This window comes from Peromyscus maniculatus, chromosome 23 (genome assembly GCF_049852395.1).
Source record: "Peromyscus maniculatus bairdii isolate BWxNUB_F1_BW_parent chromosome 23, HU_Pman_BW_mat_3.1, whole genome shotgun sequence".
Taxonomy (NCBI): domain Eukaryota; kingdom Metazoa; phylum Chordata; class Mammalia; order Rodentia; family Cricetidae; genus Peromyscus; species Peromyscus maniculatus.
In genome coordinates, this window is record NC_134874.1 from 50,835,662 (window position 1) to 50,907,750 (window position 72,089).

General features: G+C 38.2%; 1 protein-coding gene across 1 annotated transcript; it reads left to right on the top strand.

The window, feature by feature from the left end:
- Positions 1 to 22,629: 22,629 nt before the first annotated feature.
- Positions 22,630 to 60,297, top strand: LOC143270435 (vomeronasal type-2 receptor 116-like). The gene is made up of 6 exons (XM_076560362.1): positions 22,630 to 22,850; positions 38,571 to 38,862; positions 40,135 to 40,947; positions 43,220 to 43,447; positions 51,645 to 51,768; positions 59,384 to 60,297. Exons 1-6 carry the CDS (start codon positions 22,630 to 22,632, stop codon positions 60,295 to 60,297), a joined length of 2,592 nt encoding a protein of 863 aa, XP_076416477.1.
- Positions 60,298 to 72,089: the final 11,792 nt, after the last annotated feature.

The following is a 72,089-nucleotide window of genomic DNA, read 5'->3' on the forward strand; positions in this document are numbered from 1 at the left end:
CAATATACAAGACCCATGCCCTACTCCAAACATACTCACCCCTCTGTAGCCCCATTGGCTTCCTGAGACATGGAATCTACCAGCTCTCATTGGATCAAGAGGTGAGTGACTCTTTTCCTATCCAGAGAGTCCTACCTATAGGACCTAGGCCCTGGGACACAACCAGCCACTGGAAACCTCCTCCTACCTCTGCTCCAGTTGCTGGCCAGCAGGAAAGACTCCTGTGGGTAGGCTCCCCAACCAACCCCCCCCCCCCACTGGAACCTGCAATCTACAAGACCCATGCCCTACTCCAAAACTACCCACAACCCCTGTGACCCCAGTGGCTTCCTGAGACAAAGAATCTGCCATCTCTCACTGGACTAAAGCTCTCATTCGACTAAGAGAGGCTTACTGAGACACAAAATCTGCCAGCTCTGATTGAACCAAGAGCCCTGATAAAACTAAGAGCAGATCCTTGAGATACAGAATCAACCAGCTTGGACTGGACCAAGAACAGTTCCTCGAGACACAAATTCTACCAGCTCCAATTAGACCAAGAGCTAAGATTGGACCCAGAGTGGCCCCTTGAGACACAGACATAGCAAGCACAGATTGGACCAAGAGCAGTTCACTTAGACACAGGCACCTCTTACACCTATTGGAGGAAGAGATGGGTAGACACCAATGCAAACATACATATAAAAACATAAAGAGCAATATGACATCACTAGAACCTAAGAAGCAGGAGAAAGTGACCTTAAAAATAACTTTATAAAGATGGCAGAGGCCTTTAAGGAGGAAATGAAAAATTCCCTTAAAGAAATTGAGGAAAAGACTAACAAAAAATTGGAAGAAATCAATAAATCCCTTAAAGAAAGCCAAGAAAACCATGAAAAAGCAATTAAACATGTGAAGGAAACAGTTCAAGACCTGAAAATTTAAATAGAAACAATGAAGAAGACACAAACAGAGGGAATGCTGGAAATAGAAAGTCTGAGTAAATGAACAAGAACTACAGATGTCAGCATCTGTTGGTTAACAGAATACAAGAGATGGAAGAGAGAATCTCTGGAATAGAGGATACAATAGAGGAAATGGATTCGTAAGTCAAAGAACACAGTAAAGCCAAAAGAGTCATAATACAAAATATCCATGAAATCTGGGACACCATGAAAAGGCCAAACTTATGAATAATAGGGATAGAAGAAGGAGAAGAATACCAACTCAAAGGCACATAAAATATATTCAAAAAAGTCATGAAAGAAAACTTCCCCAACTTAAAGAAGGAAATACCTATGAAGATACAAGAAGTTTATAAAAAAAAACCCAAATAGACTAGACTCCCCTAAACAAGTCCCCTCGCCACATAATTATTAAACCACCAAACATACAGAATAAAGAAAGAATATTAAGAGCAGCAAAGGAAAAAGGTCAAGTGACTTATAAACGCAGACCCATGAGCATAACACCTGACATCTCAATGGACACTGAAAGACAGAAGGACCTGGACAGATGTAATGCAGACACTAAGAGACCATGGATGCCAACATAGATGAATATACTCAGCAAAGCATCTTCAACAAATGGTGCTGGCATAACTGGATATCAATGTGTAGAAGGCTGCAAATAGATCCATATCTGTCACCATGCACAAAACTTAAGTCCAAGTGGATCAAAGACCTCAACATAAATCCAGCTACTCTAAACCTACTAGAAGAGAAAGTAGGAAGTAGTCTTGAATGCATTGGCATAGGAGATCACTTCCTAAATATAACACCAGTAGCGCAGACACTGAGACAATCAATAAATGGGACCTCTTGAAACTGAGAAGCTTTTGTAGAGCAAAGGATACGGTCAACAAGGCAAAGCGACAGCCTACAGAATGGGAAAAGATCTTCACCAACCCCACAGGTGACAGAGGACTGATATCCAGAATATATAAGGAACTCAAGAAATTAGACATCAAAACGACCAACAGTCCAATTGAGAAATGGGCTTTAGAACTAAACAGAGAATTCTCAACAGAGGAAACCCAAATGGCTGAAAGACATCTAAGGAATTGTTCAACATCCCTAATCATCAGGGAAATGCAAATCAAAACAACTCTGAGATACCACCTTACGCCTGTCAGAGTGGCTAAGATCAAAAACACTGAAGACACTTTATGCTGGAGAGGTTGTGGAACTAGGGGAACTCTCCTCCACTGCTGGTGGGAATGCAAGCTTGTACAACCACTTTGGAAATCAATATGGCACTTTCTTAGAAAATTGGGAATCAATCTCCCCCAAGATCCAGCTATACCACTTTTGGGCATATACCCAAGAAATGCTCAATCATACCACAAGAGCACTTGCTCAGCTATGTTCATATCAGCATTGTTTGTAATAGCCAAAACCTGGAAACAACCTAGATGCCCTTCAACTGAAGAATGGATAAATAAATTGTGGCACATATACACAATGGAATACTACTCAGCAGAGAAAAACAATGACATCATACGGTTTGCAGACAAATGGATTGATCTAGAAAAAATCATCCTGAGTGAGGTGACCCAGACTCAGAAAGACAAATATGGTATGTACTCACTCATAGGAAGATGCTAGATGTGGAACAAGGATGACTGGACTGCTACTCACATCACCAGTGAGGCTACCTGGAAAACGGGACCCCAAAAAAGACACGGAGAAACGGATGAGATCTACATGAACAGCCTGGTCATGAGTGGGAACAATGAAGGGCAACGGTCGAGGGAAAGAGAGTGGGAGATCCTAGCTGGATCAAGAAAAGAGAGGGAGAACAAGGAATAGGAGACCATGGTAAATGAAGACCACATGAGAAGGGGAGGAAGCAGAGAGCTAGGGAGGCCCATGGAGATCCACAAAGATACCCCCACAAAAGACTGCTGGCAATGGTTGAGAGACGGCAGGAACTGACCCACTCTGGTGATGGGATGGCCAGACACCCTGTTAGTTGTGCCATAAACCCCATCCAAGGAAGGTCTGAGGAATCTGGATGCAGACATCCACGGCTGGGCCCCTGGTGGAGCACTGGGAGTCTAATTAGTGAGAAAGAAGAGGGTTTATATGAGCGAGAATTGTTGAAGCCAAGGTTGGATAAAGCACAGGGACAAATAGCCAAATGAATGGAAGCACAGGATCTATGAACCAAAGGCTGAGGGGCCCCCAACTGGATCAGGCCCCCTGAACGGGTGAGACAGTCATTTGGCTTGATCTGTTTGGGAGGCAGCTGTGTGTTGGTGCCGGGTTCTGGGCTCATTGCTTGAGTTGGCTGTTTGAATCTTGGGACCTATGCAGGGACGCTTGGCTCAGTCTGGGAGGGGGGGACTGGACCTGGCTGGACTGAGTCTACCAGGTCGATCCCAGTCCTCGGGGGAGACCTTGATCTGGAGGAGGTGGGAATGGGGGGTGGGGTGGGGGGAGGGGGAGGGGGGCGAGAGTGGGAGAACAGGGGAATCTGTGGCTATTATGTGGAACTGAATGATGTTGTAAAATAAATTTACTAAAAAATTAAAAAAAAACCTTTCAATCATAATAGACAGAGTGAACAAGACATTCCAAGACAAAACCAGATTTAAATAATACCTATCCACATATCCAGCCCTACAGAAAGCACTAGAAGGAAAACTCTAACCTAAGGAAGTCAGATGCACACAGGAAAACACAGACAACAGATAACCTCACAGTAGTAGATCCAAAAGAAGGGAAATACACACACTATAACCAAAAGATAACAGGAATTAACAATCACTGGTTATTAATATCCCTTAATATCAATGGACTCAATTCACCTATAAAAGACACAGGGTAACAGAATGGATACAACATCAGAAACTATCCTTCTGCTGCATGCAAAAAACACACCTCAGTTTCAAAGATAGACACTATCTCAGAATAAAAGACTGAGAAAAGACTTTCCAATCAAATGGACTTAAGAAGCAAGCTGGTGTAGCTATTCTAATATCTAACAAATTAGACTTCAAACTAAAATCAGTCCAAAGAGATTGGGAAGAACACTACATATTCATTACAGGAGAGATCCACCAAGATGAAGTCTCAATTCTGAACACTTTTGCCCCAAATACAAGGGCACCCACATATGTCAAAGAAATATTATTAAAGCTTAAATCACACATCAAACTCCACACACTAGTAGTGGGAGACTTCAACACCCCACTCTCACCAATGGACAGGTCTGCCAGACAGAAACATAACAGAGATATAAGGGAACTAAAAAATATTATGACTGAAATAGACTTAATAGATATCTACAGAACATTCCACCCTAACACAAAATAATATGCTTTCTTCTCAGCACCCCATGGAACCTTCTCTAAAACTGATCACATACACAGTCAAAAAGCAAATCTCAGTGAACACAAAAAATTGAAATAATCTCCTGTATTTCATCAAACCACCATGGCTTACAGTTAGATTTCAACAACAACAAAATTTACAGAAAGCCTCCAATCTCATGGAAAGTGGATAATGCTCAAATGAATCACCAATGGGTCAAAGAAGAAATAAAAGAAGAAATTAAAGACTTCCTAGAATTCAATGAAAATGAATGTACTAGATACCCAAACTTATGAGACACTATGAAAGCAGTGCTAAGAGGAAAATTCATAGCACTAGATGCCCACATAAAGAAGTTGGAGAAATCTCACACTAGTGACTTAACAACACACCTGAAAGCTCTAGAACAAAAAGGAGTAAAGTCACCCAGGAGGAATAAATGCCAGGAAATAATCAAATTGAGAGCTGAAATCAATAAAACAGAAAAAGAGAAAATAATACAAAGAATCAATGAAACCAAGAGTTGGTTCTTTGAGAAAATCAACAAGATAGACAAGCCCTTATCTAAGCTAACCAAAAGGCAGAGAAATAGAGCATACAAATTAATAAAACAAAAAATGAAAAGGCAGACATAACAACAGACAAAGAGGAAATCCAGAGAATTATCAGGTCATACTTCAAAAACATTTACTCCACAAAATTGGAAAATCTAAAAGAAATGGACAATTTTATGGATAGGTACCACAAACCAAAGTTAAACCAAGACCAGATCAACAATTTAAATAGACCAATAACCACTAAGGAAATAAAACATTTTTAGTTTTTATAGCCATTAAAAAAAGCAAAGGACCAGATAGTTTGAACACAGAATTGTACCAGATTTTCAAAGCTAATACCAATACTCTTCAAATTGTTCCACACAATAGGACAGAAGAAACACTACCAAATTCCTTTTATGAGGCTACAGTTATTCTTGGTTCCCAAACCACACAAAGATGCAACAGAGAAAGAGAATTACAGACCAATCTCCCTCATGAACATTGATGCAAAGATACTCAATAAAATATTGACAAACTGAATCTAAGAACCCATCAAAGAAATTATCCACCATGACCCATTAGGCTTCAACCCAGGGCTTGTCTATCTTGTTGAGTTTCTCAAAGAACAAATTCTTAGTTTCATTGATTCTTTGTAGTGTTCTCCTTGTTTCTATTTTATTGATTTCAGTTCTTGATTATTTCCTGGCATAATCCAAGAGATGCAAGGATGGTTCAACACACAAAAATCTATTAATGTAATACACCATATAAGCAAACTGAAAGAAGAAAACTACATGATCATCTCATTAGATGCTGAAAAAGCCTTTGACAAAATCCAACATCCCTTCATGATAAAGGTCTTGGAGAGATCAGGAATACAAGGAACATACCTAAACTTAATAAAGGCAATTTACAGCAAACCAACAGCCAATATCAAATTAAATGGAGAGGAACTCAAAGTGATTCCACTAAAATCAGGAACAAGAAAAGACTGTCAACTCTCTCCATACCTATTCAATATAGTACTTGAAGATCTAGCCACATCAATAAGACAACAAAAGGAGATCAAAGTGATACAAATTATAAAAAGGAAGAAGTCAAACTTTCATTATTTGCTGATGGTATGAAAGTACACATAAGTGAACCCAAAAATTCTACCAAGGAACTATTACAGCTGATAAACCTTCATTAATGTGGCAGGATACAAGAGTAACTCAAAAAAGTCAGTAACCCTCCTATATACAAATAATAAATGGGCTGAGAAAGAAATCAGAGAAACATCACCCTTTCTAATAGCCACAAATAATATAAAATACCTTGAGGTAACTCTAATGAAGCAAATGAAGGACCTGTACAACAAAAACTTTAAGTCTCTGAAGAAGGAAATTGAAGAATATCAGAAAATGGAACAATCTCCCATACTCAGGGATACATAGGATTAGCATAGTAAAAATGGCAATCTTATCAAAAGCAATCTACAGATTCAATGCAAAATCTCAACATAATTCTTCACAGACAATGAAAGAACAATACTCAACTTCATATGGAAAAACAAAAAAACCCAGGATAGCTAAAAGAATCCTGTACAATAAAGCCACCTCTGGAGGCATCACCATCCCCGACTTCAAGCTCTACTCTAGAGCTATAGTAATAAAAACAGATTGCTACTGGCATAAAAACCGACATTTGGACCAATGAAATTGAATTGAAGACCCTGACATTAATCCACATGCCTATGAACACCTGATTTTTGTACAATGGAAAAAAGAAAGCATCTTCAATAAATGGTGCTGGCATAACTGGATGTCAATATGTACAAGATTGCAAATAGATCCATATCTATTGCCATGCACTAAACTCAAGTCCAAGTGGATCAAAGACCTCAATATAAAACAAGTTACACTGAACCTGATAGAAGAGAAAGTGGGAAGCAGTCTTGAACACATTGGCACAGGAGACGACTTCCTAAATATAACACCAGTAGCACAGACACTGAGGGCAACACTTAATAAATGGGACCTCCTGCAACTGAGAAGCTTCTGTAAAGCACAGAAAACAGTAAATAAGACAAAACAGCAATCTATATAATGGGAAAAGATTTTCACTAATCCCACATCTGGCAGAGGGATGATCTCCAAAATATATAAAGAACTCAAGAAGCTAGACATCAAAATAATGAACATTCCAATTAAAAATGGGCTACAGAGCTAAACAGAATTCTCAACAGAAGAATCTCAAATGCCTGAAAGATATTTAAGGAATTGCTTGACATCTTTAATCATCAGGGAAATGGAAATCAAAATGACTCTGAAATACCATCTTACATCTATCTGAATGGCTAAGATAAAAAAACACTGATGACAGCTTATGCTGGAGAGGGTGTGGAGCAAGGGGAACTCTCCTCCACTGCTGGTGGGGGTACAAACTTGTACAGCCACGTTGGAAATCTTTATCATGGTTTCTCAGAACATTGGGACTCTATCTACCTCAAGACTCAGCTATACCACTCTTGGGCATATACCCAAGGAATGCTCAATCATACCACAAGGACACATGCTCAGCTATGTTCATAGCAGCATTATTCATAATAGCCAGAAACTGGAAACAACCTAGATGCCCCTCAACTGAAGAATGGATTAAGAAAATGTGGTACATATACACAATGGAGTACTAGTCAGCAGTGAAAAACAATGACATCATGAAGTTTGAAGGCAAATGAATGGAACTAGAAAAAATCATCCTGAGTGAGGTAACCCAGACTCAGAAGGACAAATATAGTGTATACTCACACATAAGTGGATATTAGATGTAAAGCAAAGGATAACCAGACTATAACCCAGAGCTCCAGAGAAGCTAGCTAACAAGGAGGACCCAAAGAGCCACACATGGATTGCCCTGGGAAGGGGAAATAGAAGAGATCTCCATGAGTAAACTAGGGATGGGGGCTTGGGAAATGGAGGATAGGGGATGGAGGATGAGAACATGAGGGATGGGATACCATGATAGAGGGAGACATCATGGGGATAGGTAGAAACCTGGTGCTAGGGAAGTTCCCAGGAATCCACAAGGATGACCTCAGCTAAGACTACTAGCAATAGTGGAGAGGGTGCCTGAACTGGCTTACTCCAGTAATCATATTGGTGAATACTCTGTCATCATAGAGCCTTCATCAAATAACTGATGGAAGCAGATGCAGAGATCCACGGCCAAGTACCAGGCTGAGCTCTGGGAGTCCAGTCAAAGAGAGGGAAGAGGGATTATGTGAGCCAGGGTGGGTCAAGATCACGATAGGGAAATTATCTATAGAGTCATCTGAATCAGGCTTGTGAGAACTCACAAACTTTAGACTGATAGCTGTGGAGCCTGCAGGGGACTGGACTAGGTCCTCTGCATATGGCAGACTGTTGGGTAGCTTGGTTTGTTTGAGGGAGATATGGCAGTGGGATCAGGATCCATCCCTGGTGCATGAGCTGGCTTTTTGGAGCCTGTTACCTATGTTAGGATGCCTTGCTCAGCCTTGATGTAGTGGGGAGGCACTTGGTCCTACCTCATCTGAATGTACCAGGCTTTGCTGACTCCTCATGGGATGCATTTCCCTTTTGGAGGATGGCATGATGGGATCATGGGGGAAGTGGGAGGAGGGATGAGAGGGGGATCTGTGCTTGATATGTAAAATGAATAAAAAGCTTATTAAATAAAAAAACAAACAGGATATTTACTCACTCATAAGTGGATAGTAGATATAAAGCAAAGGATAACAAGGCTACAATGCACAGCCTTAGAGAAACTAGGTAATGAGGAGGACACTAAGGAGGATTCATGGATTGCCTTGGGAAGGGGAAATAGATGAGATTTCTTGGATAAACTGGGGGTAGGGGAGAGTGGAGGGGATGAGTAAGAGTAACATGGGAGTTTCAGATGGTCGAGTTGGGTGAGGGACAGAGAGGGAGAGCAAAATGAAAGAGATATCTTGATCGAGAAGATTATAAGGTTATAAAATTTTAAGATTAGGAAGAAACCTGTTGCCAGGGAAAATCTCAGGAATCCACAAGGATGACTCCAGCTAAGACTCCTAGCAATAGAGGAGAGTGCCTGAACTGGACTTCTTCTCTAATCATATTGGTGACTACCCTAATTGTCATCATAGAAACTTCATTCAGAAACTGATGGGAGCAGATGTATGTGTGGCTCTTTGGGTCCATATGGAAGCACTGGACCAAGCTCTGAGAGTCCTGATGAAGAGAGGGAAGAGGGATTATATAAGCAAGGTGGGGGTCAAGATCATGATGGAGAAACCCACACAGACTGTAGCTAGAGATTTCCTGCCTTGCCCACAGTCAGGACAAATCTTTGTCACCTGCCAGTCCCACAGCCACTCAGACCCAACCAAGTAAACACAGAGACTCATATTGCTTACAAACTGTATGGCCGTGGCAGGCTTCTTGCTAACTTTTCTTTTTCTTTCTTTCTTTCTTTCTTTCTTTCTTTCTTTCTTTCTTTCTTTCTTTCTTTCTTTCTTTCTTTCTTTTTTTTAATTTTTGTTTTTTTTAAGTTGGAGTTTTTTTTTTTAAGATTTATTTATTTATTTATTTATTTATTTATTTATTTATTTATTTATTTATTTATTATGTATACAGCATATGTGACTGCAGGCCAGAAGAGGGCACCAGATCTCATTACAGATGGTTGTGAGCCACCATGTGGTTGCTGGGAATTGAACTCAGGACCTCTGGAAGAGCAGTCAGTGCTCTTAACCGCTGAGCCATCTCTCCAGCCCCCGCTAACTTTTCTTATAGCTTAAATTAATCCATTTCCATAAATCTATACCTTGCCACGTGGCTCGTTGGCTTACCGGTACTTTACATCTTCCTTGTCCTGGCGGCGGCTCCAGGCAGGCTCCTTCTGCCTTCCTGTTATTTTATTTCTCCTCTCTGTTAGTCCTGCTTATACTTCCTGCCTAGCCACAGCCAATCAGGTTTTATTTATTGACCAATCAGAGCAACTTGACATACAGACCATCCCTCAGCACAGCCAAGTGCAGACCATTTCAGACACCTGCACTCAGGCTTGTGGTCCTAATCATCCTCTATGCAGACCTGCTGGGTAAAGCCATGAGGAACCCGAGAACAGGCTCCCACAGCAACAGACAGCTGACTGGAGCTCATGGGAGCTCATAGACTCTAGACTGAAAGATAGGGAGTCTGCATGGGACTGAACCTAAGTCCTCTGCATGTGGGTGATAGTTCTGAAGCTTGGTCTGTTTGTGGCTCCTAGCAATGGAACAAAGATCTGTCCCTGGTGCTTGAGCTGGCTGTTTGGATGGTGGGATGTTTTGCTCAGCCTTGAAGCATGGGAGAGCTTGGTCCTCCACAACCTGGTATGTCATGCTTTGTTGACTCCCATGGGAGGCCTTACCATTTTTGAGGAGTGGATTAGGGATTGTAGAAAGGAGGTGGGTGGAAAGAATGGGATGAGAGGAGGGAGGCCAATGTGTGGTAAATAAAAAAAATTAAAAGAGGAAATTATGATAAATTTATACAATGAAATATCAGCTGTTTAAAACAATGAAATCATAAATTTTGCAGATCAATGGATATTTGCAGGTAAACTAGGAAAAAAAATCATTCTGAGTGTAAAAAAGAATCTATGAATAATCGAAATCGAGGAAGAAGACAAGAGCCAGGTCAAAGGCCCAGAAAATATTTTCAACAGCATAATAGAAGAAACTGTGATAATCCTAAAGAAGGAGGGCCTTTCAAAGTACAAAAGGCATACAGAACACCAAATAGACTGGAGCAGAAAAGAAAATACACTCAACACATAATAATCAGACAATAAATGTACAGAACAATGAAGGAATATTAAAAGCTATAAGGCAAACGACCAGTAATATATAAAGTTAGGCCCATTAGAATAACACCTGACCTCTCAAGGGAGGCTCTAAAGCCCACTGGGGCCTAGACAGATGTAATACAAACATTACAAGACACAGACTCCTATACCCAGGAGAACTTTTAATCAGAAAAGGAGAAAGATATTCCATGATCAAACCAAATTCAAGCCGTATCTGTCCAGCTCTACAGAGGGCAATAGAAGGAAAACTTCAAATTGAAGAGGTTAACCACACCTAGAGGAGAAAAAAGGGAATAAATATCACCATAGAGGCAAATCAAAAGTGGTAGAAAAACCCACAGCACAACAATGAAATAACAGGAATCAATAACCATAGTTCATTGACAACTCTCAGCTACAATGGTCTCACTTCCCTAATAAAAGGACACAGATTAACAGATTAGAAAACAAGATCTATCCTTCTGCTTTATCTGTTAAACACACTTACCATCAAGGATTGATATCACTACTGTATAAAAGTATGTAATGAGACATTGCAAGAAAATGGAACATGAAAATATATAGAGGGTGTGGTGGATTGAGAGAAAATGGTCCCCAAAGGGAGTGGCACTATTAGGAGCCATGGCTTTGTTGGAGTAGGTGTGGCCTTATAGGAGGAAGTGTGTCATTGTACAGACAGGCTTTGAGGTCTCATATCCTCAAGATACTACCCAGTGTCTCAGACCACTTCCTGTTGCCTGTGAGTCAATATGCAGGGACTATCAGCTCTTACTCTAGCACCATGTCTGTCTCCATGCTCCCTTGCCTCCCACCATTATGATAATGAATTAACCTCAGAATTGTGAGGCACCACAATTAAATGTTTTCCTTTACAATATTTGCTGTGGTCATGGTGTCTCCTCACAGAAATATAACTAAGACAGAAGTCGGTACCAGGGACTGAGGTAATGCTGTGATAGACCTGACCATGATTTTGTTTGATAAAATATGGACTTTGGAAGTGGATTAGAAAAGCAGTTGAACACTTTAAGTCCTGCTTAATGGGCCATACTAATAAGAGCATGGAATGCAATGGTGCTTAGTATGACTTGATGAACCTCTGGGGCCTTGCCCAAGAGGTCATAGAATAGAAGAATATTAATATATGTCCAAGAGATTATTCTTTTGATAGTTTGGCAAAGAATGTGCTTGATTTTTGCCCTTGTCAGAAGAGTCTGCCTGAGGCTAAAGTGAAGAGATATGAAATAATTTGGATTAATTCCACTGGCAGAAAAAAAATCTAAAAACAGCCTAGTATAGACTCTGTCTTGTGGTTATTAGTGGAAACTCTAAGAAAGATTCATAATAAAAAGTCGCAATCTGAGCAAAGAGATAAAGAGATTTAGAAAAGGTATAAATGAAGTGGTGACCTCAGGGCAAGATCCCACCCAGCTAAGTTTCCAACTTGTGAAAAGGAATTAAAGAAAAGCTTAGATCCAGGTGTGATGGTACATGCCTTTAATCCTAGCACCTGGAAGGCAGAGGCTAGCAAAACTCTCAGTTTGAGGCCAGCCTGGTCAAAGAGTAAGTTTCAGAACACCCAAATTAGGTGTGAAGGTACTCATTGAAAACAGAAAGTTGGTGTAGATGTATTTAAATGATGGGGTGCATGTTCCAGTCACGAAAAGCAGCAGAACTTGGCAGCTCCACCCATATGGTTCTGAAGTTAAGGACAGAAGAAAGGAGCAATGGAAATTGCCCATGTGAAAAGGAAAGTCACTGAGTCCAGACATGTGTCAGTGTTGTCCCTGACTGGAGGCCTAGAGAGGCCATTGTGTGAAGCTTTGAAGTTGTAGCCTAGATTGCGTTGGAGACTCTATGATGTTGGGGATGCCAGAGCCTTGCAATACCTGCCTAGGGGAGTTGATAACAGGGAGTGCAAATGGCCCAAGAGAAAGAAGTGTGTTGCAGTCAACCAAGTTGAACACGGTTGGTGATTTGAAGAGCTTTCTGACATCAGACATAGAGATGCAGAGTTTGGAGTTTGCTCAGCTGGTTTTTGATCTTGCTTTGGTCCAATATTTCCTCATTGCGCTCAGTTCTCTACATTTTGGAATGGTAATGTATAGCCTGTGCCATCATTACATGATGGAAGTATATTATCTGATTTTGTATTTTGATTTTTACAGGTGATTAGAGTTAAGATATTAAATGAATCTCAGACTTTTAAATGAGATGGGTAGTGTTACTATGAGGACTTTTGAAGTTGGACTGAAAGTATTTTTGCATTAATTTGTTACAATTTTTGAGGCCAGTGAGTAGAATGTGATGGTTTAAAAGAAAATGGCTCCCAAAGGGAAGGGTGTTGGAGCCCATTTTCAGGTTTCCTAGGGACTTTACCATGCAGGTCTGTATAGAGAGGATGATTGGACCAAGAGCCTGACTGCAGGTATTTGAGATGGTCTGCACTTGGCTGTGAGGGGGAGAGGTCTTGTGCTCCACCCCTTGGCATTCCCTTAAATACCATAGGGCAGAGACAGTCCAGGTCCAATGGACTGGGATCCAGGCCCTATGAGGCTATCCTGCATTTCTCTCTGTTTCTCTCCTTTCTACCTTTCTAACTAATATTTCCTGCTGCTCCTACTCAAGAGTTCTCTGGGAAATGTGGGGGTGAAGGATGGACCCCCACAGATGTCACCACTGAACAAGAATTAAGACAAACAGAAATATCCAAAGTGCTTGATGAAAGAAAGAGTTAGGCCCTGCCAGGTAAAGAGGGTCTGACCTGGTTTTTGTAGTGAAAAAAGTTAAATAGGGCAGGGGGTTTTATCCTCAGGAGAAAAAGAAAAAAATGGACTGAAAGGATATTTGAGTATAAGGCTGCGGCACAGAATCTTCTCTATCAAGATTTCTCTTTCTGTCTCTCTCTTAACTTTTATGTATGAAAAATTAGGAAGGTAGAGTGTGGCAATACAGTGCAGGAAGAAACTTAGAGTAAGGCAGTGTAGAAAAAATTTAGAAAAGTATCATAAGGAAAACTTAGAATATATTAAGCTAAAAGGCAGAGAATCCAAGTCTTTAATTTTCTAATTTTAGGGCCATGAACACAAACTGGGAAGAAAAAAGCTCGTCCTTAAGCTTATTGGGCAGAAAAAAGATTTCTGTGGGTAGCTGTTGTTCTCTTGTGGCAGGAGAAAGTAATTTTCCCTGAGGTAAAAAACGTAGTTGAAATAAACCAAAGATTAGAAGTCTTGGGAAAATTTGGTCTCTCTCAAACTAAAAACTTTCTAGGAGAAACTTGGTGGTGTTTCTCTCAAGCTAAAAGCTTTCTTAAAAAAATTTAATCTCAGCCGGGCGTTGGTGGCACACGCCTTTAATCCCAGCACTCGGGAGGCAGAACCAGGCAGATCTCTGTGAGTTCGAGGCCAGCCTGGGCTACCAAGTGAGCTCCAGGAAAGGCACAAAGCTACACAGAGAAACCCTGTCTTGGAGAAAAAAAAAAACAAAAAGAAAAGAAAAAAAAAAAACCCTTAATCTCTGTCTAAAAATGAAAAGCTTTCAGAACTCTCTCAGTTTCTCTTTCTGTAAGGACAAAAAGTAAGAATCACCTGGAGATATTAGTGCAGGAATTCACCTGTGGTTCACTCTAAGAAAAAAACAACAAACCTCTTAGAACAGGGCAAATCCTCTCTGCTAAGTTCTGACTCTTCTAACCAGTAAAGGGTGATCAAAAATCCCTCCGCAATTAGAACCTAACCAAAGATGCTCCAGAAAGTGCAGGGCAGCTTGAGGAAGTTCCTGGCTTGGAGAAAGCAATAAAGTTGAGCCCTGTCTGCAGCAGCAGTAGAGGCAGCATCAGAAACTCCATCTGGGGGGGAAGATCTGAGCCAGGACAGAATGAAGAACTATCCAGGAGTAAAACTCTTTTCTATCAGAGAAAGGACCTTTCTGAGAAAAGCTTTGCTTCAAGCACTTTTGGTTTCCCTCACTGACTCCCAGTGAGGTGAGGGAGTGAAGCCCTGAGGGGTTGTTGCCCCTGTGAATAAGCCACTGTCTGAGAGTGCACAGACAGATGAACACAAACCACTGGGGAACTAATCCAGGAGAAAGGTCTGATTAGGGAAGTATACCTGTCCTAATGTGAGCTTAGGGATTACAAAAACCTCCCTTGGTGAAAAGCAGAATCTTGATTTATGAACACAAACCACACAGACCCTGAAAACAGAAACAGAGTAAAGCTCCTACCTCCAGAGGTAGCTAACAGAGGAACAGAGCCATAGCCTGAGGCATCTGAAGCTCTGCTTCTGGGAGGAAGGGACCAGCAGGACTAGATAAAGATCTTTCAGGGAAAGTCTCTCTGAAGGAGCTGCATAAAAGCTCTGCTTTAAGTGCTTTTGTTCCTTTTCACTGGCTGAGGCAAATTAAGGAGCCCATAGAGAATTTTGGTATTAGGGATGCTCCCCTCTGTGCACACTAGTGGGGCATGTGTGAATCTGATCTGGGGCCAGTATCAGATGAAAGAAAATCATCTAGCTAGGGCAGCTCAGGGAGAACAGAAATCTCTCCATCTCCCATGGTGAAAAAGCAAAAAAAAAAAAAAAAAAAAGACTCAAATCTCTGAGCCTAAAAGTATGAACACAAGCCTGGTAAAAGGGGACCAGAAGTTGACTCCTGGACCAGAATGTATTTATGGGTAATGGAGTCTGAAAGGTCGCTCACAAGTGCAAACTGATATAAGAGAAATGCATTCTGGGAAAGGTAGTTTTTCCCCTAAAGATGGTGATGCTGCCTGGAAACACTTCTTTTTTTTTTCCAACTCAAAATGAAATTTCTTTCCTAAGCATTGCTAGAAAGCTTAGGTTTTCTTTCCAAAAAGTTGAGAGCAAACAAACAGCTTGCCTCACAAGAGACAATTTAAAAGAAAAAAAAAAATCTGCCGGGCAGTGGTGGCACACGCCTTTTATCCCAGCACTTGGGAGGCAGAGCCAGGCGGATCTCTGTGAGTTCGAGGCCAGCCTGGGCTACCAAGTGAGTTCCAGGAAAGGTGCAAAGCTACACAGAGAAACCCTGTCTCAAAAAACCAAAAAAAAAAAAAAAAAAAAAAAAAAAAAAAAAAAAAAAAAAAAAAAAAAGAAAGAAAGAAAGAAAGAAAGAAAGAGAAAGAAAAATCTTATGAGATTGAGTTGTGTTTAAGATTCCAGAGAAACATTGATAGCATTAAAAAATGCTCATTGTAAACTTAAAATAAAGCTTTTAAAAAATTAAGGAGGAAAATTGTCTTAAGAGTTTGTTGAATGTCAGCTCCTATGAAAAGCTAAAAGGAATATGAGCTCTGAGCTGCTCTGCCTTTGACCAGTAGCAGATCTGACATACAGGGCCCTTTGAGAAAATGCCTTATATTGCCTAATAGCTGCACAAGAAATTTTTGCTAAGAGCTTTACAACAGTTCAATATGGTAATTTCACACTCACCCAGAAGCCAAGCTTTTGGTAAAGCAAGCCAAAAGTTCTGCTGTAACAGGAATATTTGTCTGAATTATGGCACAGGGAAGCTGCTATATGAATTTGTGTAAAGGGACAGCCTCTAGTTTGAAACTGTTTGCTACTGAGCACATTTTCTGCTGGTTCAGGGACAGCTGAGAGAGCCTGGTGAGAAAGATGACTAGGAAAAAATAACTTTACACAAGGATTACAGCCTTAACAATGACACTACAAAGTCACTTAGATATATGTTATGCCCCTTAGAAGGTTTTTCTTCTCATTCTGTTTTTGGGGGTTTGAAAAATTACTCTCTGTCTTGTTGGAAGATAATGTAAATGTTAAGAAATTTTTTAGGTGTTTGTTAAGTTAGATATATGCTAGTGGTAGCCCTATAGAGAGTTTGCTTAATAGTTCTTATGAATATAAGTTTGTAAAATAGATCTATAGAATTCCTTTAAGACACGTAGTAAGAATATAAACTTGTATGGTAGTCCCATAGAATTTCTTTAAGAATATAAGCTTGTATGAATATAAGAAGTATATTTGCTAAGGTAGTCTTGTAGAGTTCCCTTTAGAGTATAAGCTTGTAAGAATATAAATAAGTATATGTTGAGTTTGTGAAAAAGTGTAAATGTTAAATGTGAGTCTATGCTTAATGTATATGATGAAGGAACCTGGGACACAGAAAACAGTGTCTATAGCAAACTGCAAGCTAGCAGTCTGAGCTGTTTCAGAAACTTGAGAAGCTGCTAAGAATGGCAGATGCCAGAGCCAGCACAATGGCCATGGCCAGGCATCACCAGCTGAGACCTATGTAACATCAACATAGCACATAAAACCTGAGCTAACAGCAAAAATGTTGCAGTTTCTGTTTTTTTTTTTACATTAACCAATAATGGATTTTATTTATTTTTTTAATTTTATTTTATTTTACAATACTATTCAGTTCTACATAACAGCCACATATTCCCTTGTTCTCTCCCTTCCTGCCCCCTCCCCTTCCCCCCAGCCCACCTCCCATTCCCCTCCCTTCCAGATCAAGGTCTCTCCTGAGGACTGAGATCAACCTGATAGACTCAGTCTAGGCAGGTCCAGTCCCCTCCTCCCAGATTGAGCCAAGCATCCCTGTATAAGTCCCAGGTTTCAAACAGCTAACTCATGCAACGAGCCCAGGACCTGGTACCACTGCCTAGATGCCTCCCAAACAGATCAAGCTAATTGACTGTCTCACCTATTCAGAGGGCCTGATCCATTTGGGGGCCCCTCACTCTTTGGTTCATAGTTCATGTGTTTCCATTCGTTTGGCTATTTGTCCCTGTGCTTTATCCAACCTTGGTTTCAACAATTCTCGCTCATATAAACCCTCCTCTTTCTCGATAATTAGACTCCCAGTGCTCCACCTGGGGCCCAGCCATGGATGTCTGCATTCAGATTCCTCAGTACTTGGATGGGATTTCTGGCACAACTATTAGGGTGTTTGGCAATCCCATCACCAGAGTAGGTCAGTCCTAGCTGTCTCTCGACCATTGCCAGCAGTCTTTTGTGGGGGTATCCTTGTGGATTTCTGTGGGCCTCTTTAGCACTTTGTTTCTTCCTTTTCTCATGTGGTATTCATTTACCATGAAGCTGAGAAGGAAACCAGAGATACATCACCCTTTACAATAGCCACAAATGACATGAAATACCTTGGGGTAACACTAACCAAGCAAGTGAAGGTTATGACAAGAATTTTAAGTCCCTGAAAAAAGAAATTGAAGATGTCAGAAAATGAAAAGGTCTCCCATGCTCATGGATAGGCAGGACCAACATAGTAAAAATGGCAATTTTACCAAAAGCAATCTACAGATTCAATGCAATCCCCATCAAAATACCAACACAATTCTTCACAGACCTGGAAAGAATAATACTCAACTTCATATGGAAAAACAAAAAACCCAGGATAGCCAAATGAATCCTGTACAATAAAACAACCTCTGGAGGCATCACAATCCCTGGCTTCAAGCTCTACTATAGAGCTACAGTAATAAAAACAGCTTGGTATTGGCATAAAAACCAACATGTGGACCAATGGAATCGAATTGACGACCCTGACATTAACCCACACACCTATGAACATATAATTTTTGACAAAGAAACCAAAACTGTACAATGGAAAAAAGAAAGCATCTTCAGCAAATGGTGCTGGCATAACTGGATATCAAAGTGTAGAAGGCTGCAAATAGATCCATATCTGTCCATGTGCACAAAACTTAAGTCCAAGTAGATCAAGGACCTCAACATAAATCCAGCTACTCTGAACCTGCTAGAAGACAAAGTAGGAAGTAGTCTTGAACACATTGGCATAGGAGATCACTTCCTAAATATAACATCAGTAGCACAGACACTGAGAGAAACAGTCAATGGGACCTCTTGAAACTGAGATGCTTTTGTAGAGCAAAGGATACAGTCAACAAGGCAAAGCAACAACCTATAATTTCTCTTTGATAGCTAAAAGAAAGTCTCTTTTGAGAGGACTTTGCACCAACCAGATCTTATGGAACTAACAGCTTTCACTGTGAAGGAAAAACTGCCATAAAATGCTGCCATAACTAAAAATGTCTCTGGCCTGAGAACAAAAGTTGCAGAGATGCTTGTTTAAACTAAAATTGTTAACTGCAAAAAGGTTTTGACTGTCAAATGTTTCTTCATATTTGGAAGTGGAATTCTAGTACCAGAATTTATGTGAACTTTTTGAACTTACAAAAAAATGAGGTAAAATTACCAAAAGGTTTTGGTTATGGGTTTCTTTGTATTTGGAAGGCTGGTACCATAATTTATTATTTGAAATTTCGGACTTAAGAAATGAGTTGGACAGTAATGATTTCTTTACAATGGGACAGTTTGAATTTACTTATGCATATAGACTGTATCCATGGTGGTGACTTAGGAACAGTTTTATGGAATTCTTTGTTTTAAAAATGGAACTGTTTAAATGGAAAATTTTATTTATTTTTTTATTTAGGCTCAAGATGCAGTTTTGTGAATGCATATATGCTTTACTAACTGTGGTGATTCATGAATTGTTTTGTGTTAAAAATGGAAGTGTTTATGTAAAAATGGAACTGCTTAAAATGGAACTATTTAAATAGAGAAATTTAGGTTTTTTTCTTTTTTCTAAAACAATTATAAAGAAAAGAGGGAGTGTTAATATTCTTCAGTCTATTTATTTTAAAATTATTTTAGTGTTACTTGAGCGAATTAATGTTATGTTTTGTATAGTTCTATTAAGAAATTGTTTTTGTATGTAGGTTTGTAAGAAAGTATTAACGGCTATAGTGAGAATATTGCCTTTGAATGTATGTTTGTAGAAATTATAATGGTGTATAGTAATGTTTATGTTAGAATTATTATGTTAACCTATTGATATTAATGCACCATTGTTTGGTTAAGTTAAGGAAGTTTTTAAGTTTGATGTGAATACATCAGAAGTTTATCCTGTGTTTTGTAAGCAAGAAATTCAAATGGTTCTAATAAGAGTTTGCTTTAAGATGTAAGATTGAGAGAATTGTTAAGTGTGTATAGCAATATTCATAATAGAATTATGTTAACCTGTTACTGTTAATGATGAAGCTATTGGTGTTTTTAAGACTGATACAGTTGCATCAGGAGTTTCTTGATTTAAAGGGCTTGTGCAGCCAAGACTGCTTTAGTCACCTTAGTCCAATTTCGAAAAAGAAATGCCATCTTTATCATCCTCTACTCCCATACTTGGAGGTCTGAAAGGTATGGAGATTGCTGTGAGCTCTTAATGGGGGGTTATTTTTCTAATATATTAAGAAGGGGGGACTTATTGGAGCCCATTTTTAGGTTTTCTAGTGGCTTTACCTAGCAGGTCTGCATAGAGAGAATGATTGGACCATGGACCTGAGTGCAGGTGTCTGAGATGGTCTGATGCCTATGTGAGGGCAGAGGGGAAGCCTTTTGCTACACCCCTTGGCATTCCTTGATATACCCTAGGGCAGAGATAGTCAAGGCCCTCTTGAGACTATCCTGCATTTCTCTCTGTTTCTCTCCTCTCTATCCTTCTATCTAATATTTCCTGCTGCTCCTATTCAAGAGTACTCTGGGGGAAATGTGGGGGTGAGGGATGGCTCCCCACAGAGGGGCACTATTAGGAGGAATGGTTTTGTTGGTATGGATGTGGCCTTAGTGGAGGAAGTGTGTCACTGTGGAGGCATACTTTGAGTTTTCATATATAGTGAATCAGATCACTTCATGTTGTTTCCAAGTCAATATGTAGGGACTCTCAGCTCCTGCTCTAGTGCCATGTCTACCTGTATGCTGCCTTCCCACCATGATGATAATGAAGTAAACCTCTGAACTGTAAGAAAGCCACAAAAATTAATTGTTTTCCTTTATAAGAGTAATAGAAACCCTAACCAAGACAGAAACAATTTAATATTACACATTTAGCAGGGAAAATAACAAAAATTCCCCAGTCAGTCAAAAATAGAATATTCACTGTATACACTAAGTGAGTAATTCCAACATCATACATATAAAAACAAGACATGACATGTGCTGGTCAAGGACACATCTCCACTCATGTTTACTGAAGTTCAATATAGAGTGCACACAATTAGAAATGACTTGATTGTCCTTCAACACATGAATACAAGATATTGTATTATTTGATTTTTTTTAATGCAGAGAAAACATTTTTCTTTTGGTTTTGAGATTGTATTATAATCATGCCTGCTCTCACCTCCCTTTCCTCCCTTCAAATTTTCCCATACATCCCTCCATGGGCTCTTTGATTATCAGGAGTTGTAACAGTTATCAGTAACTGTTTTTACATACATCATGCATATATGTATATGTATATGTATATGTATATGTATATGTATATACATATGTATTCCTACATACATATAAGTAGCATTCAACCTTTCAAGAAAGGCAATCCTATTATTTTGAACATATAGATGAATGCAGAGATTATGTTCAGGGACATGAGATAGGCACAAAAAATCAAATGCTGTCTGACCTCATTCAAAACTGGATCCTAAAGTCAATCCCCTGACCTAAGTTTGAATGGTGATTGTGAGAGGCTGAATATCAGGGTGTTGAGGAATTGCTTGTCAAAGAACACATTTCAGTGACAAAAGAGGGGTAATTTAAAGAAATACTTCAGGGTACGCAGAACAGCTAATAATAGTAATAGTAATAGTAATAGTAATAATAATAATAATAATATACATTGTTGAATTGAAATGTACTTTGTGTATATTTTAAGGACTCCAATAATCAAAATTTTGTAAGGTTATACATAAGTGACATCCATTTTTTTATTTATTGCATATAATTACATGATTTCTCCTTCCATTTATGTACTCCAAATTCCCCAGTGTAGTCCTCATTGCTCCTTTGAAAATCCATGGGCTGTTTTTTCATAAATTGTTGCTACCTATATACATATATAGGTATACCTTAACATATATACATATACAAAAAATTGATTTGTCTTATACTATATAATAATTATCTATAATATATAACAAAATCATGAAGTTATATCAATTGTATTTCTGATGCATAGTATTACAGGAGAGAGGAAGAAGTTTAGAAATTAAGCATGATTCTATTTCATTGTGAATTTTTACAAAATGTAGAGGGGAAAGGAGGTATCAGAGTGCATTAATAACAGAACACAGATTACTGTTTTGGAACCTTAATATTTTGAATATTTGAGGTGGGAAACAATCTTCTGTCCTTTTCTGGACATCCTTACTCCTTCTTTCTCTTCATAATTATTTCTACAAGGAGGAGAGAACAGACCAGGGAGTCAAGATAGATACAAGTTCACTGTACTTCTGAATGGCAGACACTAGAAACTGACATCACCACTTCATCCTGTTGTGAAATCATTGTATGAAATATTACAAGTGCATGCTTTGTGGCGGCCAGCTATGGCTTTTTCTCAGTGTTTATAATTTTTATCTGTGTCTTCCAAAACAGCAATCTAAATCAAACAATCTGGATTGATGACCCACAATTCTGTCTCAGGCTATGGTACAATTGAGAAGTCACTGTGGACCATTATGAAATCATAGAGGTGGAGGAAGAAGGAAAGAAACAAACATGTTTTCCACCAGCATAGAGGATGCAGGTGCAGAGCCCCAGGACTAAGATTCCCCAGAGCACATGCATGCGAGGGGCATAGAAGCAAGAAAAGCCAGCACATTCAGGGCCACTCTAGTTACAGTTAGAGGAGAAGCTCAGCACTCTGTTTTCTGGACTTTGCTTATGTCTGTGCCCTTGTCTTGCATGAGAACAATAGACTATGTGCAGCCTGAGAGCCTGATGCAACATCAGGAACAGCTGCAGCATACAGAGTCTCCTCTAATACTGTTGAGGTCTGAGCCTGTTCCATGACCTAAGTCAATCATCTCCACAGCTCAATCTAGTTGCAGGGCATTGTCTCTGTGTGGTGCAGACCCAGACATGTCCCTTCCTTTGCTTTGTCTCTTCCTACTCCTGCAGTCTTTGTTTATATTAGGTGAAATGAATCATCAGAGTTGCTTTGATTACTGGAAGCCCAGCACCTACATGAAGGCTGACATAATCCTAGGGGCATTTGTTCCCATTTACATCACAATAATAGAAGGATTCAACAAAAGCCATAAATTTTTTGAGTTCAAACCGGATATATTTGATAATTTTCTGTAAGTATTTGTGTGACTGTGCTAAGGGTATTCTGGCTACATGACAGTGCATGCTCCTCTGTGCACATTTAATTCCTTTGAGTATAATGAACTGTATACACAGAAATGTGAAACTCATTTGCAAACTTTCCTCCTTCCTTATGCATCTTACAGACCTTTGATTTCCTCTTGTTTACTTTTCAGTCAGGTAGAGATCAAAGAAGAAAAGGAACTTTTATGTCTGTCCATTCAGTTAGTCCATGGACAATCTTATATTATTTTCACACAGTGACTTTTATGACAAGAAGAGGCTCCACCCTGTTCACAAATATTTCAGAATCCAAATGACTCTTCTTGTTGGAATGTCTGTTTCTTTCTATAGACCTGGAGAGATTCTGCTAAATTCCTATGTCTTTAGTACATATCTTAGCATCTCCTATCCCACGAAGTTCTTGCATTGGTCTCTTAAAATTATCTCTGATTTTGGACACTGTGGTCATGTTTATTACTTATAAATTCCTCATTGATATTTTAATGCAGTGTTCTGAAATCACATCTTTCAGGCTGTTTTGGTCACTTTCCCCTGTGTTTTTATTGGAGGGTTTTTGTTTTCCATTTCCAACATTTCTATCTGTCCTCTCCCCTGGAAGAATCTCAGTTTCCATTTAGGATTTGTCTTTCTTGGTACTGTGTCTTGATATATATTTAATTGCTGCTGTACTTGTCCCTCAGCCTTTGTTCTCCTCTATAGTGTTGCATCTTGGCTCAATGTCCTGTTGGTTTCACTTGCTTGTTTCTATCTTCTTTTAGGTCATTCATCTTTTTGCCCTTTGAACTACTGATCTGGCACTTGCTCTCTCAGTGTCTTTGAGTTTGTTTGTTGGTTTTTTATGATATTGTGGAGGAGTTATTTGGCCTTTCTTTTTCATATTTCCTATTGTTTTTTTTTTCAATTGTTGCTATCGTCAGTACCTTTGTTCATCTGAACATCAATTCTAGATTAAGATTGTCTTCTACTAAGAAATATCTTCTTGAAGGTGCAATCTATGCACTGCTCTGTGAGCAGGAAACAGTCTTCCATGCCTGTAGTCCTGCTAGTTGTGGTATTATGGAGTATGTGAAAAGAAAAATGCCAACATACATGCCTAATTCATTTAGCACTTGAAGTTCTCTTGGGAATTCTTTCACAGGATGGAAAGACTGTAGTTCAGTATCCCACCACAGCAGGAGGTGGAGGGAGTCCCCAGACCAGGAGAAGGAGAGAACCCATCCTCAGGGATAGGCAGTAGGGAGGAAAGCTGGAACTGTTTATTGACAGGAGCTCTTTTTGGGAGTCGGTTTAAATCTGTCATAGGTGGATCCAAGTCATGACTGCCTGAATCTTACATTAATTTTATTAAGTTTACTCACAGAGATAAAAGTTTTAGATATATTAGCATAACACTGTCTCTAATCTGTACTTAAATCCTCATTGTATAAATGAACAAAACCAGTGTTTGTATACAGCTGGGATAGACTTGTACTTTATAGACTTAGTAAAAAACTTGGGGACCCAAAGGATGGTTCTCAGTTACAAATGTGAATACTTTTTCCTCTGCAAGTTTTACACACAGGCACACACACACACACATGCACATGCACACGCACACGCACACACACACATATACCCCCCTACATATATGACATGGATATTTTTAGCACAATCAGTAGCACTTTTAAGTCTATGTTTAGTAAGCAATGAAAGGAAATTAAAAAATTTGGCCTATTAGTATAATAATAGCAGCTAGTGCTTTACCAAGGCTAGATTACTAGCTTGTCAGAACTCCACATACTACTATCATAAAACTGTGAAACTTAGAAATCTTTAAGTCTTATTTTCACATACCTTGAGTCACTTCCTCAGACCTTTGCAACTTGTGTGTACATAATATATCCCTTCCTATGACCCTCGAACTTACATCAACTTTAATCCTTTTTTTCTATCCAATCATTTACCAGAAGACATATATGGCTGATTAATGGGAAGAATGATTGAAAAGCAAGTTCCTTTAATACATGAATAGTAAAAAGTATTTTTATTGCTGAATAATAGCATGATAGCTTCAGTTTGGTTTTCATTTAAACCTAGTTTGTGAGGATATCTTTTTCAAATGAAGCCTGTCAACAAGATGACCCTGTCTGTGAGTCTGCATTTCTTCAGCAGATGACCTATTATTTTAAAAATAAACAGGACATAATTTTCACGTATTATATGGACTGACCATGCAGCTGCAGCCTTGTTGGGAGGAGTTGGTAGGTCTGCTTGCTTCTGCTAAACTTATAAAACAACAACTCATTAGCAGCACAATCAGAAATCAGAGAGACAAATTTGAGCAGGAAATATATATAATCAAAACTTCCCTTGTATCAGTTAAAATGACAGAGACTTACCTGATACCTAAGCATCCATCTGGAATCCTCCATAGTGATCTCTATGACTCTGATGGGAGCAGGGTTGTTACTGGTTAGAAGTCACACACGACACTATTAAAACGTTGGCTGTCACACAGGGAAGCATCTGCTTTCAAACTCCAGACTCATGTGGTCTAAGTGATGTTTCTGTTAAAGAGGAACTAGGGAAAACTGACCTACCTTGGCTGGGCAGAGTAGGGCATTCAACTCAACAGTGTCCACATTTTCGTGGGGACCTGGTGGTGAGTAAATTGTGTGCCAGGTATGAGCCCAGTTGTCCACATTAGCACAACTGAGGAAAGATCAAGGTGGAGTATGTTCTTCCATCATATTTATGAATAGTCTCAGAAGCTGATTCTAGAAGCTGGTATTTTTGTGTATCAGGGGAAGCTTTTTTTGTTAAATAGTCTACATTCCATATTCAGCAGATCTCTCTGAGCAGTGTGAGGGACATCATCTAATTTATTAACTATACCTGATTTTAAACAAACTTTACTTATTTTCAGTTACTTGCTTCATGCTTGTCCTTGATAGCATGAACAGAAGGCTATGGCTTGCCCCTCTGTAAATGAATTACATTCATTTATACTCAAATTACCAAAACCACAGTTCGGAACACAGTAAAAAGTTTGATCATTTATAAAGTGACTGACTGTTGCTTAGATTCTAATGGCTCCCTTGGTGGAGGGGGTGAGAAGGCACAGCATCATTGGCAGAGACACTAAGAGTCCATTGAAGGCAAATAACGAACTCCCTTATTCAATAACAGGGAAGCCCTTATATAACCTCTTCCCAGTGCCTAGTCTGTGTGGTGATCCCTCATTGGCTGCGCATGATCCGGAACTTAGACAGGGACTATTGCTAGGTTCTCAGGCAGACTGCATGATTAGGAACTCTGACAGTGACCAGGACCTCTGACAATGACTAGGAACTCTGATAGCTCCTGTTGCTAGGCCCTCAGGCAGACTCCAGGTTGGCTCTTAAGGAAGTATATTATGTGCATGCCTTGGCTACTGGTCTGAGCCAGTTTCCTTGACCCTATGGGCATTTCCTACTACAACTGACCATTAAGTTGCACGTCTTAATTATCTTCTACAATTTATACCAATTTCATAGTTTTTATAAGATTAGAGTCTTAAAATTTTGAATTGAAAATTTAATTGAAGATCCTTTAGGAACAAAGTAAAACCTTAAACCATAAATACAGTGCACATTGGACAGTTTTCACTTCTTTGTCAGAAATCAGATGTTCATAGGCATGTGGATTAATGTCAGGTCTTCAATTTGAATCTGTTGCTCCACATATTGGCTTTTATGCCAATACAAAGCTGTTTTTATTACTATAGCTCTATAGTAGAGCTTGAGGTCAGGGATGGTGATACCTCCAGAGGTTTCTTTATTGTACAGGTTTGTTTTAGCTGTCTTAGGTTTTTTGTTTTTCCATATGAAGTTAAGTATTGTTCTTTCCAAGTCTGTGAAGAATTGTGTTGGGATTTTGATGGAGACTACACTGAATTTGTAGATTGCTTCTGGTAAGATTGTCATTTTAACAATGTTAATCCTACCTATCCATGAGCATGGGATACTTTTCCATTTTCTGATATCTCCTTTAGTTTTTTTTCTTCAAAGCTTGAAGTTCTTCTGATACAGGTCTATCACTTGCTTAATTAGAGTTACCCCAAGATATTTTATACTATTTGTCGCTATTGTAGGTGATATTTCTCTGATTTATGTCTCAGCCCTTTTATCATTTGTATATAGGTGAGCTAATTGTTTTTTTTTTAGTTAATTTTGTATCTTTCTACTTTACTGAAGGATTTTATCAGCTGCAGAAGTTCCCTGGTAGAATTTGTGGGTTCACTTATGTATACTATCATATCATCCACAAGTAGTGAAAGTTTGACTTCTTCCTTTCCAATTTGTATTTCCTTGATCTCCTTTTTTTGTCTTATTGCTCTGGCTAGAACTTCAAGTACTATATTGAATAGATATAGGGAGAGTGGACAGCCTTGTCTTCTTCCTGATTTTAATAGAATTGCTTTGAGTTTCTCTCCATTTTAATTTCATGTTGGCTGTCAACTTGCTGCATCTTGCCCTTATTATGTGTAGGTATGTTCCTTGTATTCCTGATTTCTCCAAGACCTTTATCATGAGGAGGTGTTGGATTTTGTCAAAGGCTTTTTCAGCATCTAATGAGATGATCATGTGTTTTTTTTCTTTCAATTTGTTTATATGGTATATTTTGGAGCCCACTACGTATAGTGGGACACCTTGCACAGCCTTGATGCAGGGGGAGGGTCTTTGACCTGCTTCAACTGAATGTTCCAGGCTCTGCTGACTCCACATGGGAGGCCTGATCTTGGAGAAGAGAATGTGAGGTGGGTTGGAGTGGGAAGGCTGGGGGCGGGGCTGGGAGGAGAGATGAAGTGGGAGAACTGTGGTTGGTGTGTAAAATGAATGAAAACTTTCTTAATAAAAAATGCAGTCCAAAGTGAGACCAGGAACATTTCTTTTGTGAACATTTATAGTGTATTTTTACAAATATCGGTTTCTTATTTGACTTAGTTTATGTAAATAGCTAAAGATCAACAAAGTTAGAGAAGACAAAGAGGTATATGTCCACCTTCAAATCATTTTCTGCTGGTCTGGATAGACTTTAGGAATTTATAAATTTTATTTATCAAACATATTTTATCCATTAAAAACATGTTGTTCTTTATCTAGATTTTCTAGATGCCTAGTGTTGAAGAGAGTTAGCAAAGACATAACTGATTAGAAATACATCTCTAAGTCAGTTTCTGATAACGAAATAGACTATTATAACCTTAGGGAGTTATTTATTATTATTATTATTATTATTATTATTATTTATTTTTTATTAAGAATTTTTTTCATTCATTTTACCCACCAAAGATCCCCCTCTTCCCTCCTCATTTCCCGCCCCAGCTTTCCCTTCCCAAACCACCCTCCATTCCACCCCACAAGAATGCAAGGACTCCCATGGGGAGGCACATCCAGTAGAAGCAAGTCCAAGCCTTTCCCCCTGCCTCAAGGTTGCAGGAGGTATCCCATCATAGGTAGTAGGCTCCAAAAATCCTGCTCATTCATCAGGGTTGGATTCTGATCTTACTGCCAGGGGGCCCCCAAGCAGATCAAGCTACACAACTGTCTCACCATGCAGAGGGCCTAGTCCAGTCCCATGCAGGCTCCACAACCATTGATCCATCTTTCATGAGTTCCCACTAGTTTGGTTGTCTCTGCAGATTTCTCCATCATGATCCAGATTCACTTGCTAATAGAATCCCTCTTCTCTCTCTTTGACTCGACTCTAGGAGATCTGCCTGGTGCTTGGCTATGGATCTCTGCATCTGCTTCCATCAGTCATTGGAGAAAAGCTCTGTGATGACAGTTAGGGTATTCACCAGTCTGATCCCTGGGGTAAGCCAGTTCAGTACAGGCACCTGCTCTACTATTTCTAGTAGTCCAAGCTGGGGTCATCGTTGGGGATTCCTGGCAACTTTTCTAGCACCTGGGTTCTCTCTATCCCCATGATATCTTCCTCTATCATGTTATCTCTTTCATTGAATTCCCACTCCTTCCCTGTTCCAGCTCAACCATCCCATTCCATTATGTTCTCATCCCCTCTCTCCTACCCTCCATTGTTTACGCCCCATTCCCAGTTTACTCATGGAGATCTCATATATTTCCTCTTCCCAGGGTGATCCTTGGGTCTTCCCCAAGGATCCTCTTTGGGTCTTCCTTGTTAGCTAGCTTCTCTGGAGTTGTGGAATGTTGTCTGCTTATCCTTTTCTTTACATCTAGTATTCATTTATGAGTGGGTACATACCATGTTTGTCCTTCTGAGTTTGGTTACCTCATTCAGGATGATATTTTTTAGTTCCATCCATTTGCTTGCAAATTTCATGTTGTCATTGTTTTTCTGTGCTGAGTAGTCCTCTATTGTATAAATGTACCACATATTCTACATCCATTTTTCAGTTGAGGGGCATCTAGGTTGTTTCCAGTTTCTGGCTATTATGAATAATGCTGCAATAACATAGTTGAGCATGTGTCCTTGTGGGATGATCGAGCATTCCTTGGGTATATGCCCAAGAGTGGAATAGCTGGGTCTTGAGGAAGATTGACTCCTAATTTTCTGAAAAACTGCCATACTGATTTCCATAGTGGCTGTACAAGTTTGCACTCACACCAGCAGTGGAGGAGTGTTCCCTGTGCTACATATCTGCTCCATCATAAGTGGTCTGCAGTGCCTTTGATCTTAGCTATTCTGACAGGTGTAAGATGGTATCTCAGAGTCGTTTTGATTTGCATCTCTCTAATGACTAAGGATGCTGAGCAATTCCTTAAATGTTTAGCTCTATCTCCCATTTTTAATTGGATTGTTTGGTATTTTGATGTTTAGTTTCTTGAGTTCTTTATATATTTTGGAGATCATCCCTATGTCAGATTTGGGGTTGGTGAAGATCTTTCCCATTCTGTAGACTGTCATTTTTGTCTTATTTACTTTGTTCCTTGTCTTACAGAAGCTTCTCAGTTTCAGGAGGTCCCATTTATTAATTGTTGCCCTCAGGGTTTGTGCTACTGGTGTTACATTTAGGAAGTGGTCTCCTGTGCCAATGTGTTCAAGACTGCTTCTCACTTTCTCTTCTATCAGGTTCAGTGTAACTTGTTTTATATTGAGGTCTTTGATCTACTTGGACTTGAGTTTTGTGCATGGCGATAGATATGGATCTATGTGCAATCTTGTACATGTTGACATTCAGTTATGCCAGCACCATTTATTGAAGATGCTTTCTTTTTCCATTGTACAGTTTTGGCTTCTTTGTCAAAAATCATGTGTTCATAGGTATGCGTGTTAATGTCAGGGTCTTCAATTTGATTCCATTGGTCCACATGTCGGTTTTTATACTAATACCAACCTGTTTTTATTACTATAGCTCTATAGTAGAGCTTGATTTCAGGATGGTGATGCCTCCAGAGGTGGCTTTGCTGTATAGGATTCTTTTGGTTATCCTGTGTTTTTTGTTTTTCGAAATGAAGTTGAGTATTGTTCTTTCCAGGTTTGTGAAGAATTGAGTTGAGATGTTGTATAAGGATTGCATTGAACCTGTAGATTGCTTTTGTTAAGATTACCAATTTATATATGTTAATCCTAACAATCCTTGAGTGTGGGATATCTTTCCATTTTCTGATATCTTCTTCAATTTCTTTCTTCAGAGACTTAAAGTTCTTGTTGTATAGGTCTTTCACCTGCTTAGTTAGAGTTACCCCATGGCATTTTATGTTATTTGTGGCTATTGTAAAGGGAAATTTTTCTCTAATTTCTTTCTTTGCCCATTTATCATTTGTATATAGGGGGGCTACTGATGTTTTTGAGTTAATCTTGTATCCTGCCACATTACTGAAGGTTTATCAGCTATAGGAGTTCCCTAGTAGAATTTTTGGGTTCACTTATGTATACTATCATATCATCTGCAAATAGCGAAAGTTTGGCTTCTTCCCTCCCTCTTGTATCCCCTTGATCTCCTTTTGTTGTATTATTGCTCTGGCTAGAACTTCAAGTAGTATATTGAACAGATATTCAATTCCTGATTTTAGTGGAATCACTAAGCATTTCTCTCCATTTAATTTGATGTTGGCTGTTGGCTTGCTGTAAATTGCCTTTATTATGTGTAGGTATGTTCCTTGTATTCCTGATCTTTCCAAGACTTTTATCATGAAGAGGTGTTGGATTTTGTCAAAGGCCTCTTCAGCATCTAATGATATGATCATGTGTTTTTTCTTTCAGTTTTTTTATATTGTGTATTACATTGACAGACTTTCTTTTTTTAACTAGCTTTAAGTTTTTTTTAAACTAATGCAAAAAAACCCCCTAGCATCTGCAGATAGACATTGGCTAGTAGAACAACTGCTAAATTAAATCAATGTGTATATTATATCTATTTTTTCCATTTTTCTTTGTTAAAAAATTTCTACTTACTCTATACACCACCCACAGATCCCACCTCCTCCCTCTTCCCATCTCCCAGGCCACCCTCCCAAACTACCCCACATCCCCATGTCCCCCAGTCAAGGTCTCCCATGGGGAGTCAGCATAGCTCAGCCCACTGAGCCTAGGCAGGCTCAAGCCCCTTCCCACTGTACCAAAGCTGCTCAAAGCACCACACCACAGGCACCAGATTCCCAAAAGCTTGCCCATGCACAAGAGATGAATCCTAATCCTCCTGCCTGCATGCTCCCCAAACAGTTTGAGCCAAACAACTGTCTTCCATACCCAGAGGGCTTAGTCCAGGTCCGTGGGGGCATCACAGCCACTAGCCTATAGTTCATGAGCCTTCAGTAGTCTGGCCAGTCATCGCTACACTTCTTCCCATCATGATCATGATATTCCCTGCCTGCAGAATACCTCCTTTCTCTCAGTGATTGGATTCCCCGAGCTCAGCCTGGTGCCTGGCCATGGAGCTCTGCATCTGCCTCCATCAGTCACTGGACAAAAGCTCTATGATGATAGTTAGGGTATTCACTACACTGGTCACCAGAGTAGACCAGTCCAGACACCATCACCAGCAGTCCAAGGTGGTGACATTGACAGATTGTCATGTGTTGAACCATCTTTGCATCTTGGGATGAAGCCTACTTAATCATGGTGGATATTTTTTTGTTGTGTTCTTGGAGTCAGTTTGTCAGTATTTTATTGATTATTTTTGCATTAATGTTCATGAGGGAGATTGGTCTGTAACTCTCTTTCTTTGTTGCCTCTTTGTGTTGCTTGGGAATCAGAGTAAGTATAGCCTCATAATAGGCTATAGTTGGGTAATGTTCCTTCTGTTTCTATTGTGAGGAACAATTTGAAGAGTGTTGGCATTAAATGTTCTTTGAAAATCTGGTTGAATTTTGCATTGAAGCCATCTGGGCTGTGCTTTTTTTGTTTGGGAGAATTTTAATGGCTGTTTCTATTTCCTGAGTGGTTATTGGTCTATTTAAATTGTTTATCTGGTCTTGGTTTAACTTTGGTATGTGGTACCTAACCAGTAAATTGTCCATTTCTTTTAGATTTTCCAATTTTGTGGAGTACAGTTGTTTGAAGTACGACCTGATCAGTCTCCGGACTTCCTCGTTGTCTGTTGTTATGCCTCTCTTTTCATATCTGATTTTGTTAATTTGGATGCTCTCTCTCTCTCTGCTTTTTAGTTAGTTTGGATAAAGGTTTGTCTATCTTGTTGAGTTTCTCAAAGAACCAACTCTTTGTTTCCTTGATTCTTTGTATTGTTTATTTCTATTTTGATGGACAATAAAGGTGTTCAATCTCCTTAGGAACCAGTGAAACTAACATAAAAGCTTCTTTGTGATTTCATCTTACCAAAGAACATAAATTACAACAAATACTGTCCCTTATGTGGGTTAAGGGGACCAAAAACTGGTATAGGCCCCATGTAAATCAGTGTGGAGCCTTCCTGAAAATGTAGAAAGAGATCTACAACATTCCCTATGTTTATTAATCCTGGGCATATACCTAAAGGACTGTTTACCCTACTATAGAAATTTTTGATCACCCATGTTCATTGTTGGTCTATTCACAATAGCTAGAAATGGGAATAGCCTAGATGTCCATCAATTGATGAATGGATATTGAAACTGTGGTGCATATAAATAATTAGGTTTTATTCAGCTACAAAAAAAAACAGAATTATGAAATTTACATGTCATGAATGGAGCTAGTAATTACCATTCTGAATAGGGTAACCCAGACACAGGAAGACAAAACCAGATGCTTTCTCTCATATGCAGATCCTAATTTTGAATATTCATGTATCTCTACTTAACTGTTGTACCCATGAAAATCAGGGAACTAGTAAGGTGCAATGGAGAAGGGATTTCACTAGCAGAGGAATGGAGCACATGTGGTATGAACAGGGGAATGAAATACTGGAGCAGGAAGGATTAGGCAGTGAGTGCTGGGAGTGCAGATCAGCAGAGGGAGTGTGCAAAGGATTAGCAGTAAGACCTTGGTGTAGCTAGAGTTTTCCTGCCTTGCCCAGAGTCAGGACAAATCTTTGTCACCTGCCAGTCCCACAGCCACTCAGACCCAACCAAGTAAACACAGAGACTTATATTGCTTACAAACTGTATGGCCATGGCAGGCTTCTTGCTAACTGTTCTTATAGCTTAAATTAATCCATTTCCACAAATCTATACCCTGCCACGTGGCTCATGGCTTACCGGCATCTTTTCATTCTGCTTGTCAGGGTGGTGGCTGGCAGTGACTCCTTCTGTCTTCCTGTTCTTTTATTTCTCCTCTCTGTTAGTCCTGGCTATAATTCCTGCCTAGCCATGGGCCAATCAGTGTTTTATTTATTGACCAATCAGAGCAACTTGACATACAGACCATCCCACAGCACAGCCAAGTGCAGACCATCTCAGACACCTGCACTCAGGCTTGTGGTCCTAATCATCCTCTATATGGACTTGCTGGGTAAAGCCATGAGGAACCCAAGAACGGGCTCCCACAGTACATACAGCACATCCCACAGCACCTTGGAGAAAAATACATGGAAATGTACTGATATGGAGCATCCTAAAATACATACATATCTAAGGAATTTAAAAGGTGTTCTTCTCTAGGTACAGAATAGTGCTTCTCCCAGATAACATGGGCCATCAAACAAAAATCCCAGTGCTAGATATGTTTCAAGTTGTTTGTCAATGCTGTCAATACACACCCAAACATTACAAGCTATTTCTGTTGTTCGTGGTTACCCTCCAGAATTTGATGGTGTTTGCATACTTGAATTATAGTACTTGGAGAAATCAAGCTGCGGCTGACTTGAAAACTTTATTCCTACCTGCTAGAATCCATAGAGCTGAAAAGTTTTATGCACATTAATAAAAGAAAGCATAATCAACTCTCTAACCCACCGGTGATTTCTGAAACCTACAACTATGACTGGCAGGGGAAGATATGCACACTGGTGGCATATCTTTATAGTGGCATGAATATAACAAGGGCAACCCATAATATTCTTATTATATTTAAGTCCAGTTCCATTAGACAGATCTCATGCCTCACTCCCTTAACTGACCTAAGAATCTTGGCTAGTCATGCCATTAATCCAAAATGAGACCTAATATTATTACTATGCTAAATACACACTCACACACACACACACACATTTATAACCTGCTTCCTCAGTTCTTAGCTTTATATAGACACTTCAATGCATACTTCTTTCACATCTTTTCAGAGAAGCTTCATTTTTCAATAGCTGGTGTTATTACATAGACCTATAAGTGGTCACCAATCAGACAATAAGAAACTGCTCAGCTCTACATGGGACATGTTTCATGCAGTCTTTCCCAAAACCTCAGAGACCATGTCAGAAGACGGGTAGACTTTTCAAAGAGTCAAAAGTAGTGCATGATTTGGGGTGAAATTATTCCTTACATCACATGGTCATGGCACACATGAACCTACTGCACAGGACCTGCAGGAAAAGACATCAAACACATTAATGAGATAGAGGATCATGAATACCATTCTGCCTGAGGAGCCTTTGGCATTTGGTAGCTTCTGGGAATGAGAAGTACAGTTTTCTTTAGGGTGTAAACACTAAGAGGATCCCCATACTGCAGCAGAAGGCCTTACTACAATGTATATGCTGGTAATGCAGAGTGGACTCTATGGGGAATTACAGAGAATGCACTTGAATTTGGGTGGAGAAATTGTCAGGAAGGATAAGGAAGGAAAAAGTGGTAATGGGGGTGGTGTAGATTTGATGAACACATATGCTATGCATATAAGGTATTCTCAAGTAATTTAAGCATACATACTCTGCTAAATGGAGTGGAAAAAATTGAATCAAGTATAAAAATAAAGAAAAGAAGATGAGGATTAGCAGAAAGGAATCCCCCTGTCTTTAGTAATTTCAGACTGCCAGCTGAACATATGGAGGGAGGTCAGCTGACAGTGTGGACTCTTGTCTTTTTTTTTTTTTGGCTTATGTTGTTCTTGAGTCTTTTAGATAAGAGTATGATGTCCACCAGCCTGTGCTCATAGGCACCATTTTCCCACCTGGGACATCAGAGCTATGTAGCCACTTTGAGCTGTGAATTCTAGGGGCTGGCTACATTCTCTCTCTCGTTGGGGCCAACCCAACAATACTGCTCTGGTTACTGTTTAGCTGGAGGATGTCTCCTTGGTGACTTGAGACCGGGAAGCCACCACAGCATGAGATCATTACATGAGAACACTGACACTTGAAAACCTGTTCAGTATTAATCACCAGGCGAGAGGGCTGCTGTGTGGCTCTCTGACAACATCATGTCACAGTCTTGTCCTTCACTGCAATGACCAACAGGTTTGCAATTCTGTATTTTTTACTGAACTCATGGTCTCAGAGGTTTCATTCAAACCCCAGGATAACTCTGTGGTGAGAAGCCTGTTTTGTGGTTGCCCAGGACTGGGCTCTCTTTCTTATGCCCTTCCTGGAATAGCTTACCTGCTGCTTGGTTCCTTTGGTTGATAATTTTCCTGCAGTCCTGCTCTCTAACATACACGTTCTATACTTTCTTTCACTCGGGACATGAGGCAGATTAAATACAGTGCTCATAAAAATATCTCAGACAATATATTTTGATCTTTCTGCTCCCCAACATCTCAATATTTAAGATGCAATTCTATCATTTTTTCTTTGATTTTCTACCTCCAACTTTATCCTGTCCTCCCAGTCCCACTCTCTCTCAAATTAATTTTGTTTTATCATTTTAATGAAGAAGGATGCACATGCATATAGATACATAAGTACACAAATATAACCAACTGAACCAGTTGTTTCGTTTTGAGTATTGCTTTTGTGTCATAGGAAAATCCTCAGCCCTCAGATCAAACAGAAGAGACAATTCATTCTAGAACCAAATTTGAGTGACTCTGGCTGGTGAACACAGATTTGGCTGACCCCAGATTCCATGTTCCAAGGTGGGGGCAGTTTCATGAAGTTTTTGTAGTCAAATATAAGAAATTTGTAAATCAAAAGATTAGTGGAAACAACAGAGAGGAAGTCACGGGCAAGATGGGAAAACTTATCCCACAGGCCCAAGATGCTATGTGATGTTATTTTTAGCTTTTAGGTTGTTGGAAGTCACTTGTCTGATAAGTCAGTAGTTTTCAAAAGTATTTAATTAACTAGTTATAGGAGGTTAGCTCACCTGCAGACATGACCAAGAAAAGGCTGTTCAGGGTGCTACAGTTAGTCTCGAATAAGTTAATGAGTCTCTAGACCTACAACACTTCAACCTTCCATATCACAGAAGTTCTATTCAGTCAGTTTGCAGACACGGCTTTTTCCAGGGATTCTCATGTATGTATTTATAAACATGCATACAATTATACACATGTATGCATTTATACAACCTATGAATTTGGACACATGTATGCATTTATACACATGCTTATACTTGTACACATGTGTATTTATACACATGTATACATTTGTACATGTTTATGGTTTCTACACAAGTATGCATTTATAGAAATTCATACATTCATACTCAAGTATTCTTTTATATATACATGCGTTTATACAAATGTATTCCTTTATAAGCATGCACATACTATAGTATGCATATACTTGCATATATTTATACATATGTATGTATTTATAAACCTGCATGCATTTATATTCATGCATATATTTATATACACATATGCATTTTTACACATGAATACATTTATGCACATCTATGTATTTTTACAATATATACATTTATATACATGCACACATTTGTATACATGCATTAATTTATACACATGCATACATTTGTACACATAGATGCACTTATGCACACATATTCATTTCTACACATTCATACATTGATACACATGTATACATTTATACACAGGCACAATCTTTTACTGCTGAATATTTGGTATTGGATAATCCCTGGGGAAGAATAATTTCTCCCTCTCTCGATAGGTTTTGAACAACAGACTCTCTCTTAATATAGCATCTAGCCATAGACCTCAAATTAATACATTGTAAACTGCATTCCTCTTTCTGTCTTCAGGCCGCTAGGTAGATTCTACTTCAACAGAACCCAGGGGACTTGAGCCTCATGAATTCTCTTACTCGTTTCCAGTGGGACTAGCTAAGTTCCCATCTAACCCAGGTTTTGAAATAGCTCCTGGGACCACTCCCCAACCACCGAATAACATGTGTGAGACAGTTCAGCCCAACTTCCTGCTTCCAAAGATTCCTTTCTTCTCATTCTGAGCAACTTTCACTGCCTCCATTGATTTGGGAGCTTTTCTTCTTTTCATATTCTATTTCCACTTACTTCGAATCTTTCACTGGCTTACATAGGAGACTTGACTCATTCATGTAATCTGCAAGATTAGCGGAAATACTCTTTTCTTTCTTTATTAGTTTTTTGATTTTTGTTTTTTATTTTATGTCTATGAGTGTTTTCCCTACATGTCTATCTGTGTACCATGTTTGTGCATTCTGACTGAAGAGGCCAGAGGAGAACTCATAACTTCTTAAAACTGGTGTTGCACACTATTGTAACCCAAAGAGTACCTGCTTTGACCTGTTAGAGCACTCCCCAAGAACAGCAAGTGGTCTTAACCTCTCAGTCACTTCTCAAGCCCCAGAAGCACTTCCAAAAAGGTTTATTTATTTTTATGTCAGATGTTTAAGTGATTTCCTTATTGTATATGTGTGTATGCCACATGTGTGCCTGGGGCTCAAATATGCTAGAAGAGGAGCTCCTGGCTGGATCGACAAATGGTTCTGAGCCACCATGTAGGTTCTGGGAATTGTAGCAAGGTTTTTCTACAAGAGGAGGCAGAATGCCTAATGCCTAGCTCTCTGTCTATCTCCATAAGAAACACTTTAACACTAGGTGTGCATGCAAACAAAATTATTATACTTTTCAATAATGAGTATGAAATCAAATCATTACAAAATAAAAAGATATGAAGCTCTTATTCACAATCCTAGAGAAAACATTAATGACTCTTCCCTTGCCCAATGCTTCCATGAATAGAAACATCATAAGCACCATGTACTCAGCAGCCATAGGACACAGACAAGTGACACTAAATCCACACTATGCTCTACAAGAAACCAAGTACTGAGACTTCATGAGTCATTCCATGATGTTTCTTAGCTGTCAGGGGCTCATTCATACAAGCTTTATGTGTCAGGAAAGAAGTCAGGACTTAATGACCTCTAATGGCCTGACTGTGCACAACATTCTGCCCCTCCTGTTTAGAGAGAGATGGAAAAACTATCAATATTTGCTGACCTTCTACTTTGCCATAGAGGAGATTAATAAGGATGCCAACCTGCTACCCAATGTGACCTTGGGTTTCCACCTCTACAATGCCTTTAACTCCCACCGGAGAACCTTGGAGGGCCCTCTGATGTGGCTGTCTGGAAGGAGTGAGTTTATTCCTAACTACAAATGCAAAACTCAACACAATGCTCTTGGAATCATAGCGGGAAACAGGCCTGAATTTTCAGCTGCAATTGGAACCCTTTTGGAGCTCTACAAAGTTCCACAAGTAAGTTGGCAAAGTTTTGGTGTCCACAATCACATAGGGAATCTGACCAAAAGAAAATGGAGAAGTTGTCTATGTTTCCTGCTGGTGATTTCAATTGTAAGTGAAAGAATTACATGGATCCTGCTATGATCAACAGTGGAGTGTGATGAAAAACATGAGCAGTAAATATTGTGGATTTCTAAGAAGATCACTTAGTAATATTCATGATTCTATCTCCAGTCATTGGCAAGATGTACTGTGGCAGCTCCTAGCTGAGTGCTGTTCATAAGTCAAACATACAACCCAGATAACTAACTGCCCAAGCTGTGGTATAAATATCTTATAGTTAATCCTGTGTTCAAAGACTGACAGATAGAGGAATAGTAAGTTCAGGACATGTAAAAAAATCTGGGACAATCCTTGGGCCATAACAAATGAAAATGTTCCAAGGAATTTGTTTTCATCTTCTGGAAAGTCGATCTCAGAGTACCACTCACAGAGAATATCCCTTTGATACATCCCGACATTTAGTTCTTGCCAGGCACTACTGAGCAAAGCAACCATCAGTAGGCATCACTGCAAGTAGAGAAAATATTTGGTGAGTGCCTTACTCATGGATCATCAAAATTAGAAAATCAGACAGTGTAAAACTGATTATTATCACTCAGTGAAACAATTCATACATTTATTGTATCCTAAAGTAAGACAAAAATTATATACACAGTTATTTCCATTTATCTCAGAGATTTGCATTTTAAATTAGTTTCTCGGTAATGGTTTTGTCAAATCTAACATTTGGGAAGTATGATGCAACAATGCTTGGTGAAGTTCCCCCAGATATTCATGATTTGCTCTTTTCTAATGCAGGAAAGAAATCTGTGAAAAACATGTGTTATTTACATTTCCGAAGGCAGAGTTTGTAGGGAAGGTGATGTCCTGTGGTCAGAGTAAAGCACTTGGTAATGCTTCTGCAGTCTATCTCTACACCCCATACTCTGTTCCATTGTTACTGGAACAAGAGAAATCTTGATGCCTTTAAAATCTAACATGAACAGAATATTGTTCACTCACTTACTTCAGAACTCTTAGTAATTTTAGAGCCCATAGTTCTTGACAAAGACCATATTCCATCACACAGTGAGAGAGAAGCTAATATCACAGAAGACAGTCTCCTTACTAACATTCAGTTTCCTGATCCCCTTATGCGAATAATGAACTCACTTCCTCTCTACGGGTGAAGACACTAAATACCTAGAAACTCAGAATTACGTTTTTTTCTGTTTGCTTCTGCAGGTCACATATGGAACTTTTGATTCTGTGCTAAGTGAGAAAGATACATTCCCATCCCTTTACCAGATGTCTCCTAAAGACACAGCTCTAACCCAAGGGGTGACCTCTTTACTGTTGCACTTTGGCTGGAAGTGGGTAGGGCTCATCGTGTCTGATGATCTGAAAGGAAAGGAGTTCCTCTCTGACCTGAAAGCAGAGATGGTATCAAAAGATATCTGTGTGGCTTATACAGAAAAATTCCAGGCTAAATGGAATTATCAGTTAACATTTGAGGTTGGGTTGATGAACTTGATCCAACATACACAAGCAAATGTGCATGTATTCTATGGTGATACAGATGACTTAGGACTTTTCTTCATGAAAATTAAATTCATGAAAGCCAGAAGGAAGGTGTGGATCATGGCAAAGTCCCACTTTGTTTACTTAGAGTCTGCATTCAATAAGGTAAATGATTTGATGGACCTTTTAGAAGGAAGCTTTTCATTTTCAAAGAAGAGAGATATCCCTGGCTTCAACCACTTTCTAGAAGGTCTTACACCCTCCCAGTACCCAGGTGAACTTTACTTTAATAAATTCTGGATTGATACTTTTTATTGCTCACCTCCTCCTGTGCTATGTAAAATTCACAAACCCTGCCCACTGAATATATCTCTAAAGACAAAGCAAGGAAAAAATGTGATGGTCACGTCTGAGCCCAGTTTTTCCATATGGAATGCAGTGTATACGGTGGCCCACACCCTCCATAAAATGCTTCTGAGGACAACAGAAATGGGATCTCATGAAGACACAAACCACGAGAGGCTTCTCCCCTGGCAGGTAAGCCTATCTCAAAAGCAAGGGTAGCACTGGGAACTTATTCGTAGGTGAGTCACTGAAGTCAAACGTACAACACATTTTCATTTTATAGTAAAAATAGCCAGGCAGTGATGGCACCCGCCTTTATTCCCAGCATGTGGGAGGCAGAGGTAGGCGGATCTCTGTGAGTTCAAGGCCAGCCTGGTCTTCAAAGCGAGTTTGAGGACAGGTTCCAAAGCTACACAGAGAAACCCTGTCTCAAAAAAAAAAAAAAAAACCAAAACAATAAATAAATAAATAAAAAAATAAAAATAAAAATTAAAGTAAAATGGAAAGGGTTCTTTCACCATGGGTGTGTATATGTCTGTATTTATGGTTCATGATTTGGGCTACTGTAGCTTTGATTTCAAGACACTAAATTTGTACTTATTTCAACAAATGTTTTCCTTGTATGAGATGAAATTCTGTTAAGATATCCAAAATCAATTATTGTCAAAATTAACAAGTTCAATTATAAAAATTTACACAATTTCATGGAATATGTCTGATGCCATCAGATAGAGACATAGTCACCATATCTAACAGCAGCTATTTCACATAAAATATAATATATATTTAACCACCCAGACCATAGGGAGAAACTTTCATGGAAAATAAAAATAGGCTGCCATAACCTCAAAAGTAACTGAGAAAGAAATTGCTTTTTACAGATTATTTATTCTTAAATAAGATAAAATTAAGGAGAAACCAAAGACTGTGCTTCCATTATTAAATGTTAGAATACAGATGGTGCTCATGACCCTAGGCCATGTCTCCTTGTTATAGTTACATGTGTGTATGTTTGGGCTTAAACCATCCTCATATAAACTTAGGACTCATTTATAACTATGAGCCTGAATGTATAGTGTACTATGCAGTTTTTAGTATTATGGATAATAATAATATTTGACATAGACACTGACACTGTATGTGAACATGACATCCAGAGATGTGATATCAGGTAAGTTAGTGGGTCTCTTGTACAGATAACTGAATATCTAAAAAATGGTTCTTTATGAAACGAGTTGTCAATTAGTTAACACAATAATGAATCTCAAAACATGAATTATTAACCCATTGTATTAATTAAATACATAATAAAATCAAGCTGGAGGGATGGCTCAGCAGTTAGGGGCACTTGATGCTCCTGCAGAGGACCAGAGTTTGGTTGTTAGCACCAACAGGCAGCTCACAGTTGTCTGTAACTCCAGTTCTTAGGAATGTGACACACTCCTCTGCTCTCCTAAGGCATCAGGCATACAGTTTGTGCACATACATACACATAGGCAATACACAGAATTAAGAATAATATAAATCTAGGTACCAGAGATGGCTCTGAAGTCAAATGTAACTGCTGCTTTGACAAGATGCAGGTTCAGTTCCTAGTATCTACATAGCAGCTTACAAATGTCTGCAACTCCACTCCCACTGGATCCAGCACACTCTTCTGGTCTTAATGGGCACCAGGAATATGTGTAGTGCACATACATGTGTCCAGGAAGGAAATTCATACACAAAACAAAATAAATTAATATAAAAATATAAAGAAATCTTCTGAAAAATCTAGCTTAATCACAGAACATTTGGGTTTTAATTTTAACTCCAATATTGTTCTTATCAAAGTTGAAAGACAAAAATTGTGACCCAAACTAAATAAAGGATTGGAGGTAAGCAGTGTGTCTTTTTCCAATTTCCTGAAGTAGAAATGGCATACAAAATTTCTGCATATTAATATATATTCTCAAGAATTTGGAATTTTGCATAAACCCCTGCTAATATTATCAAGTCCAGATACTCTCTCTATCGACATGTGTACATATCTACCTACCTAACCATACACACACAGGTTCATGGTGTGCAATAAAGAAGGTAAATATATTAACACCTATAAACCCATAGACTAGTGTTGTTTCCATTTTGCTCCAGATTCACTCTGAAACCATCTATATTTTCTAATTGGAGACATTTTTCTTTTGCTGGGGAGAGAAACAGGGCCTTGTTTGCACTAAAACATGTCCCACCCTGAACTATGTTCCACCCCTTAGATAATATTTTTCTTTGTGTTCAGCTACGTCTACATTCATTTTATAGGGAGAAAAGTTCATCTCACTGGAACAAGTCGGGGAGACAATTGCTCATATGAAGCCTCTTCAAAAAGAAAGCCAGAGTAGGGAGAGAGAAAGAGGATTGCTCTTAGGGACCACAAGGAGAGATTTGTATGCACTACTCATACCCAATTGATGTCTCTCTCCAGCTTCATCCTTTTCTGAGAAAAATTCAATTTACAAATGCTGCTGGAGACCAAATATGCTTTGATGAGAACAAGAATCATGTGGAAAAGTATGATATACAAAATTTTATGGGACATACAAATCATTATTCATTCCTAGTTAAAGTAGGAGAGTTTGTCTCCAGGAGTCCACAAGATCAAGGCTTCTTCATCAATGAAGTTATGATCAAATGGCCAAGCAACTTCAATCAGGTCTGAATTTCAACATTTAATATGTAGACAAATATCTGCAAAGATTTATGAGAATTGATTGTGTGATGTCTCTTTGGAATTTTAAATTATTTTTATATTCTAATTTCTTAGCTTCTGTTGTGAGCTTGTGTGTGAATTCTCATGCATGTCACTGCCTGTGCCCGTTGAGGCCCCAGTCAGCACTGGTTACCTTCCTCAGTTTTTCTCCATTTTATTTTAAACATAGTCTCTCTCTGAATCCCTTGCTTTCTGATTTAGCTGTACTCAGCTGGACAGTGACACCCAGCTTGTCCCTCTGTCTCTATGACTGCCATATTGGGAATACAGTAATACAGTTCTAAACCTCATTTTTCTATACTTCCGTTCTGCATGATTGAATTCAGGACCTCATGCTTATATTGCAAATACATTAAGTATTGAGCCATCTCCTTAGTTCTGTTTGATATCTTCAATATAATAATGAATCAATCTTTTGATTTTGACATATATACACACATGACATATATTTTGATTTTGATATATATACACACATGTGCAAGTACATATACATATACACACAAGCACACATATATTGATGGATAATGTGGGAGATAGAAATAGTTTAAATTGAAATTCAATTTGGGTGTGTTCATTCATGCTGCAGTGAATGAATAAATCAGCATTCATGACTGTATATATGAGTGTGTGTTTCTGTGAGTATTCATATACATGCACACAATCATGTGTATACATATATACATTTTTTTACTTATATATGCTTTCTGATGCTTAATTTTCCCTCAATTTAAGACAACTCATACTCAAACATGCCCACAGGTTTTACAAAGAGGAAATAAATTACCAATGTTTATGCAATTTCTCATTATAACTGATGTTTGTGAGCTGCCTGGTTTATATACTGGGAGCTGAACTCAGGTTTCTCTGTGAGAGCAGCCTGCACTCTGAACTGCTGAGCTGGTTCTCCATGCCCATGTACCTATTAATATGTAGATATTTATGAAACAGACACTGACTTCCAATCATGGCAAGAAGCTTGTCTAAGGGAAGAACAGAATTATATCTTTGCAAACACAATTTCCAAAAATATTAATATTAAAGTTGTGTTAGAAATATAGTTTTCTTAATATAAATATATTTTCTTTCTTTCTTCTTTTTTATTATTCAGAAATTTTCTATTCATTTTACACACTAACCACAGATCCCCCTCTCCTCCCTCCTCTCACCCACAGCCTTCCCTCCCATCCCACCCCCCATTCCTGCCTCCTCCAAGGCAAACCCTCAAATGGGGAGTCAGAAGAGCCTGGCACATTCAGTAGAGACAGGTCCAAAGCCCTTCCCCTGCACCAAGGTTGTGTAAGGTGTCCCACCATAGGCACTGGGCTCCAAAAAGCCTGATCATGTACCAGGCATGGATCCTGATCCTACTGCCAGGGGTCCCCTTAAACAGTTCAAACTATTCAACCATCTCTCCTATGCAGAAGGCCTAGTGTGGTCCAGGGGGGCTCCACAGCTATTAATCCACAGTTCGTGAGTTCCCACTAGTTTAGTTTGGTTGTCTCTGTATGTTTTCCTGTGGTGATCTTGATGCTTCTTGCTCATAGAATCCCTCTTCTCTCTCATCAACTGAACTCCTAGAGCTTGGCCTGGTTCTTGGCTGTGGATCTCTGCATCTGCATCCATTAGTTACTGGATGAAGGCTCCCCAGTTTGTTCATGGAGATCTCATCTATTTTTCCTTCACAGGGTGATCCATGCATCCCTCTTAGGGTCCTCCTTATTAGCTAGCTTCTCTGGAGCTCTGGTTTGTAGTATGGTTATCCTTTGCTTTACATTTAGTATTCATTTATGAGGGAGTACATATCATGTTTGTCCTTCTGAGTCTGGGTTACCTCACTCAGGGTAATATTTTCCAGTTCCATCCATTTGCCTGCAAACCTTATAATGTAATTGATATTTACTGCTGTGTAGTATTCCATTATGTATATGTGCCACATTTTATTTATCCATTCTTCAGTTGAGGGGCATCTAGGTTATTTCCAGGTTCTGGCTATTATAAATAATGTTGCTATGAACATACTTGAGCATGTGTTCTTGTGGTATGATTGAGCATTCCTTGGGTACATGCCCAAGAGTGGTATAGCTGGGTCTTGAGGAAGATTGATTCCCAATTTTCTGAGAAACTGCTATACTGATTTCCACAGTGGTTATACAAGTGGCATTTCCACCAGCAGTGGAGGAATGTTCCCCTTGCTCCATATCCTCTCCAACACACGCTATTATCAGTGTTTTTGATCTTAGCCATTCTGACAGGTGTAAGATGGTTTTGATTTGCATTTCATTGATGAATAAGGATGTTGAACAATTCCTTAAATGTCTTTCATTCATTTGAGATACCTTGTCCTTTGCCCTACAAAACCTTTAAGTTTCAGGAGGTCCCATTTATTAATTGTTGCTCTCAGTGTCTGTGCTTCTGGTGTTATATTTAGGAAGTTTATTCCTATGCCAATGCATTCAAGACTACTTGCTGTGGGAAAATACCCTTGTACACTGGTTTAATAAAATGGTGATTGGCCAGTAACAAGGCAGGAAGTATAGGCAGAGTAAGCAGATGAGGAGAATTCTGGAAAGAGGAAGGGCTGAATCAGGAGTTGCCAGCCAGACACAAAGGAAGCAAGATGACAAGGCAGAACTGAGAAAAGGTACCAAGCCACATGGTTAAACATAGGTAAGAATTATAGGTTAATTTAAGTGTAAGAGCGAGTCAGTAATAAGCCTGAGCATAGGCTAAGCAGTTATAATTAATATAAGCCTCTGTGTGTCTACTTGGGGGACATGAGTGGGAGAGATTTGTCCCTATTGCCATTCAGTCAGGACACAGGAAAATTTCCAACAACAACTACTTCCTACTTTTTCTTGTATCAAGTTCAGTGTAACTGAATTTATGTTGAGGTCTTTGATGTACTTGGAATTGAATTTTATGCATGATGACAGATATGATCTATTTGTAATCTTCTATATGTTGACATCCAGTTATGCCAGCACCATTTGTTGAAGGTGCTTTCTTTTTTCCATTGTATAGTTTTGGTTTCTTTGTCCAAAATCAGATTTTTCATAGGTGTGTGGATTAACGTCAGGGTCTTCAATTGATTCTATTAATCCTCATGTCAATTTTTATGCCAGTACCAAGCTGTTTTTACTACTATGGCTCTATAGTTGAGCTTGAGGTCAGGGGTGGTGATTACTCCAGAGGTTTTGTACAGGTTTGTTTTAGCTGTCTTAAGTTTTTTGTTTTTCCATATGAAGTAAAGTATTGCACTTTGCAAGTCTGTGAAGAATTGTGTTGGGATTTTGATGGAGACTACACTGAATCTGCAGATTGCTTTTGGTAAGACTGTCATTTTAATTTTGTTAATCCTACCTATCCATTAGCATGGGATATCTTTCCATTTTCTGGTATCTCCTTCAGTTTCTTTCTTCAAAGGCTTAAAATTCTTGTGATACAGGTCTTTCACTTGCTTAATTAGAGTTACCCCAAGGTATTTTATAATATTTGTGGCTATTGAAGGGGATGTTTCTCTGATTTCTTTCTCAGCCCATTTATCATTTGTATATAGGAGAGCTAAATTTTTTTTAGTTAATCTTGTACCCTTCCACATTAATGAAAGTGTTTATCAACTGCAGAAGTTACCTGGTAGAATTTTTGGGTTCACTTGTGTATACTATCATATCATCCACAAATAGTGAAATTTTGACTTCTTCCTTTCCAATTAGTATTTCCTTGATCTCCTTTTTTTTGTCTTATTGCTCTGGCTAGAACTTCAAGTACTATATTGATAGATATAGGGAGAGTGGACAGCCTTGAATTCTTCCTGATTTTAGTAGAATTGCTTTGAGTTTCTCTTCATTTAATTTGATATTGGCTCTCAGCATGCTATAAATTGCCTTTATCATGTTTAGGTATGTTCCTTGTATTCCTGATCTCTCCAGGACCTTTATGGTGAATTGGTGTTAGATTTTGTAGAAGGCTTTTTGAGCATCTAATGAGATGATCCTGTGTTGTTTTTTTTAAATTTGTTTATATGATGGGTTGCATTGACAGATTTTCATATGTGGAACCATCTTTGCATCCCTGGGATGAAGACTTCTTGGTCATGGTAGATAACTTTTTTGATGTGTTCTTGGATTTAATTTTTCAATATTTTATTGAGTATTTTTTCATCAATGTTCATGAGGGTGATTGGTCTGTAATTTTCTTTCTTTGTTGCATCTTTGTGTGGTTGTGCTATCAGGCTAACTGTAGCCTCATAAAAGGAGCTTGGTAAGGTTCCTTTTGTTTCTATCATGTGGAACAATTTGAAGAGTATTGGTATTAAATGTTCTTTGAAAATCTGTTAGAATTCTCCACTGAAACCATCTTGTCCTGGGATTTTTTTTTTTTGGTTGGAACACTTTATTTTACAGATAGGATTTCTCTGTGTAGCTTTGGAGCCTGTCCTGAAATTCACTCTGTAGTCCAGGCTGGCCTCAAACTCACAGAGATCTGACTGCCTCTGCCTCCCAAATGTTGGGATTAAAGGCATGTGCCACCACACCCAGCTAGGTTGGGAGACTTTCAATGACTGTTTGTATATCCTTAGGGGTTATTGGGTTTTTAAATTGTTTGTCTGGTCTTGTTTTAACTATGATAGGCCTATCCAGAAAATTGTCCATTTCTTTTAGCTTTTTCAATTCTGTGGAGTACAAGTTTTTGAACTATGCCCTCGTGATTCTCTGGGTTTCCTCATTATCTGTTGTTATGTCTCTCTTTTCATTTTTGATTTTGTTAATTTGGATTCTCTCTCTCTCTCTCTCTCTCTCTCTCTCTCTCTCTCTGCCTTTTGGTTAGTCTGGATAAGGGTTTGTCTATCTTCTTGATTTTCTCAAAGAACCAACTCTGTTTCATTGACTCTTTGTATTGTTTTCTTTGTTTCTATTTTATTGATTTCAGCTCTCCAATTGATTATTTCCTGGCATCTATTCCTCCTGGGTGAGTTTGCTTCTTTTTGCTCTAGAGCTTTCAGGTATGGTGTTAAGTCACTAATATGAGATTTTTTCTATCTTTATGTGAGCATTTAGTGCTATGAATTTTCCTCTTAGCACTGCTTTAATGGTGTCCCATAAGTTTGGGTATGTAGTACATTCATTTTCATTGAATAGTAGGAAGTCTTTAATTTCTTTCCTATTTCTTCCTTGACCAGTGGTGATTCAGTTGGGCATTGTTCAGTTTCCATGAGATTGTAGGCTTTCTGTAATTTTTGTTGTTGTTGAAATCTAGCTTTAAGCCGTGGCAGTCTGATAAAATACCTGAGGTTATTCTAACTTTTTTTTTGTGTCTTTTGAGATTTGCTTTGTGACCAAGCATGTGGTTGATTTTAGAGAAGGTTCCATGGTGTGCTGAGAAGAAGGTATATTCTTTAGTGTTAGGGTGGAATGTTGTATAGAGATCTATTAAGTCCATTTGAGTCACAATATCTGTTAATTCCCTTATTTCTCTGTTATGTTTCTCTCAGGCATACCTGTGCATTGGTGAGAGTGGGGTGTTGCCATCTCCCACTATTAGAGTGTGGGGTTTGATGTATGATTTAAGCTTTAGTAATTTTTTTTTTTACAAATGTGTGTGCTCTTGTATTTGGGGGCATTAATGTTCCGAATTGGGACTTCATCTTGGTGGATTTTTCCAGTGATAAATATGTAATGTCTTTCCTGATCTCTTTTCATTGACTTTAGTTTGAAGTCTATTTTGTTAGATACTAGGATAGCTACACCAGCTTTATTCTTAAGTCCATTTGTCTTGAAAGTCTTTTCCCATTCTTTTATTTTATTTATTATTCTGAGATAGTGTCTTCTTTGAAGTTGAGGTGTGTTTCTTATATGCAGCAGAAGGATGGTTCCTGACTTCATATCCATTGTGTTATCCTGTGTTTTTTATAGGTGAATTGAGTCCATTAATATTAAAGGATATTAATGACCAGTGATTGTTAATTCCTGTTATCTTTTGGTGGTAGTGTTTGTGTGTTTTTCTCTTCTTAGGGATTTACTGCTGCAGGGTTAACTATTGCCTGTGTTTTTGTCAGTATATCTGACTTCCTTAGATTGACCTTTTTCTTCTAGTGCTTTCTGTAGAACAGGATTTGTGGATAGGTATTGTTTAAATCTGGTGTTGCCTTGGAATGCCTTGTTCACTCCATCTATGATGATTGAAAGTTTTGCTGGTACATTAGTCTAGACTGGCATTTATGGTCTATCTGTGTCTACATTAATCTGTGCAAGGACCTTCTGGCTTTCAAATGCTCCATTGAGAGATCAGGTGTTATTCTGATAGGTCTGCCTTTATAAGTCACTTGGCCTTTTACTTTGCAGCTCTTAATATTCTTTCTCTGTTCTGTATGTTTATTGGTTTAACTATTATGTGTTGAGGGAACTTTTTGGGTGTCTAGTCTGTTTGGAGTTCTATAAGCTTTTTGTATCTTTATAGGTATTTCCTTCTTTATGTTGGGAAAGTTATCTTTTATGATTTTGTTGAATATATTTTCTGTGCCTTTGAGTTGGTATTCTTCTCCTTCTTCTATTCTTATTATTTTTAGGTTTGGTCTTTTCATGTTGTTTTAGATTTACTGGACATTTTTGTGTTATGACTTTGTTGGCTTTAGTGTTTTTTTTTTGATTGAGGAATCTATTTCCTTTATTGTATCTTCAATGGCAGAGATTCTCTCTTCCATCTCTTGTATTCTGTTGTTTATACTTACATCTTTGTTTCCTGTTCATTTACTCAAGTTTTCTACTTCCTGCATTACCTCAGTTTGTGTCTTCTTTATTGTCTTTATTTCAGCTTTCAAATCTTGAACTGTTTCCTTCACCTGTTTAATTGCTTTTTATAGGCTTTCTTTAAGGAATTTATTGATTTCTTCCAATTTTTTGTTTGTCTTTCCTCAATTTCTGTAAGGGAATTTTCATTTCCTCTTTAAAGACCTCTGTCATCTTCTTAAAATCATTTTTAAGGTAAATTTATCCTGCTTCTTCTGCATTGGGATGTTCAAGTCTTGCTGATGTAGAACCACTAGGTTCTGGTGTTGCCATATTGGTCTTTATATTGTTGACTGTATTTTTGCACTGATGTCTACTCATCTCTTCCTCTACCTGGTTCAGTTGGTGTCTGTGTCTGAGGGAGACTCTCTTCATTCGATTGATACTCTTGGTCCAATTGGAACTCTTGTTCTAATCAGAGCTCTTGGTCCAATTGGTGCTGATGGACTCTGTGTCTCAGGGAGCAGCTGTGTTTTCAAAGGCTGAGTGGGTTTAGGAGGTGGGGTGGGGCCTTTACCTATAGGATCTAGTGGGGGATGGTGGTAGTCTGACCTGCCTGCAAGAGACCTGCCTGCTGGCCTCAAACAGGCTGCAATGGGTGGTGGTGTGGGGGTGCAGGAATGTGCCCTGGGCCCAAAGCCTAGAGGTTGGGTGATTGGCTATGTGAAGAAAGACTCACCTCTTAGTCTAATCTGCACTGATAGACTCTCAGAAGTATAGTTGTTAAGTGATTAACTAAGAAGGCAATTGATGAAAATTCTAAGTAATGATGTCACTAATGTTTGGAAGAAAAAACATAGCACTATTCTCGATATGGGGAGTCAAGGATAAAGATCACAGTAATGGATCATAATTCAGTGTCTATGGACTATCAGCATATGATGGTGTCAGGAGAAGCTGTGGCCATCCACCAATGGCTATACGCTCTTTCCTGAGAAATCTAAATCAGACTGAATGGTTGTAACTGTAATCTGGAAATGTAAAGGTAGACATGGATAGAGAGGCCTGACTGGGTTTATGTCTGACAACTCACCTGTTTCATAATTCATACAAGGAAGGATTTCTGGCTTTCTGCCTCACAGGAGAGAATATATAGATATCCTACACATTTCACAAAAGCTAGCAGAAGTTAGTCACAGTTGGGACACCATAATGAAATTTTGAACTTTCAGCATCGGGAAATGTGATAACTTCAACTCTACATTCCATACTACTATATGGAGACATCACAGTGACTCACAAATATGTACAATTTTCAGAGTCTGCTTGCAGTTTAAGTAGTTTAGCTTAAAAATATTTTAAGGCTGTGACTGATGCACAAAATTATGAAGATTTTTTTTCTGTGTTGCCCTCAGACTCCTCAATCTGTATGTACACAGAGCTGTGGTCCAGGTTTCTGGAAAATTCTGGAAGATGAAAGACCGATCTGCTGTTTTTCTTGTGTGCTTTGTCCAGAGAGTTACATTTCCAACGAGACAGGTAGAGAATTAATATTTTCCTCAATCTGCTTGTGAATGTAGGAGAAAACTAAGACATGACTGTGGTGTTGTGATGCAGTGTTTCTCCATATCTTTCCCACTCATCCCCATATTCATTAGTAATCACTGCTGATGCCACACAATGTGTGAACATTTGAGTAGCAGTCTTCATGTTATTGTGTCATCTGCATCCCCACTTCCCAAAACTGCCTTTCATTTCTTGGTAGTTTCATCTCAGCTCTTGCAGTGAGTGATCCATGCTATGTACTGCCAGGCAATATGAGGTGTGCAAGTGTCCAGGTTGCATGTGTATTTCTTGAATCAATGAATCCAATAATTCTTTCCTGAGAATAATTCCTGGACAAATACATGTGGGGCTGTTTCCTAAATGTACCATACATAGAAGTAATTTTTCAACACTTACAGTTTTCATTTATAATATCAAACATAGTATGAAAAACAAGTTTTTGTAAAGAAAGGCCTGGCTGCCTGTAGATCTTTGCCTGTAATGGTGGTCAGCCCTGAGATATATACAGCTAATGTTATATAGACATAACACATGGTATTTAGGAATACATGCATGCATACATACACATAAATCAACAATTAATGAAAAAGCAGGATAAATTTAATAAAAAACAAAACTATGTTGAGTCCAGGACAGAGATTAGGAAAAATGAGAAGAGAGGTAATAAGGTAATTATATTACAATTTAAATAATGAAAGATAACATAAAGAAAAATTGGTGAAAGTAAAATATGAAATTCTGATAATGATGACAATCTACTATTTAACTACTGGCTTCAATAAAACCAACACTTAAGGAACTGTATAACAAATAGAATGTGCTATCACAACAAATGAAAGTCAGGGAGATTAATTAAATAGAATTTAGTTTTCTAAAAGCTAATGTTACCATAGGTTAAATTATTGGCAGAGTGCTCTGTGATTGTCATCATTATAAGGGCAGGATAACTGGAAATATCTAATTGCTTAGTAGATGTCTTCAGGTAAAGTAAAGGTTATTAAATAACTCTGATTATTTTGATGTGTATGTGCATGTGTGCATGCATGTATGTGCCACAGCTCACATGTGGAAGACAGAGGACACCTTTGTGGAGCTGGAGAATTTTCCTTTACTTTGGCATGTGTTTAGAATTCAGATTCAGGTTATCAGGTTTGCATGATTAGCCCTTTTCTCTACAGAGTTATATATTATACTAACACCTACCCTGATTCTTAGAGCAATTGCTACATCAAGCATTTGGTTTTTGTTTCCTTTTCTTTTGATTTTGAAATTATAAAGAAATTGTGTTATTTCTCTTTCCTTTTCCTTGATGTGAAAAGTGTCATATACACCTTATTACTCTCTTTCACATTAACAGCCTGTAGATCTTTGATTGGGTTACATCATATATGTATACATATGATTTACTAATATAACTGTATTGTTCTGTATGACATTACTTGCATATATGTTCTTAGGGCTGACCATTTTGTATTGAATGACAAACTGTGCTCTTCCCTGGGGAAGACCATTTCTCCCCCTCTCAACATTTTGTAGTTGCATCCTGTTCTTTGGGTAGGGTTGGGGCATGTGGTCATTCTCCTGAATACTTTGGCATGTCTGTTGCTGTTGTCCCTGGTCAGTTCCACATATCTAGGTGGTCATGTTGGTAGGACTTATGGGTTCAGCTTATGATGTTACTAGGAGACACAATCTCACAGAAAAATCCCTGAACTTTCAATTTTTATCATCTTTCCACAACCTAATCTGAAAATGTTCTGTGAGCCCTAGGTTTGGGAATGGTTTTGGAGATTTATCCACTCGAGATGCCCTCCACAAATCTGCATTTGATTGGTCTATAATGGTCTCATCTGTTGTGAGGAGAAGTTTTCTTGCTGGGGGTATGTGTGGTGAAGACTACAATTATCTATGGGTATCAGAACAAACATTTACAGATTGTTGTTAGAGATTATGCTGGTTTAATAAATTAGTAATAATCCTGACTTCACTATCACTGAATACTTTGGTTTCAGGCAATGGAATGGTTTCTTTATTGTTGAGTGGGTCTTGAGTCCTATTTAAAGAGTTGTTGAATACTGTCAAGGTATGCAAGCCACTACTGCACCCTTAGGGTTTTGTGCTATGCTGGTCATTGATATGGCTCTTAGTGGACATAGCAGGCTAGGACTGTTGGTTGTCTCCATCATTTGGAAGTTTGCATGATGTCTTCTGGTACTGTGAAACCAGTCCTCAGGGAAAGGACATTCATGTAGGCTCCACCTCAAGGGTCTCTGGGCTCTGTTTCTGAAGTAAATGGTGTTGTCAGCAGTAAGGACTTACTTTTCAACTATGCAGGATGAAAAAGGGCAACATCGACAGGCAGTATGCTTTGGGATCCCCTTCACCAACCCTGGACAACAACTCCAAAGGAAGTTTCTCATGTCTGGTGTTGGGCTTGTGTTCATATGTTGGTCTTGGAGAGAGGAGCATCAGCCCATAGGAGAAAGATTTACTAGAACTCTATGTATCAGTATAAAGAGAATTAATGGTACTGCAGAGTTTTTCTAGGTATAGTAATATTATGAGTCTTTGTGGCTTTTCAGACATCCTTACTGATATTTTCCCACCTTCCTCCTTCTTCTGAATTTACTTTCCTTCCTCTTCCCTAAAGTTCCCTCATCCCATTTTCCTTTTCAGATCACATCACTTATTCTGGACATTCTTACTGTTATTTCACTCTCTTCCCTCCTTTATCTGTATTTATCTCTCTCTTACCTTCATGATTAGAGTCTCCCTCTTTTTGCATTTCCACCTTCTGATCATTCCTTCTCTGCTATTCCATTCTCTCAATCTCCATTGGCATCAGAAGGGTAGATTTTTTCATGAAGACTCATTAGGTCTCTGTCATGTTGGGCTTCAGCAGCAGCCACAGGGCATGTTCCATGGTCAGGAATCCAAAGAGGAACCTCATCGTCCTGAGGAAAGACATAAACAGAACCCCAGTGCCATGCCAACACTAGATTGGGTCTCCTCCACATGCTATTTGAAAGATCCTTCCATCGCTCCAGAGGGTGATTTGCAACAGGAGCCCTCCAGTGCTTGTCTGCATCGTTTACTCCAGCAGAATCCACTGATAAACTTACAGGAATTTTTTTATTTCTGTCTTGATTTCTTCTTTGACTCATTCATCATTAAGTACTGAGTTTTTTTTTTATCTCCAAGGAGTCTGTATATTTACTAGAGATATATTTGCTCTCAAGTTTAAGTTTTCTTGTGTTGGGATAAGATAGGACAGGTATTTCAATCTTTTTTATTTGTAAATATGTGTTTTGTGTTCCATGATTTGGGTTATTTTTGAAGAGCTCCCATGTTTTAAAGAGTAGACTAAATTTTCTTTGCAGTTTGTGGGGGATACTATGTAGATATCCGTTGAGTCTAGGAAATTTGAGATGTGACTTAATTCTGATTATTTCTCTTTATTTTTTCCCAGATGCCCTGTCTCTTGGATAAAGTGGGCCTTTGAATTCACACACTACTAGTAGATTGTTGTTACTGTATCACTAAACACAGCAGTACAATTTTTATAAAATTAGCTGCCCCAGAATTGGATGCATGCATGTGTAGAGCTGTAATGTCTTTTTTTTTTTTTTATAAACTCTTCCTTTCATTAGAGTGTAGTTTCCTGTTTTACTTTTTTCCAATTAGTTTTATATTATAATCTACTTTGCCAGATGTTATGGCAGGCATGCATGCTTGCTTCCTGAATGTATGAAACTGGAGTATTTTGTCTCTTGTTTCAGTCTAAGGTGGTGCTTATCTTTAAAATCAAGATATGTTTCTTATAGAGAACAGGCAGATGAATTTTGTGTTATGATCCAATCAGCTAGTCCACATTTTTAAATGAAGAATTGAGGCCATTGATATTTAAGAAATTGTAGAAACTTGTGTTATTTGTGGTCACTCTGCTGTTGAAATTAAAGTTGTTTTTTATGTTCTCAGTGGTGTTTCATGTTGTAATAATTATGTCTTCTTATTTCTTTCCACCATCTCTCTGCTATGGTCATTGCTTTCTTCAGTCTCAAATATTATTTCCTATATTTTCTTTAATTCTGGTTTGGTGGATATGATTTTGTAGGCTGTTTATGTCTTGGGAAGTTTTTATTTTCCTTCAGTTAGACATATATTTTTGCTGGGTACATTTCTCTAGGCTGGCCAACATAGTCTTTCAGGACTTGACATGCTGTGCTCTAGGTTTTTCTGGCTCCCATGGATTCCATTTAGAAATCAGCTTTATTCTCTTGGATTTTCATTTATATTTGCCTTGTGTTTTGTTTTCTCTTGTAGCTTTCAACACACCTTCTTATTATGTTTTTTGTTATAATTAAAATTTATTCTAAAATATTTTTCTTTGTTAGTATTTTAGTAATAATATGGATTTTCTTTTCTGGTCTTGTCTATTAGTGTACTGTGTGCTTCTTCTGCATATTTGGATGTATCTTGCCATCTGCTCCTCTTGGGTAGGCCTTCTTGTCTTTGTCCGATAGCTTTCAAGTGTGTTGTTAAGTTTCTGGTATGAAAATTCTCTAATTTCTTTATGCAGGCACTTGGTGCTATGCATTTTTCTCTTAGTACTGCTTTCATTGTGTCCCATCAGTTTACCTATGTTATGTGTTCATTTTCATTGAATTATAGGAAGGTTTAATTTCTTTCTTTATTTCTTCCTTGACCCGGAAGTCAAGAAGTCAAGACTTCAGTTTCCCTAAGTTTGTAGGTTTTATCTTGCTTAATCCATGGTGGTCTGATAGGATACAGAGAGTTATTTCAATATTTTTATAGCTATGCAGATTTGCCTTGTGCCCTAGTGTATGGTCAGTTTTGGAGGAGGTTCTATGTAGAAGGTGCTGAGAAGAAGATATATTCTCTTGTGTTTGGGTGAAATGTTTTGTAGATACCTGATAGGTCCATTTGAGTCATAATGTCTGTTAATTCCATTATTTCTTTGTTTAGTTTCTATCTGGATGGCCTATTCAGTGGTGAGAGTGTTGTGTTGAGGTTTCCCACTATTAATGTGTGGGGCTCGATGTGTGATGTAAGCTTTAGAAATGTTTCTTTCACAAATGTGCATTTGAGGCATAGATATTCAATATCAAGATGTCATCTTGGTGGATTTTTCCAATCATAAACTTCCTTCTCCATCTCTTTGATTAGCTTTTGCATGAGCCTATGCTGTTACATATTAAGTTAGTTCCATCAGTTTGCTTCTTAGGTCTATTTGATTGGAAAATATTTTTTCAATCATTTCCTCTGAGGGAATATCTACCTTTAATGTTGAGGTATGTTTCTTGTATACAACAGAAGGATGGATCCTATTTTATATCCATTCTGATGGATGGATACAAAACACAGCCAGTATGTTTTTTATTGGGGAATGTAGTCCATTGATGTAGAGAGATATTAATAACCAGATTGTAATTGTTGTTATTAAGTTGTTGGTGCTGGTGATAGTAGTGTGTGTGTGTGTGTGTGTGTGTGTGTGTGTGTGTGTGTGTGTGTGTGTTTTCCTTCTTTTGATTTTGTTGATGAAAGATTAACTATTGCTAGTGTATTTATGGGTGTTATTTAAATTCTTTGGCTTAGAGTTTTCCTTTTAGTAGCATCTATAGGACTGGATTTGTGGGTTGGTATTGTTTAAATTTGACTTTCGGTTTTTAAATCTATGGTTTTTGATAATTTCAATAGGTGTAGTCTGGGCTGTTGTCTGTTGTCTCTTAACATCTACAAGACACCTGTTTATGCCCTTCTGTGGTTTGGAATCTCATTTGAGAAGTCCTGTGTAATTGTTATAGGTAGCCTTTATATTTTACTTGGCCTTTTTTCCCTTGCAGCTTTTAGTAGTCTTCCTTTGTTCTATACATGTAGTGTTTTGGTTATTATGTGACGTGAGGAATTTTTTTCTGATCTAATCTATTTGTTGTGTTTTTTTTCTAAGCTTCTTGTACCGTTAGAGGCATGTCCTTCTTTAAGTAATGGAAATTTTCTTCTATGATTTTGTTAAATGTATTTTCTGTGTTTTTTTTTTGCTAAGATTCTTCTTTTTCTTTTCTGATTATTGCTAGATTTGGTCATTTCACAGTGTCCCAGATTTCCTTGATGTTTTGTGTTAAGAGTTTTTTAGATTGAGTATTTTCTTTGCCCAATGAAACTACTTCTTTTGCATTCAACATCTTGTATCTCTTGCATTCTTTTGGTGCTGCTTGAATCTGTAGTTCACATTTGCTCACTCAGATTGTTCTTTTTCTTGAAATTATTAAGTTTGTGGTTTTGCTATTGCTTCTATTTCAATTTTGATGCCATGGATACTTTTCTCCACCAGCTTGTTTTATTCTTGGCTTTCTTGACATTCTTTAAGGGATTTGTTCATTTCATCTTATTGTTCAATTACCTTTTAATCAATCTATTTAAAGGAGTGTTTCATTTCTTCCTTAAGGACTTCTATCATGTTCAATAAAGTTGTTTCAAGGTCATTTTCTTTTGCTTTGGCAATGTTGAAATATTCAGGTCTTGATAGCATGGGATGGATGGCTTTTGTGGGGTCATAATGCTTTAGCTGTTGTTTATTGGATTTTTTTCACTGGCATTTAGGCATCTGGGTTTAGAATGATTAGTTCTAGTCCCTGAATTCAAAGTTTCTCTTCATTCATTGGTTGTTTTCTCTCTCTGTTTCTGTTTGCTCTTTAGTTTTCTAGTCTTGGTGGCCAGGTTTTCTGGCAGCTGGTCTGACCTCTGGTCTAATTGGGAATCCCTGATCAAGTTGGAAGTTGTCCTTCTGGCTGTTAGCTTGGGCTTTCGTATAACAGGGTGTCACTGTTCTGACTGGTTTGCCTGCGTCTGTGATTGGGAAATATCTTTCTGTATGCTGTGAATGTGTTGCTCTGAGTGGTTGATAATTAAAACGCTAACTGGCCAGTAGCCAGGCAGGAAGTATAGTTGGGATAAACTGACAAGGAGAATTCTAGGAAGAGGAAGGCTGAGTCAGCAGAAGTCAGCCCATAGCCCAGGGAGCACACAGGTAAAGGCACGGAAAATGTGGCAACATGTAGATTAACAAAAATGGGCTGAGTTGAGTGTAAGAGCTGGTCAATGGTAGGCCTGAGTTAGTGGCCATAGAGTTATAATTAATATAAGCCTCTGTGTGTTTACTTGGGGGACACAAGTGGGAGAGATTTGTCACTAACACCAGCAGGCTGGGACACACATACAAAACTTTCTGACTACACACCTGAACAGTTGAAGTCTGATCAAACTGGTGTGGCTTAAGTTTAGAATTCTTTAAAGGATTACTTGACAGTTTTACTTCAATTGAACAAGTAGATTACAAATTTATTTTTATCGCCTTAGACAAAGAAGAATAAACTTGTCAGGCCATGGCATATCATGAGGTATTCATGGCAGACATTAGGAAGGGGATGTCTAAAGAGTTATTTTCCTTCTTGACATGATAGTAAGGCAGAATGAACAAGGCTACAAACAACCTCAGTGCTCTTCATGGCTGAAGTACAAAATGTAAATAATTGTAGAAGCTTAAATGTTGATTCATTTCCTCCCATAGATCAGCAGGAGTGTATCCCTTGCCCACTTCAAGAGTATTCAAATTCTGAAAGAAACATCTGCCTTCCCAAGTCAGTGACATTCCTGTCCTTTGAGGATTCTTTGGGCATGGCTTTGTCTTACACAGCTCTGTGCTTCTCTGTCAGCACAGCTGTAGTTTTGGGGATCTTTCTCAAACACCAAGACTCACCCATTGTTAAGGCCAATAACCGGACACTCAGCTTCATCCTGCTCATCTCCCTCCTCCTCTGCTTTCTATGTTCTTTTCTCTTCATTGGGCACCCAAGCGCAGCCTCCTGCATATTGCAGCAAATTGCATTTGCACTTGTGTTCACTCTGGCTCTTTCCACTGTTTTGGCCAAAACTATAACTGTAATTCTGGCCTTTAGAGCCCTGAAACCAGGAAGGACAATGAGAAGGCTGCTTGTCTCAGGCATCCATAACTCTGTCATCCCCATCTGTGTCCTGATCCAGTTTATTCTTCTTGGAGTCTGGCTGGGAACCTCGCCTCCCTATATTGAGGCAGATGCACACTCTGAACAGAGTCACATCATCATTTTGTGCAACAAGGGCTCACTTACTGCTTTCTACTGTGTGCTGGGATACTTGGGGATCCTGGCCCTAGGGAGCTTCACTCTGGCTTTCCTGGCCAGGAACCTGCCTGACACATTCAATGAAGCCAAGTTCCTGACATTCAGCATGCTGGTGTTCTGCAGTGTCTGGGTCACCTTCCTCCCTGTCTACCACAGCACCAAGGACAAGGCCATGGTGGCTGTGGAGGTCTTCTCCATCTTGACTTCCAGTGCAGGGCTGCTAGGATGCATCTTTTTCACAAAGTGCTACATTATTCTTGTTAAACCTGATGAGAACTCTTTGAAATATTTTAAGAACAAAACACAGTCTAGAAAAAATTGATTGTTTTGATGAATTGAGTCTTTCTCATAAAATCTTTTAATTTAGTAAAGTAATAATTGAACTTACTTAACTTTTCAGTATGATTTTCTGAAATACATATTTAAACAAAATATGCCTCACATACAGACAATCTATTTCCAAATAGAAACTACTACTGAAAATTCACTTTATTTAGGTATTCTTGTTACTTATAAATTTGTGGGCAATAGACATATTCAAAGTTCAATTACAGCCAAGAGAACAGCCCCCTGCAACACCAGTGAAAACCAGAGCCACAAGCCTACCCTGCACCAATTGGGAACAGGTAAAGCCCCATCTCTGGTCTGGGCAGACCAGGTCCCTAGTTCCTAGGCCCTGGGAGAAACACCCTGTGCCCTTCCCACAAACCATCGGAGCCCCAGGGTCTAGCCAGCTGCCCCTTCCCCCACCTCCTTGCTAAGAAAACGTTCCCCTGTGATACCAGTGAAAACAGAGACATAAGCCCACCCTCCACAAATTGGGAACAGAAAACAGGTTCCACCCTGCACCCATTGGGAATAGCTGCTCTCTGAGATAGAGCCCACTGGTGCCCATTGGACTAAGTTCTGCTCTCTGAGACACAGAATCCATCAGCACAGATTGGACCAAGAGCCTGGATTAGACCAAGTCCTCCCATTAGACCAAATGTAGTAATTGAACCAAAAGAGGCTCCCTCAGAAACAGACAGCACTTGCATGGAATGGAGGAAGGGATGGGTAGACACCATTGCAAAAATACAGTAAACAACATAAAGACCAATATGGCACCATCAGAACCTAGTGGTGCTATATCAGGAAGACCTGAACATCCCAAAGCAGAAGAAGCAGAAGAAATAGGCCTTTAAAATGGCTTGAAGAAGATAATAAAGATGAAATGAAAACTACCCTTAAAGGATTTGAAGAAAAGACAAACAAATAATTGGAAGAAATCAGTAAATCCCTTAAAGAAAGCCAAGAAAAAGCAATTAAACAGGTGAATGAAAAAGTCCAAGATTTGAAAACTGAAATAGAGGCAATAAAGAAGACACACCTGAGGGAAGGCTGGAAATGGAAAATCTGAGTAAACAAACAGGAACTATAGATGCAACCATCGCTAACAGAATGCAAGAGATGGAAGAGAGAATCTCTGACATTGAAGATACAATAGAGGAAATAGATTCATCAAAGAATATACTAAAGTCAAAAAAGTCATAACATAAAACATCCAGGAAATCTGGAACACCATGAAAAGACCAAACCTAAGAACAACAGTGATAGAAGAAGGAGAAGAATACTAACTCATAAGCATAGAAAATATATTTAACTAAATCATAGAATTAAACTTTCCCAACTTAAATGAGGAAATGCCTATGAAGGTACAAGAAGCTTACAGAACACCAAATAGACTGGATCTAAAAAAAAAAACCCTTGCCACAAATAATCAAAACACTAAACATATATAATAAAGAAAAATATTAAGAGCTGCAAAGGAAAAAGGCCAAGTAACATATAAAGTCAGGACAATCACAATAACACCTGACTTCTCAATGGAAACTCTGAAAGCCAGAAGGTCCTGTCCAGACCTTAGGCAGACAATAAGAGACCATAGATGCCAACCCAGACTATTATATCCAGTAAAACTCTCAATCACTATAGATGGAGCAAACAAAATATTCCATGATAAAACTAGATTTAAACAATACCTATGCACATAACCAGCCCCACAGAAATCACTAGGACAAGTCCAACCTAAGGAAGTTAGATGCAACCATGAAAATATAGACAATAGATAATCACACACCAAAAAAAAAAAAAACCAAAAAAGAGAAACACACAACAATTACCAACAAAAAATAACAGTAATTAACAATCACTGATATTAATATCCATTAATATCAGTGGTCTCAATTCACCTATAAAAGATACAAGCTGACAGAATGGATACAAAAATAGGATCCATTCTTCTGCTGTATACAAGAAACATACCTCAACTTTAAAGACAGACACTACCTCAGAGTAAAAGGCTGGGAAAAGACTTTCCAATCAAACGGACTTAAGAAGCAAGCTGGTGTATCTATCTTAATATCCAGGAAAATAGACTTCAAACTAAAATCAATCAAAAGAGATCAGGAGGACATTACATACTTATCACAGGGAAAATCGACCAAGCTGAAGTCTTAATTCCGAAATTTATGCCCCAAGTAGAAGAGCACCCACATAGGTAAAAGAAACATTACTAAGGGTTAAATTGCACATCAAGCCCCACACATTAATAGTGGGAGATTTCAACACCCCAACTTACCACTGGGTGAATCTGCCAGATTGAAAATTAACAGAGAAATAAGGGACCTAACAGAAGTTATGACTCAAATGGACTTAATAGATATATACAGAACATTTCACTGAAACACAAAAGAATATACCTTCTCATCACCCCATGGGGCCTCCTCTAAAATCAACCACATATTTGATCACAAAGCAAATCTCAATGGATAAGAAAACGTTGGAATAGCCTCCTGTATCCTATTGGACCACCATGGCTCAGTTAGATTTCAACAACAACAAAATTTACAGAAAGCCTCATCAAAACTGGAGAGTGCCCAAATGAATCACCCATGAATCAAGGAAGAAATAAAGAAAGAAATTAAGGTTTTCTAGAATTCAATGAAAATGAAAGTACTTCATACCAAAACTTATGGGACACTATGAAAGCAGGGCTAAGAGGAAAATACATAGCATTAAATACCGACATAAAGAAGATGGATAAATCTAACCCTTATGACTTAAGAGCACACCTGGAAGCTCTAGAACAAAAAGAAGCAAACCTCACCCAGAAGGCATCGATGCCAGGAAATCAAATTGAGGGCTAAAATCAATAAAATAGAAACAAAGGGAAAAACACAAGCAATAAATAAAATAAAGAGTTGGTTCTTTGAAAAAATCAAGAAGATAGATAAGCCCTTATCCAAATTAACCAAAAGGCAGAGAGAGAGAGAGCATCCAAATCAACAAAATCAGAAATGAAAAGGGAGACATAACAACAGACAATGAGGAAATCCAGAGAATCATCAGGTTATACTTCAAAAACCTGTACTCCACAAAATTGGAAAATTTGAAAGAAATGGAAATAGGTACCGTATGCCAAAGTTAAATCAAGACCAGATAAACAATTTAAATGGGCAAATAACCCCCAAGGAAATAGAAACAGTCATTAAAAGTCTCCAACCAAACACAGTCCAGGACCAGATGGTTTCAGCACAGAATTCTACCAGAATTTCAAAGAAGGGCTAATTCCAATACTCTTCAAATTGTTCTAAACAATAGAAACAGAGGGAACATTACCAAACACTTTTTGTGAGGCTACAGTTACCCTGATACCCAAACCACACAAAGATGCAACAAAGAAAGAGAATTACAGTCCAATCTGCCTCATGAACATTGATGCAAAAATACTGAATAAAATATTGGCAAACAGAATCCAAGAATATATCAAAACAATTATCCACGATGACCAAGTAGGCTTCACCCCAGGGATGCAAGGATGATTCAACATACAAAAATCTGTCCATGTAATACACCACATAAACAAACTGAAAGAAAAAAACCGTATGGTCATCTCAAGATGCCAAGAAAACCTTTGACAAAATCTAAAACCCCTTCATGATAAAGGTCTTGGAGAGATCAGGAATACAAGGAACCTACCTAAACATAAGAAAGGTATTTTACAACAAGCCGACCACCAACATCAAATTAAATGGAGAGAAACTAAAAGTGATTGCACTAAAATCAGGAATAAGACAAAGCTGTTCACTCTCCCCATACTTATTCAATATAGTACTTGAAGTTCTAGCTATAGTAATAGGACAACAAAAGGAGATCAAAGGGATTGAAATTCAAAATGAAGAAGTCAAATTTTCACTATTTGCAGATGATATGATAGTGTACATAAGCGACCCCAAAAATTCTACCAGGGAACTCCTCCAGCTGATAATCTTTTTCAGTAAAGTGGCAGGATACAAGATCAACTCAAATATATCTGAAAGAATACTAAGTAGCCATACTATGAACTATCTATCTAAAAATACCTATAATATGTGTTACTTTGGGTATAACTATACAAATGCAGTTTAAATGGAAAATCTACAACCATCACTTTAATAAAATAGGCTAATGTTTAACAAAAATATCATTATACCCGCATATAAATATAGTTTCCCCTCACCAAAGAAAAATTTCTTTGCAACAATTTATGGGAGAAAACCATAACCAATCAAATGGCAGAATTCTGTAGCCTAGTCATGTCTGACACATCTACAAAACAAATCCCACATCTAAGGCTTAGAGAAGATGCAGAACAGGGGCGCTAAAAGACAGTAAAAGGCAGAGGATCAGAGTTTTTTCTCTGAGACTGTGTATCTCAATATCAGGAGATACACTCTTATGTCTTACCAATGTGATGCATAAACATAAACTGAACAAGGAAAATGCTAATAGACATTACAAAGTAGTTCAGGAAGAGACTTTAAGGCCCCAACTTCACACAAAAAACTACATTGAATGAATAAAGGCTGAAAGTGGGAACAATAGTCTTCCCTTGGAAAAAGCACACATATCAGTTATCCAATACCAAATGGTCAGCACTGAAAACATACATACAAATAACATTATAAAGACTGAACAAGTTATATAGAGAGTATGTACATATACATATATGCCTGTAATAACACTTAATGAAGAAGAGGCCATAGATTTGAAAAAGTCAGGAAAGCTGTTTGTGAAAGTTTAGATGAAGAAATATAACGCAGAAAATGATGTAACTGTATGACAACTTCAAAAAAAAGAAAAAGTATTCAGTTGTTTAAAAACTGAAATTTACAGAAAATTGGATAAAACTAGAAGAAAATATTGAATGAACTAACCTAGACCCATTATATAAACCTTGAACATTCTCTCTCTTGTGAGGTTTCTAGCTCCCAATCTGAGTACATATGTGCCTCTATATGAAGGCTTTTGCCTTGTCTTAGTGTATGTTGTTTTGTCCTATTGGAATGTTTGACTCTTATAGGCACAATCTTTTCTGAAGAAGAAGTGAAGGGAGTAGATCTGAGGGAGAGGATAGGTTGGGGTGAGCTGGGAGCAGTGGAGAGAGGGGAAACTGTGGTCTGGATATATTGTATAAGAGAGGACTTCATTTTTAATAAAAAGAAAGATAATAAAGAGCAAAATATAAAAAATACAGCAAATAGAGAGAACAATATATTGCTCTTTCTGCTATTCATTTTAAAGAAAGCAAGAATCTATATTTTTATATTCAGTGATATATAAGATTCCAAAGGAGCAAAGACAACAAGCATCTTATACAAGTGTGAACCACACAAAATATCAGCATGACAAAATAACCTGAAAGCTGCAATAGAGGCATGTAGATCATGCTAATAGCCAACAATTGTCTACTTAGACTTACGATCTGATCAACAAGAGGTAAACCATAACTGGTAATGTAAACCTAAATATTACCATTGGCTAACAAACGTATGGATGTTGGAAGGGCACCTACAAGCCTCATTTTACTAAATCAGCATAATTCCTAACTATACTCTAAATCTTTGTTCTTTTCACCAAGAAATGTAGAGACACTAGACAGAGACCACTACAGAAAACCACAACCAACAGAAAGGAAGAGTTTTGTATCCCTGTCTCAAGTTTACATCTACAATATAGCTCCTGAACCTAAAACTCAGGGATCATTGCAGGGGAAGGGACGGTAACATTCTAAGAACCAGAGGAACAGGTAGTTTGTGTTTGGTTGTGTCTCCAGCAATGAGCCACACCATTGGATGACATAGCAGTTTAAGATGCTCAATAAAGACATATCCAGGAAGGAAAAGACCTCTAAACAGGTCACAGTGTGTAGCAGGAATCTTAAATGTTCTTATTAATAAAATCAAACCCGAGGCCAGTTATTGGGGTCAATGCTGGTAGATCAGAGAGACAGAACAAGCCACAGCTATCTCACCTTGCCAGTTCCTCAGCTGGTCCTATTTCCTCAGACTGGAGGCCTCTGTGTCCTCATCCGGAATGGGTCTCAGCTGAATTACTGCTCAAAAGCCTGAATGCTTAACCAGCCAAAATCTTAACCAGCCAAATGCCTCTAGTTTCTGATCCTCACGCCTTATATACCTTTTTGCTTTCTATCACCACTCCCTGGGATTAAAGGCTGGCTTTCTGGGATTAAAGGTGTGTGTCACCATGCTTGGCTATTTCCAATGTGGCCTTGAACTCACAGAGATCCAGAGGGATTTCTGTCTCTGGAATGCTAGGATTAAAGGCGTGTGCTATCACTGCCTAACTAGTGGCTTGTCTGTTCTCTGACCCCAGGTAAGTTTATTAAGGTACACAATATTTTGGTGAACACAATACCACCACAACAGTGTGTTTAAAAAAACCTGTGAAGGGTTCAAATGCAAAACAAATGGGTATAGACAAAGGAAAAATAGTTCATAAATAATAAAATAAGTCTTTAAAAGAAAATCAAATAATATAAAACCAAAAGCCATGTATAGAGAGAAAATATACAGAGATTCTGGATCCTATGTAGTGTTTTGTTGATATTAAATTTTTTGATTGCTGAGGTGTGAACAATAGCTGCTAAGAGACATTGGATTATGGAAACTGCAAAACTGAACCAATTTATATATTTTATAAATGTGTTAACTTCAAAACAGAAGTAAAAAATATGTTGCATTGGGGAAGACGTTATGCTTTTGTTTCCACAGAAAATAAAAGGCTGTGGATTCATTGAAGGTTGATAAAGATCATGTTTATCAGGGGTCACTTTTTGAAAATCCTGATTACATACATAAGGAAATAAACCTTAAAAAAAACCAACACACTGCTGTATATTTTACCTGCTCAAATATAAAAGAAAAAAATCACTTTTGCCTGTTTTGTACACACTGCACATTCTACACTTTTGTTAATGTGTGTATATATATATTACCTTTGAAAGCTTGTGTGTTTTCAGAACAAGGGGATCTTGAAATGAAAATGGGTGGTCCAGGTGATCTAGGCTTTTATAATACCTCTCTTGCAGTTTCCTCAGAGTTCTGCTTCCAGAATAGCTTCAAGGCTACTGGCTGAGATTGTCCAGACTCACAGACGATTCTAACTAGGACTTACACATTATCTTAATTTTCTTGGAGTCCTCCAAAGAGGCCATCACCCCCAGACAAGAGGATGCAGTATAGAGAATATGATGCCAGCATTCCCAAGAGGTAGGGTGGGTGTTTTTTGGCCATTCAATGGGTTACAGATGTTTGTCACCATTTGGGGGTTAGTTACATATTGCTGCTGGACATGGCCAGGGAAAAAGCTAAACAAAGGAGATTAGATTCAGGAATCTCTTATGAGGGAAAGAGGAAATATAGTTTAGAAATCATGGGATAAAAGGATGGATTGTTGAGTCCACTTTTGAAACTGTCTAGTCTCAAATATTTCACATTTTTATGAATTTTTGTATATTAATAAATTTAAGGTTATTTTTGTTATACTGTATGTATACTTTATGTTTCTACTATATTGTTTAAGATATTTTTGTTTATTGATATGAATTAACATTATTTTTGTTATACTGTATATATGTTTCTATTCTTGTACCATACATATGCAGCTCATTTGTAATAGTAATGTAAAGTTTTCATCATTGAAAGATGTTTAGGATAATAAAATAATATGGGTTAATAATACTCTATTAAAATCAAATTTATACAATGATGGTATGTATGTTTCAAGTTGATACAGAAATATATTTTAGGTAGATAGGTGATCTTCAAACACTTCAAATATGACATTGAAATGTTTTAATAACATAAGGATTGTTTTTGACAGACATGTCTGCTCCTGTCAGTATCAATTTGCTGCAAAAAAGAATGATGGATATTGAAGAACCTTTATATGGGGTTTGCTTTCTTTGTGGCAAATTTAGCCATTTGGATAAGAAACTGCCCTTGCCTCAACTGCTGACAGTGCACTGTGCAAACAGGATAAGCTGTATACAAAGGAAAATGTCTGCCAAACTTTGTCAAGACAAGGAAGGAGAATCCTCCAAAATTCCTGCTTTACAGAAAAGTCTGTCACATGTGCTAGGCCTGTAGGCAAAAGATGAATTACCCAGCTTTACAGAGAAAACTTGGGTGACTGAGTAGGCAGCCAGCTGTTTCTGTCATTTCTCTTAGTTTTGGAAGTTGATTTCTCTACACTTCCTGTTTAGTCCATTAATATTCTATCCTTCTTGAGTCTATGATATAGATAGTTATAGTTTTACAATTTCCTTTGTTACTAAATTCAGAAAAGAAACTTACACAAGAGGCATAAAGTTTATAAGGTTGAGAAACACAAAAGCTTAAATAGTTTTTCCAAAAAGATGTTTTAAGGTTTGAAAAGTTATTTTTAGGATGGTAACACAGGTTATGACAAATATGGTTTAGGTATAAAACTGGAATAAGATTGGACAGAAAATTGAGTATTTTCTCTAAATTTGACAAATACAAATGGACAGAAAATTGTGAATGTAATTCTTACCTGATATTGTTCTTATTGTATATAATCTTACCGTGTTAGAATTAAAACCTTTTTTTTTATTTAGAAAAAGTGGGAGGGGATATTGTGGAATATTCCTTTACACTATGTGAAGATGTGTCACTCTGGTTTGATAAAAAGCTAAATGGCCAATAGCTAGCAATAGTTAGAACAGGGATTTCTGTACAGAGAGGTGCCGGGAATAAGAAGGCAGGGATACCAGCCAGATGGAGAGAAAGCAGGATGGACATTACAGAGTAAATATAATTGAGCCACATAAAATAAATTAGATTAAAAGACATGGGTTAATTTAAGTTATAGGAGCTGTGTGGGGGGAGAGATAAGTCTAAGTAGTAGGCTGCTCTTTTATAATTAATAATAAGTCTCTGTGTCATTTTCTGTGACACTCCTCCCCATGACTGAACACATGAATTGATTATTAAATGATCATTTACCAATGATCAGCCCTGAAAATGTAATTTCAAGTATAATATACATACTGAGAAGATTGTACTTGTGTGTGTGTGTTTGTGTGTGTCACTCTGTATGTATAAACACATATATATGTAATAAAAATTAATGACCATACAGGCCATGAATGAATTTGAATAAAATCAGCAGTAGGTATTTTAGAAGATTCAGAAGGGGGAATGAAAAAGGAAGAAATGATGTAATTATATCATAATCTCAAAAAGTAAATAATAAAAATATAATGAATAACATTTCTTTGTTTATATTTGCAGCCAAGAAGTATAAATGGAAATTATATTGAAAAAATATAATCAACTGGTTACTGTCTTAATGAGTATGCTACTGCAGTTAAGAGACATCATGACATGGCAACACTTATAAAGGAAAAAAAGTTAATTAGCATTGGCTTATAATCTCAGAGGTTTAGTTCATGTACAGAATGGCAGGTAGTATGGCAACATGGAGGCAAGCATGGCATTGAAGAAGTTACTGGGAGTTCCACGTTGAGAACCATAGATAGCAGGATGAGAGAGAGAGAGAGAGAGAGAGAGAGAGAGAGAGAGAGAGAGAGAGAGAGAGAGAGAAAGAGAGCCCCTCTGGGCCTGGCTTGGTCTTCTGAAATGACAGAGCCTATACCCAATAACATTCCTCCTCCAACAAGGCGACACCTGTTCCAAAAAGGCCACAGTTCCTAATTCCTGTCAAACAGGGCCACTCACTAATGACCACGCATTTAATATATGAGCCCGTAGAGGATATGGCTGTTCAAACTACCAAAGTTTCTTTGTTGTACTTTGTTGGCCTGTATTTTCTATTTAAAACAAGATTAAATGGCTCTAAGTGATTGTAGTTTAATAGGAATAAATTTTAATCAATTAAAAAAAAAACAACTCTCACACATAGAACCAAAAAAAAAAAAAATCAAGAATTAGTACCCATCTTTTGATAATAACTCAATGTTAAGGGACTCAATTCCAGAAAAAAAACTGAAAAAAAAATGGACATTCAATTAGAAAAAAAATGATCTTATTGCAGGGGCCTGTACTACTTCTCTGACTCCTATATTTGGGGATTCTTCAGTTAAAGGAAACGTTAACTGAAAAAAATATATGGGAAACTCCAGGAAATGTAAGACAGTGTGAAAAAGAATCTATGCTTAATAAAAATAAAGGAAGAAGACTAGTGTCAGGCTAAGGTCAAAAAATATTTTCAACAAAATAATAGAAGGAAATGTCCTCATCTTAAAGACGGAGGGTCTTAAAGATACAAGAAGCATGCAGAACACCAAATAAGACTGGACCATAAAAGAAATTACCATCAATACATAAAATCAAACAGTAAGTGTACAGAAAAATGAAGGATTATTGGAAGCTGTAAGGGGAAAAGACTATTAATATACAAATTCAGGACTATTAGAATAACACCTGTCCTCTAAAGGGAGACTCCAAAACCTAGAAGGGCCTAAATAGATGTAATGCAAACATTAAGAGACACAGACTACTATCTATACCCAGGAGAACTTTCTATCAGAAAAATGGGAGAAATACAAAAATTCCATGATAAAATCAAATGTAAGCAATATTTATCTATACTTCCAACTCTACAGAAGACAATAGAAGGAAAACTTCAGTCTGAAGAGGTTAACCACAACTAAGGTGAAAAAGGGAATAAATATCATCAGAGAGACAAATCAAATTTGGAGAAAAATCCACACTACTATAACAAAATAACAGGAATCAATAACAATTGTTCATGGAAAACACTCAACTACAATAGTTTCAATTCCCCAGTAAAAGGACACAGATTAACAGAAGGAATTAGAAAACAAGATCCATCCTTCTTCTTTATCTATTAAAAATGCTTTACCATCAAGGATAGATATCACTACTGGATAAAAGGACAGAATGAGACATTACAAGAAAGCGGAACATGAAAAATAATTTAGAGAGTGTGATGGTTTGAAAGAAAATGGCCACCAAAGGGATTGGACTATTAGAAGCCAAGGCCTTGTTGGAGTAGGTGTGGCCTTATTGGAGGAAGTGTGTCACTGTGGAGGCAGGCTTTGAAGACTCACATATTCTCAAGATAATATCCAGTTCCTGTTGCCTGTGAGTCAATATGTGAAGACTCTCAGCTCTTACTCTAGCACCATGTCTGCCTCCATGCTCCCTTGCCTCCCACCATTATGATAATGAATTAACCTCAGAATTGTGAGGCACCACAATTAAATGTTTTCCTTTACAATACTTGCTGTGGTCATGGTGTCTCTTCCCAGAAATAGAAACTATAACTAAGACAGAAGTCGGTACCAGGGACTGAGGTAATGCTGTGTTAGACCTGACCATGATTTTGTTTCATGAAATATGGACCTTGGGACAGTGGATTAGAAAAGCAGTTGAAAACTTTAAATCCTGTTTAATGGGCCATACCAACATGAGCATGGAACATGGTGATACTTAGTATGATTAGATGAACCTCTGGGGCCTTGCTCAAGACGTTACAGAATAGAAGAATATTAATATATGGCCAAGAGAATATTCTTTTGATAGTTTGGCAAAGAATGTGCTTGATTTTTGCCCTTGTCAGAAGAGTCTGCCTGAGGCTAAAGTGAAGAGATATGAAATAATTTGGATTAATTCCACAGGCAGAAAAAAAATCTAAAAACAGCCTAATATAGACTCTGTCCTGTGGTTATTAGTGGTAACTCTAATAAAGATTCATAATAAAAGGTGCAAGCTGCACAAAGAG

Coding starts and splice junctions, on each gene's coding strand:
- LOC143270435 (XM_076560362.1), top strand. CDS start 22,630: ATGTCCCTTCCTTTGCTTTGTCTCTTCCTACTCCTGCAGTCTTTGTTT. Junction 22,851..38,570: donor GATATATTTGATAATTTTCT/GTAAGTATTTGT, acceptor CCTCCTGTTTAG/AGAGAGATGGAAAAACTATC. Junction 43,448..51,644: donor GGCCAAGCAACTTCAATCAG/GTCTGAATTTCA, acceptor TGTTGCCCTCAG/ACTCCTCAATCTGTATGTAC.